This window comes from Phyllostomus discolor, chromosome 7 (genome assembly GCF_004126475.2).
Source record: "Phyllostomus discolor isolate MPI-MPIP mPhyDis1 chromosome 7, mPhyDis1.pri.v3, whole genome shotgun sequence".
Taxonomy (NCBI): Eukaryota; Metazoa; Chordata; class Mammalia; order Chiroptera; family Phyllostomidae; genus Phyllostomus; species Phyllostomus discolor.
In genome coordinates this window covers 23,964,410-24,036,498 of record NC_040909.2, presented here as the reverse complement: position 1 = coordinate 24,036,498, position 72,089 = coordinate 23,964,410, and the positions used below count along the sequence as shown (strand labels likewise).

Here is a 72,089-nt window from a genome sequence, read left to right as displayed (position 1 = left end):
AGAGGAGACTGACTTCTCTTTTCTAAATATATGAGCTCTCGCCCTGACTGGTGTGCCTTAGTTGGTTGGGCATCATCCCTCAGAGCATAACGTCTCCCGTTTGATTCCCAGTCAGAGCACATGCCTGGATTGCAGGTGGTCCCCAGTCGGGGCACCTTTGAGAAGCAACTGATTGATGTTTCCCTTACATCAATGTTTCTCACCCTCTCTTTCTCCTTCCCTTCTCCTCTCTCTAAACAGAAATAAATAAATATTTTAAAAATGTCCTGGCTGGCGTAGCTCAGTGGATTGAGCGTGGGCCGTGAACCAAAGTGTCGCAGGTTCGATTCCTAGTCAGGATACATGCCTGGGTTGCAGGCCATGACCCCCAGCAACCACACATTGATGTTTCTCTCTTTCTCTTTCTCCCTCCCTTCCCTCTCTAAAAATAAATAAATAAAATCTTTAAAAAAATGTGATCTCTCATGATACTTAAACGCTAGCAACTAATAAGTTTTTGGAAACACCTGGGGGTGGAAAAGAGCCAGTTTAAGGTTTATATCTGTCCACATGCTAGCGGCCTGTATTACAGAAGGAGGAAAATGGGAACCTACAAATATTTACATTCAAAGAGCTGACTCAGTTGCATGGAAGATGACACAAGGCATGGAGACGGCTGGACAGCTGGAGTCTGAGAGATGATGAAGGCTTGACATCAGGCATTTGTGGGGCAGGTGGGAAGGAGAAGAAGGATGGAGATGAGAGCCTTGAGCTGCTTGGTAACCACTGGCTGCGGGAATAAGGCTGTGATACCATCAGAAATGACTCCTGGGAGGTCGTGAGGCTGTTAACTGAATTGAGGAGAGAGTAAAAGGAGCTACTGTCACATATGTACTAGGTAATGATTCTATTTTGCTTTTTACCAATTTTACATTTGCTTTTTATCGTATGTTTTATATCTGTACTCCACTACCTACTCTATATTTCTGGAAGAAATTATTTGCAGTAAAGGGAATAGATTTTTTTCTTAAACTGAATAAATGGCCCCTTTCCCTTCTTCCCAGTCATACTCCAAAATGAACCATGAGCATTAGCTGCTCATGCTTCAGAGTCTTTCCCTGTATAGCATTAAACACATCAATGTGGTTGGAGCAATGAGCTGAAAGTATTTTAATCCTTGATGGATAGCAGAAGAAGAGGAATTTACGAGTCCAATTCTTTTCAAGTTTGAAGATAATGATTTTTGCCTTTCCTGCCTCCGCTTTTTTCTTTTGCATTTTACATTTTGTGGCAGTGAGTCAGACACACCATTATTCTGTTCAACAGCCTTGACATCAGCAGCAAATTTGCATGAACTAGCAAAGAAATGCTTCCATATTATTTTCTTCCACTCTTAGTGGTGTCTTATTGCAGTAGAAATTTAGGTGGTCTCTCCATTTAAACTTCCAATTTGATAGGAGCTTTCTACATCGCCCATTGATTTGCTTTTAGGACTGTTGGAATAGAAGGGATCCTGTTTTTTTGAATGGGGTGTGTGACCCAGAGGGGTGAATGGATCAACTTCACACTGTTCAGTGCACTTATGAAAAAGCAGAATGTACAGCAGAATCCCACCTAACCTGCTGAATTTACTAGAGAAGGGCTTCCTAAATGTCTCCTATGCAGATTGCCTTTTTTCATCACTGAACCGAAGTTAGGACTCCTGCTGTGCCTCACCTGTCTGAGGTCCTGCCTGCTTTTCCTCTCCCATTGCTTCACACTCAGACTTATTCCTGCCCCAAGTAAACTGGGTAATCTCTAAGAAGAATTAGGCAAAATCTCTTTATATTATGACATTGTGGACTCAACAGGTTTTTTTAAGGTATTTTTTTTAATAGTAGAAGCAAGTGAAAATTTCAGTCATCTCCACAGATCCCTAGAAGGTCACCCATAGTGAAAGATCTTGTTCCATTTCAGTTCCTCTGAAGCGATCTACCAGGGACTCAGGGGACATGAAGGAATCTCTAGTAATCTGTCTCAGCATTCTCCTCCTTATGCCTCACCGGGCAACAAGCAGTCAGACGGGAACTGTGTGCTTAGAATTTAATAGAGCCTGTGCACACCTGGCAAGGCTGTCAGCTAGTGGCTGGCAGGTTGGCAAAGAGCTGGTAGCAGAGTCCATTCCTCCCCTTTAATGAGACCGCATGTTCCCTTAACATGCTGTCATTTAAAAATATGTCAACATTAAGTTATTGGACCAGGGAATATATGCTAGTGGTAAAAATTCAAATTAGTATATTCTTTAGTATTTCTTAAATGATGGCAAGAGCCCCAGAAAGGAAAAAATAAAAGGGATTTTACTTCCAGTTCTGTCACTGACTTATTTGGTGGAACTGGGCCCATTATGATACCTTTGTGTGTCTCAGTTTCTTCACCTAAAACCTGGAAATGGGAATCTTTGCCTAATAACTCTTTAGAATTGTTGTCAGACCATAATAAATCTGGTGTCTGAAAATGCTTTAAGTGCATAGAGACTAAAAGATTTTTGTTATAGTTTTCCATTGTCTCAGCTGAGTACCCAGCCAATATCTACTGTGTCTTCAGTATAGGCTGCGAGAAAATAAAGAGCTTTAAGTTATTGATGCAGTCCTCAAAATAGTCCTGTCAGGTAAGTACTGTTATTATCTCAATTTTGCAGTGAGAAAATGGAGGCACAGGGAAACTAAATAACTTCCCAAAGTTCATGAAGCTGCTAATTAGTAGCAAAGTTGAGATTTAAACCTAGTCTCTTTGTCTTATTTCCTGCCTTTCTCTCTCCTTTTCTCCTCGTTTCTGTTCTTTTCTTCTCTTTTCTATTCTTTTCTCTATATAATATATGAAGTCTGGCCAGAAAGTATCCATCCATGTGATATGAAAAATGGAGACATTTATTGAAGAAGATGCAAGATACTGGACATGTTGTACACAGGATAGTGATGCCTCAGTCACCTTCAAAGTAGGCACCTTGGGACCTGACAGAGTTCTCCCAAATGCCACCAGCTTCTGTGTCACAGCTTCCTGAATCTCACTGGTGGTCTGAAATCTCTTCCTTTTCAAAGGTAATTTTGGTTTTCATCCACTATAGTCTTCCGCTCTACCAACTGAGCTATTGAAGGCCTTGCTTGATTTTGGTCTTCAGAAGAGCCAGAAGTCACAGGGCACCAAATCTGGGCTGCAAGAGGGGCTGAGTCACCTGGGTGATTTGACATTTTGCCAAAAAACTCTACCTGAGACATGATGCATCAATGGGTGTGTTGTCATGACAGCATGCTAATCACCAGTTGCACATGGCTGTGGCCTTCTGAATCATCCAAATAGTTTCCATGGAGGAATGTTTAAGCTTAACACAAAATTTGGTGTAGATTTGTTGTTCTACTCACTCAGTCATTTTGAATGTGATGGCCACAGAGTACACATGCTCACTCAATGGTGTCTACCACTCCCACTAACTAGTACAGTGAAGTCATCATTGTTCATGCATATGCATTCGAGTCCACTCTCCTTGGCTGCCAGGTTACACTGATATTGTGCAAACCATTCTTGTTATATTTAGAATGGTTGGACTTCTTCCAGACAGACTATATATATGTGTGTGTATGTATATGTATATGTATATATATGTATATAATACATGTATAAATATATGTATAACTACTCTATATATCATGATTATAGCCACCTGCTCTTTTACTTAATGTATTATGCTAAACATTGTGTATTTGTCATTAACCTTTCCCTTAAAACCTGTTTATAATGATCATGAAATACATCATATGTATACAGAGGAGTTACCAACTCCTATCAGACATTTACTTTCACTTTTTTTTTGTCATTATGCATGAAGCAACTTTCTTGGTTCACAAATCTCTGTGGGCATCTGTGATTATTTTCTCAGAAAAAAAATCCCACAGATGGAATCGCTATGTCAAAGAGTATGGGTATTTTTAAGACTCTTGATATATATTGCCAGCTTGCCCTCAGGAAAGGTTGTGCCAATTTATTCTCCCTCCAGAACTCTGTATTCCATTTTCATGAAGATGACAGAGCAATTACAGGAGGCTAGATTAGAACAGGACCTTCAAGATCAGCACTTGCTTGCATGCACCAATGATAAGAAAACTTTTCTGAGGACACAAGGCAAAATATTGGTTGAGCCCTAGTAATACTGGTTAATGATAAGCCATGAATGAATTAGAAAATGCCTATGTGAGAGTGGAAATGTTATTTTTCAGTCATTTTACAGTCTAATTACCAAATGTCACTCTTTCATTTTCCTGGTTGCTTTATACTGATGACCTCAGAAGCTAAGCTAGCCCACATTGTTAGCACTGAATCAATTTTGTGCCAGGTTGCAATTTCTAACGGCAGTGGGGAACCTGAGAGGAGGGGGTGGGGAAAGTTCAGCCACATCTAGAAAGCTCCCTGCAACTGTTTTGGGGCTGCCTATCTACAGGGTGGGCACCAATAGTTTACAAATGTCAGTGTGTTGCACAAACAACCTAATAGCAACATGAATAAAAATAAATTAAAAAATTAAATTAAAAACTATAATTTTACAAGTATAGTTATTTTATTTTTTCATATTTTTTCATGTGAAATATACTTTTTGTGTAGTGTTAATTATGTCATAAATACAAGTTTGTAGTTTACTTTTTCACCTCTCAAATCATATTTAATTTTTTTGCTAACTATGCCTGCAAAATTGTATTTTTAATCGCTTTCTGATCAAGCATCTTGCCATATTTAATTAAGCATTCCCCTGTGTTGGACATTTAGGTTATTTACCAATTTTTAGAATCATTAAATAATCCAGCCAAGCTACCTAGATTACAGATATCTACTTTCTGTATTAGTTATGTCATTTGTAACTCCTCAGAAGGAGATTAACTACCTTAAAAAATGTGAACTTTTTTTTATTTTAATATGTGCTTCCAAGTGCTTTCCAAAATGGTTGGAAAACTAGGTTATGTCGACATATATTACAATGCATTTTCAGATGAATATAACAGTCAATCATTTGTTTTAAAACAATTTAAGTTATTTAATCTAACTCTAGCTTCTGCCTATGGAGCTATGGCTTCTGGCCTCATAGAGGATTTGCTCATGACATTTTTGGTCAGGTGACTTTGTCATTTTTACCCAGTTTGGAAGGAATGCTACAAGATGAATGGCTGTTTAACCAATTCTAGTCCCAATTCTGGCTGGCTCTTTGTTGACCTCTGTAGGTTTCGACCTATGTTTGTATTGCCTAGAGTTTCCTGATTCACAGAGGTTGAACCAGGAAACTGATTTATATAGTTGATTGTCTTCCATCTTCCTGGGCATAGTTTGAAGTCCCCTGTTTATTCGAGCTGGAATTAGTTCAATGCTTCCTATGACTGCACTGAGGTCAATAAACAGACAACGGTGACCTCACTGTCTGAAGCACCACTCAGATCATTTTCTTTACTAAGTAGTTTTGATAAGAACTTTTGTTTATGACAAAAGAACACATTAGTTTCCCAAGCATGTTTTACCAAACTACCTGATTGGGTACATATGACACTATTAACAGAAATTGGGGTGTAGGGAAATTGAGGAGAGAAAATGAACTCAATTTTATTATTTCAACTTGAAGGCTAAGAGGACAAATAATGGAGGCATGTAAAAAGCAGGCTTGATCCCCTGGAAAGCTGTTGGTAGAAGTAAATGAAATCTGGATTTTGTAAAAGGCAGTAGGTAAAGTAGTTGTAATCTTTAAAAAGGAGAAACAATAGGTATTATATGACAGAGGTTAAGAACTGAGCTTATAGGTATGGTGGACTTGAATTAAAATATTGTTTCTACTTCCCATTTGTCCTTCAATGTGTCATTTAACGTTCAAGACTGAGTTACCATATTGAAATATTGTAATAACACTTACTTCATAGAATGGATGCAAGGATTAAAGGAGGTAATGCAGTCAATGGAAACCAGCAAACATTAGCTATTGTTACTGTTATAAAGATGATGGCAGAATATATTTAAGTTGTCATAGGATGAATCACCAGAAGACAAAGAATAAATGGTCATAGAGAGAAAAAGGAAACAAATCCAGAAATCCATGAAGGGAAGGAATCCAGGGGAAGAAGAAAAGATTAACAGTCAATGAATGTCAAGGTCAGAAAAGGTTTTTCAATCTGGAGATCTCTAGGCCTCTTGTGATTTCCAGGAGGATGATTTCAGTAGAAAAACTGGGCCAGAAATATATTGTAGGACATTAGACAGCAGTGAGGAATGTTTCCTAGGACCTACTAAGTTTAAAACAGAACTTTGGTATATTAAGTATAAGGTAAGGTATAAGTGTATACCTTATTAAGTATAATAAGGTATATTGCCAAAGATAGGTGAAACTATCAGCTATGTGAATGTCTTTGGATTACTTGTGTGCTCTCTTATCCTGTATACATGAAAAGATGGTGAGTTCCTTGATCATATGAAGTCGAGATGTACTGTGTTTGTAGCCTTCCTTGTAGCCTGGCTTATATGTCAATTTATGATTTAACAGTTTTTTTCTGCTTTGTTTTTTCCATTTTTTTCCTGCCTTTGACCACATTTCAGATGCTTATAAGAAAAATAGCATGAAATAAATAGTTAGAAGTTGGGCTCAACACATTTACAAAAACCTGATGGCATTTTCCACGCTCTTCTTCAAGCCAATTCACCTGGAACTAAAGATGGAATGTTAAGCTAAACCCACCCAATCCCTCAATCTATGGACATGTTTAAAAAGTTATTCATTGGAAGTAGCTTTTGATCTTGTTTTGCCTTTGGTTTTGTTATTTTACTGACGTGTTGCTGAAAATTCTGGGAGGGCGAATCCATTTAACTCTAAATGAAAGTGAGAATTAAAAGAAAATTGCAGGTTTTCCAACATGATACAGGGCCATGGCAGATATACCATATTTTATAATTTCAGAGAATTTGACCTAACCACAAACAAATGTGAAATTAATCAGAACCATTCAGTTTTGGAAAAACAATTGAAGTCTCTCTTTTTTTTTTGTATATCTGTGTTCTTACAATTAGAACCTCATTCTGGGTTCAAACTATTTCAGATTTTGAGCACTTGTTTGTACTAACATTCATTATTGCCTCTAACCTAAGGTTGTGCCTGGTGCTGGTTCATCATTTTGCTGCTGATAACCAGGACATTGCAGATGCTTCTGTTCAGAGGCTAAGTCACCTATACAAGCACAGTGAAGTGTTTTGATACTGACAGAACATGTAATTAGTATCTATTCTTGGGAAAGGATGTCATCTACATTTTCTGCATAAGATGACTGTCATTTAGGATGCAAGTTCCTTTAAAATGTAAGAAAGGGTCTCTAGGTGTCCTGAGGACAGCCATCTATCTTCCTGTTGCTGACAAAAGGCACGCACTTGCAGGCTGAGTTCTTGTGTTCATTGTGCTTAAAATCCACCTTGCAATTTTCTAATCACACATAGAAGTCCAATCTCAAAGCTCCTATTGTGAAATGGTTTACTGATGAGCCCTCAATTCTCTTACCTGAAGGAGATTCAATTAGTTATGGGAATCACTGACGAATGACTTGGAGATTGATTGGAAAGTAATCATAATAGCTTAAAGAAGGAACTAAATAAATGTTTATAGAATGTACTGTATAGAATACAAGTACTGCTTAGTATTTTGTGGAGGGATCTCCCTTGATCCTCAGTAGAATTAGGAATGTAGGCACTGTTTAAAATTGGTAGAAGGAACCCCTTCAATAGTCATGGTTTCTGAAGGTTCACTGAGAGAAAGAGGAAGTCATACAAATAGCATCTGAGAAATTTATTCCCCTCACAAAGCACATAGGCATTCCCTGACACCCAATTCAGGGAAGGAGTCATTTACAATAATTGATATCAGAGGTTGGAATGGGTGGTGCTAGGCTCGCTGACATGAATATTTGGTCCTCACCTTACTAAAAAAAATAATTATAGATGGATGCCAATATTTAAAATTTTGGAGATTTCACACATAAATTTTGATTTGTGCCTCATGAAAAACAAACAAACAAACTGGATGATCTAACAATACGAGAGGCTTACCTGTGTCACTAATAAGCAGAGTTGAGTAACTGTTGTCCCCATTAACTGGCCTTCCATGCACCATTAGTGTTGGAACCCCCTTTTTATGTAGAAAAAAACTGTGGGGATATTGATATATCTCCTACTAATTCAACGTTTCCCAACCATTACGTTATCCCACATCTCAAAATCAACAATTGGAACCATTGGTAAAAGAGAAAAAAACGGAAATAATGTAGTTATTCATTTTAGAATTTTACTTGGAATGTTATGGTTAGGTTCTTGAGATATCAGCATATTTGCCCTAGCCAACAGCACATTAAATTATTGCTCTTTGGACCAAGGTGCTCCTGTTATTATGGCTCCAGGAATAAAACCCAGAGCAGTAATGTCTTCTCCAACTTTAGCATCAACACATCAAAGAAAAGGCTAATGCTAAAATCACATTGATCCTCCAGAGCAACTGTTTGGACCACAACCATATCCTCAGCATAAAAGTCGTGAAATAGAAAGGGATGTAGGATGTCACACAGAGTACAGACTAAATTTATGAGGCAGGTTTAAGATTATAAGCCCCCTTAATCATATAGTTATCATAGTTGCCATTTCACAGATTAGGAACTTTAGGAAGTATATGTAATCAGACCTGGAAACTGTTAGCTGGGATTTGAACCCTGACAACTCATATCTATGTCCATATTGATGTCCATGTCTATGTCCTTGACTATGTCTGCATCTATGTCTATCTATATTCTGCATATTCATCTATTCTATATATAATATGATCTATGTACACACACAGAATTTTATTTGCCTATTTAAATTACACTCATAGTCAGAGTTAGACTTAAAAGTCTTATTACCACTAGCAACTTTTTCACTTAAGTATCTGCAGTCTTCCCAGCGGGCATCGTGAGAGAAGGCAACACGATGCCTGGTTCTCAAAGAAGAGAAGCTGGACATATTGTCAGAATTGAGCCTGCAAATGGGGCTCTTCTTCCACCCCACTGATGTGGAAAAGTTATTTCAAACTGTATCACTGGGTCATCTGATAGGGCCTTGACCTGCAATGGGCCATTGGTGCTTTTATTTTTTATTAAGGTACAATTGACATATAGCATTCTGTAGTTTCAGGTGTACATTATAACGAAAATGATATTTGTTTACACGATCCCTATAATAAGTCTATCACTATGACACAGTTACTACTTCTTTCTGGTGATAAGAACTTTTAAGACTTATTCTCTTAGTGACTTTCAAATATGTGATACAGTATTATTAACTACAGTCAGTGTTGTACATTATATCTCCATGACTTATATGACAGTATTTTAAATGCCCACTTGAGTCAGGATTTCTGTTCAGGTTTTCCTCTGTCTGCAGCCTAATGGGCAAGATAAAGAATTCCAGCTCTGTTTACTATACCCTGAAGTAAACAAAAATCTAAGATAGAAGGAAGACAGGGTCCTTGTGTGCAATAAGAACACCATCCAAGGTAATTAAGGGAAGGGAGGCAGGCTGGTTGTAGACCTCTAACTTTCAAGCTGGATGTCCAATAAATCTCACTTCAATTTGTTAGAATATGTTTTTAAAATAAGCTTTCCCAACACCTAGAACACCAGACCCTGTCCATAGAGAGGACTGTTTTTGTCAAAGTATAATGTGTGAGTATTAATACTGCCCTTATTAGCAGTATAACTTAGGGCCATTGACTTAACCTCTTTTTTACTGAGTTTTCTTATCTATAAAATGAGGGTGATAATAGCCCTGTAAGGCATATAATTATAAGTAACTCCTTGAGAGGGTTATTGTCCAATTTAAATAAGGCAAAGCTTATAAAGCAATTAGTATTGTTATTTTCACAGCTAAGAATTCATTAACTTTGTTGCTATCATTTGTATTTAACCTAAGAATAGGGGAAAAAGACTGAGTGCTAAATGTGCACACAAGGCTGTCCCTGATGACTTTGAGTATTTCCTATCTCAACAATGGCCTGAAATGCACCTCTAGTGTCTCCTCATGATAGAAGTCATGAGGTAGGGCACCTGCATGACCAGTCTGTGGGCCAGGCACATCTCTTACCACTGCACCTGCCACCATCCACATCCTTCACTTTGGAGAATGCTGGGGCCATAGCCTCTTTTGTGTCCAGGGATAGACCCTGTGCTACTTTTTGTTCCATGTGCCTCATTTTCCTTCTGCTTTAGAAGCCTGGGTGTGAGTAGACTTGTCCTTGTGGGAGAATAAGTGAGGAGAGTGAATGATTTGGATCCATTGCTGCAGTGGATAGTTCTTCCTATGAGCCTCGTTCCCTGTTCAAGTGCTAGAGCCTAGCTGAAACTTGTTTAAAAACAGGTGATCATAGTAACTCTTGGGATTACACAGTGCATAAGTGTTCTCAAGCTAGAATATTGGGTTTTCTGGAAGAGAAATGTCTTGAATGTCCCGTGTGTATTATGTGCAGTTTCTCAGGAAGTGGCCTCTGTCATCCAGTCCTTGACTAGCCAGGGACAACTCTCATCTCTTTAGATGAAACACTTGCTATTGCATAAATGATAGAAGTTAACCTAATGAAATGTATGCTGATAATATCAATGAGGTGGAAGGGAGAGGAGATGGGAAAGTGGCTCAAAGCATAGATTTCTGTTGAAGTTTATCAATAAGCCATAGAATATTAAGCCTTAAATATTATGTAGGCTGACCCCTTCAGTTTAATGATGAGGGTACAAACGCATGAAGAGATTTGTGAATGGCTTAAGGTTATCTTACACATTCATCTTTAATATAGATTTTCTATCATATTTTTCTAAAAATGGATTCTCCACAATTTAACAGCCTTCCATTGCTAGATACCCAGTCCATCACACAACAGTTAGGTGGACTAAAATCATAGTGAATATGAAAATATTTTGTATATCACCTGGCTCATAGTAGGTGATAACAAAAATCTCACTCCCTCTCTCCTTCCCTCCTTCCTTTTATCTAGTACATATCAAAGTCAGGAAGGCAGGCACTCTATATTAAGTATTAATTCAACCAGGCTTCTTTCCTTGCAAATTAGAGTTTCTCATCTCTGCCACTTTGATTGGTCTTAGCAATATTTAGTAAAGTACTTAAAAAAACAGGCTTTGAAAAACTTTCTCGTCCATGCTTTTTTGCTGTTATTTCCTCACTTTACTGAAGCTAGAAACTTTATGCATTGATCTCCTAGCACTTCCTGAATGTGAAAGAGAAGGACTAGTATGTTGGGATGTGTACAGTGCCAGATGTTATCCAGGTGACTGAGAGTGTTCTGTCTTGAATGGTGAGAAATAAAAATACTTTCTCGTGGACCTGCTGGGACTCTCTTAAAAAATGTTTATGCAGATATAAGAATTCTTAGCCTTTGAAAGAAAAATAGACCTGGCTTTGCCTCTTGCTTCTAAATGGTTTCTAGAGGGGCTGGGTGTAAATTTATCAAGAGAAATCACTGGTTTACTTCATCATGATCATTGATGGGCCTGTTTCCCAGCAGGGTTTAGAGACATTTCCTTCCTCCTTACCCCTTTCCTTTTTATTTATATTGAAGCTTTGATCTATTTAGGGAATATGGGAGTAGAAAAAAGACATCTGGTAGTGTCATTTTCCAGAAAAGAATGAGAATTTTATCCAAGAAATCTTCCTAGCCTAGTTGTGAACTGCTTATATCTTCTCACCATGAATAGACGTTATCATGGGGGATGAAGCCAGATGTGAACACTTTGGTCCATATTTTGTTCCTTCATGGGTCTCTTTCATCTTTAATCCTGGCACAGTTTAAGAATTTCTTGCATTCAGAGGGAACAAATGAATTGAGAAAACAAGTCTACAAATCCTCATTGTGCCCGGCTCTTATACAGTTATAACTTTTATGCTTAAAAACTGACACTAAGGCACTATATTATTTATTGGGAAACTCTCATTTTTGGCTCAAACTTAATTTATTAGGGATTGGATGAAGGGGCACATTTTTTATGAAGATAAACTTCTTTGTGGAGCTGAAAAGGAGGTAGTTGGAAGGGAAATAGATGAACACAGAGGAAGACTATGACACTAGAAAGCACGTTCGACAGTTCCCTTTTGGGGCTTGAAATGTGCTTTAGGTTTGGCCATATCAGCTTTCAAGCTCAGTTACTGTAGGGGAGATGTAGGAAAGATAACAAAAGTGGGTTCATTGGTTGGATTTACAAAGAAGAGAGAACATGTGTCCTTATCAGACAGTACTTGGAAAATACATTATGGATGTCAAAAGGTTGGGGCCTGAAAGATATTAGGCAGAGTCAAAACATAACTCATTTTAAACAGAAAAATCAGTGGATGTAGAAAATATATATGCTGGATATGAACATTTCCTTCTCTTAGAATACAGAACTTTTGTCAAAAGTCACATCAGAGCTATCGTGGTGGAATGTGCGACAAGCTGGAGAACCATTTGATGAATTACCCATAATCATGGTTGTAACTTTGTGCCACATTCTCAGCCTCACTATTACTCAAGGCACTGCCATGGTGACCATGTCCAACTATTGCAAGAGATGTTGACAGGTCTCATGTAGGGGTAACCTGATAGTGTTTTGCTTTATACCCATGCTACACACTCTTGCTTCCTTCCCTGTAGATCTTTTGATACTAATGAAGAAAAAGGTGTTCAACATTCACATATGTGTAACATGGAATGTGGCCTAGTTAGTGCTCATAGATCACCCATGAACGATGGAGAACATATGCATGACTAAAGGTTTTCCTCCTTCATACCCCTGGTGGACAGTTTGGAATATTTATCTCATAAATGCACTCAGAAGATTCCAGAGAATTGAGCACCAATAGCCTGTGTAACACATCCTTAAATTTGCTCTCTCTGGATTCTAAAGGTGTTAGTGTACAGAAGCCAGGGTAGGATATAATAGAGGAAGGGAAGACAGAGTAGTCATTTCTTTCATTATAGATCAAAAACGGCTTCAAAGATGAGACAACACCAGAATTACAAATGTTACCAGTGGGCCGGAAAGAAGTGTCTGTGGAAAATGAGGTTATTCCTGACAAGGTTTGTAGTGTGGAGCATTGTTGCAGTGCAAAGTTCTGGGTTCATTACAAATGTGTCTGTGTTCATGGATCAGAGGTAGAATAATGTGCTGAAAGACAGAGCTGGAGGGATGGGCAGAAGCCCATCCTTTATTTATAAAAATATTTATTTCTAATGCCAAATTGTATGTTTTCTGAATATAGTAATTGTATTTTACACCCATTTGAACTTTATAGTACCTAATGTAGTCTTGGGCAGGAGATAGCTCATCCAAATCAATCAAAGTCAGGTTGCTTTTCAGTTGACATTATGAAGGAACGTACCTTTTTTTGGACCATAAGACACACATAGGTTTTACAGGAGGAAAATAGGAAAAAAAATTTTGAAGCAAAAACTGTGGTAAAATATTTAATAACATAAATAACATAATATTTCACCAATGTAAATGTAAACAGAACTCAACAGCAGCATTAACAACCATTATTCCTCCCAAATTTAGGGGGGAAAATGTACATCTTATAGTCCACAAAATATGGTACTTACTTGGACATGAAGAAAAGGACCAGGAATGTTTATATGAGGGATTTGGTTCAATTTTAAAAATACAGAAGAAAGAGAATAACATAACAATTATTGTCCAGGTAATTATTTCTAATGAACACTTGAAGATGTTCTCTTTAAATTCAGCATGTAGTAAAACAGTAAAAGAATTAGCTGAAAACTGAATCCATTCTAAGAAACTGAATGTTATTTTTTTAAAGCAGCAAACAAAGAATATGTAGATGTAGACTAATTCAATCATCAGTCAATCTACTTTCATTCCAAAGGTCCATGACTGTATGGAGAAGCTCTTTCTTGGAGCAGAATAGCCAAAGTAGAGGGCTCTCACTAGCCATAGATGAAAAAGCGTCAGGTGGCTGATGAAATATCTCCGTGGACCTGGACCCCCTTTTCATCCTGATCATTTAACATCACTTGCTTATACAGGGGTGGGAAAAGTGGGCTTATAGTTATAATACAAATAAATAACATAATAATTAGTAACTAATACTAGAATAAATTGTTTCATGTACTCACAATGTAAACCTACTTTTGCTGACATCTGCATATTTCATATTGATACCTAATTGTCTTCATTGAATGAAAGTTTTTTTTTTTGGTATCAAAATTAGAGTGCATCCTAGTCTATTTTTATGCAACCAGACAAAGTTTGTAATTAAATTTCACTGGTGTGTTTTACTTTACTACACAGAGCTAACTAAATGGCTGTATTTGGTGTTACCTATTTTTATTCCCTGTTTTAGGGTACAAAGTTGTCTAATGCAGAATTGAGACTCTTGGATAATTTGCAAACATGGTGACCATCTTTTACAACATACTTCTGCAGTCATAACAGGGGCGGGTTTATAGACTCCTGAAGGCTTTTCTCTCCCCGGGTCCCTAGATTTAGGCAGAGGAAATGTACTTCCTGGGATGAATGTGACCTGGAACACATTTCTTCATTGCTTAACTTTTCTTTCTCTTCAGTTCCTTGCCTCCACATTTTTTGATTTTTCTTCAACTGCTAGAGTATAAAAAATTCCCACTTCCTGAGAGTTTGCTCTGTTACTGTTGCAAACCCATTTCATGTTGGAGATTATACTTTGTCCAAGTCTGAACTTACTTTACTTTTAATTGTTGGGTGATTGAGTGAATAGACATGTAGCAATGACATTTTATAGTCACTGACATGAACCCAATGAAATAAAATAAAGCACGAGAAAGTCATTTGGGAAAAAAAGCACCTTGTAAAATTCAAGTAATAAATTAATGACCATAATGGTCACTGATTTAAAGTAGAATTAAGTATATTTTTATAATCACTTATTCTTTCATTTCAGTGGGCCCACTATCCAGGCAGTATTTTTTGATACTTACATTCTGAAGTTTCAAATGTTTTAGTGTTAATAGTAAGAGTAAAATAGTGGTGACTGTTGTCATCATGATGTTTAGTGAACCTGCAGGGTGCACAATAGAGATTTTTATAATTACAAAGGTAGTAATTTGAGGCCAGGAATGTTCGTGTCGACGGCTCTGTCTCCTAACACACAGAACTTGAAATACAGTTGTTTATTTGTCCTCTTTTGAACTGGCAGGTCTAGAAATGATGATATATAAATATCTTTGCCCTTGTTCTACTTTGAAGACCTGAATAGAATATAAAAACAGCTGACATGAGGAAATAGGATATCAAAAGGAAACAGGAGACAGTAGAAATGAAAGCTCCCATTTCTTTACATACAGACGACTTCCTAGTGATTCTGACCAGGGATTCTAGGTCAAACAGAACCCCCCTATGCCACGTAAGAGAAGTCGAGACTTATCTTTGCATTTCTATGTAACTCATAGAGTTGGCAGGTTATAGCAGAAAGAGTATAGATTTTGAAGTCAGGTGCCCCGAGTTCAGGTTCTGGTTCTACCAGTGACTGCTGGTTGACATTTTACATCCCTTATTTTTTGAGTTCCTCTTCCTTTGCAAGTGTATTATTACTTTCAGAGTTTTCTTTCATTTACCCTGTTCTCAGGACCTCAAGATAGGTCCCTTCGGCCACTCTCATCAGCACTCTTAGCATCCATACCTACCTGACACTCTTCTGTATTCACCCTGCACATGTAGGCCCATCCAAATATCCACCTTCTCATTCCTGTGGTCCTCAGTGCGGCTGGCACCAAGACCCCCAGTACATCACACTGTCATGGAGCTTGCTGTCCCTCTTCTCTGCTTGCTGACTTCAGCAGGGCCCCCCAAAAGGTGAACATTCACCTTCTTGTTTCAGTGATTCCTTGTTCCTGTTCCCACAGTGGGTCGCCAACCTAAATATTCACCACTCTTCTGAATTTCCCGTTACTGCTGCTTCCCTTTCAGTAGAGCGGCTTGCCTCTGCACAGATAGTCTGGTGCTCTCAGGCGGAGACTCTTTAGTCTTATTCATGGGCACCTGAAAAATGATGTCTGACCTGCCTCCTCTGCTTCCACCTACCTCAGAGGGAGAGGTGGGCTACAGCCTGTCTGTGCTCTTGGTAGGATCTCCATTTTTCTTTTTTCTTCAGGAACCATGTTCCTTATTCCTCTTTCTCACATGTCCACCCTCTCCTTTTCTGTTGGCATTTTCTCCACAGCCTAAAACATATTCAAGCAAAGAATCCCTTCATCAACTCTGTATTCCACTTCATTTGCTGTCCTATTACTCTTCATTCAGTCCTCGCTCAGTTTCTGTACCACAGAGGTGGTTCCAAGGGTCACAGTCTCCAATGTCTACTGGGGCAAGAGGTAGTAATAACAATACTACTACAGCCCGAAGAGGGCTGAGTTGAAGGTAATCGTGAGCTCACGGTTGTCTGAAACTGACATTCAATCTTGCTCTCCAATCTCATATGGGAATGGGGGTCCAATTTGGCCAAAATTGTCTTATTTTTTTTTCTAAAAGAAGCAGGAAATCTGGACTTCTTTTTGAAATTTCTCAGTGTTTAAAACACTGTGCAATCCTAATGAAGTACATATGTTGGCTGAATATATATTGTAGACCTCAGTTTTGAACTTGGCCTGTGCTATCTTGATATCTCATTTCATGCAATCAACCTCCTGCAACCAGTTTTCTTTCTCCAACACTCCTCAGAAACTGCTTTAGACTAGCATGTCTCAAAGGTTTATGTGCCCATGAATCTTCTGTTTTTTTTTTTGTTTGTTTGTTTTTTGTTTTTTTAATGGAAGAATGAACTGTGATTCAGTGGACCTGGGGTGAGGCCCAAGTTCTGCATTTCTAGCAAGTTCTCATGGGATGCTGCTGGACCAGGGCCGACACTTTGAATAACAAGGCTTCTGAGGACCCACTCGTCTTTAGCTATTTACATCAAGAAAAGCCATTTAAACATCTGTCCTCCCCACCCACCAGCAGAATTGACCCTTTCTTTTTTCTGTGCACCTACTGTGTCCTAGTCCAACCTTTATAAATGTATCTGCCATTCTTTTATTTACATGTTCATGTGCCTCCTCTTGGTCTATAAGCTCCTCTGTAGCAAGGACCATGTCTTACTTTTTCTTTTATTTTTTTTGGATCCCCGTAGCACTACAGCAGTGGTAGGAACATAGTAAGTACTTAACGATTTTGTCCATCTGCTCTCGTTTTGCATCACGCCGTCTCTAAGAGTGTGTATGCACGTGTTTCTTCTCACAGGAACTAGGTTACAATGTAGAGAGTTCATTATGTTGAAGGATAGAGTCTCTTTCCACAAAAACTTCTGGCTTGTAATGGGTTCCCAAAGAAGGATTTGGTGCCATATTTTGATAGATATTTTTTGTTCCATGTTGAAATTGGTCTCATAATGTCATCTTTTCAATTTGTGTTGCCAATTAGGAAAAAAAAAACCTAAATTCCTTTAGTTTTTATGTTTTTGAGTGTTTTCAACACTTTCATTTGCCAATACGGAGGACATCTGGAAGTTGTGTGTTATCTCTTATTATGGCTTGGTAAATATCATCGCGGGTTTTTCTGCATTAGAGGCAGCCTGCCAGATGTTTCAAGAGATCTGGTCTCATTCAGAAATGGGAAAGCACAGATAGTGGAGGATAGCAGTGCATGGTAAGGGGTGTGAATTTTACTGTGGTAACAGACTTACATATTCCTTTTCTCTTTCAAGTGGTTTAATGCAATGCAGTGAGGTTCAAAGGACTGGATTCTTTAACACTGCCTCACTCTGGCTCACTACAGCTGTCAATCAATCAATCATTGAGTGTTCATGAACATCCTACCATGTGATAAACACTGAAAAATACCAAAAATGGTTAGATATGTCTTCACATAACTTTCTGTCTACTAAGCATACATAATAGTGTCGTAAAGAAACAAGCACTGATCTAAGGAAAGAAGTTTAATAGCTGTTGAGGATTTAATATATGCTATTCAAGGACCTACATAGACTTTATATTTCATCCCCACTCTAAAACATTGGTTCATAGGTATCTTTAGCCCCATTACATGGCTGAAGAAACTGAAACTCAAAGAAGTTAAATAATTTGTTCAAGATGCCAAATTAGTAAGTAGTACAGTCAGAATTTCAACACAGTTCTGTCTCTCACATGTGGAAACTTTCAGTCACAGTCCCTGGCAGGGATCCTAATAAAATTCAACAAGGGAAGTTCAATAAAATCTTCCCTACTTTTCATCTCCAATCTGTGTTTGCTTTTGAGAGGAATCTGGGCTTAGAGGGGAACTAGTCTTCTGCTATTGGGAGAACCTTCAGTAGCATAGTCTGCTGGTAGAGATTGAAGCAGAAAAAATTGTTAAAAACATAATGAAGCTGAGATGCTTTCATTTTTCAAGATTGCATAGTATTCTGGCCTAGTGTTTCACTAGGGCTTTTTTCACTAGGGCCCTGTTTCACAGGGCTTTTTCTACAGAATCACCTAGAGGGCTTACTAAAATAGTTTTGGGGGCGGGGCCAATAGTTTTGGCCCCGCCCCAAAAGTGTGGGGCCTAGGGCCCCAGATTACATATTTCTAACAACCTCCCAGGTGATGCTGGTGCTGCCAATCTGTGGACCTTATTTTGAGTAGCCCTAGTTTGTAAAATGAATATTCACTTAACCAGTCAATAAATGATTTTTGATATATAGTGTTTTACTATATGCTAGATTTTGTGCTGGATAGTGGGCTATAGTGCCTGCTTGGGATAATCTGTTACTGTTAGTTCCTAGTGTAACGTCTAATATTCCAGGAATCTAATGATGATATAATTATACTTTCAGAGATTGCACATCAACGATTTTTACCTATGCATGAAATTTTTTCACCCTTGTTTGGGTAAACTCATAGATGTACAATTGCTTTATCATAGAGTAAAAACATTTTTAAGGATTTTGGTATGAAGTTACCAAATTATTTTTCAGAAGGATTTTGCTACTTTACTATTCCACAACAATGGATAAGAATGCCGGTTTTAATAAATCTGCATTAGCACCAGGTAATATAGCTTTTATGTAGGCTTTGTCACTTCCTTATTGATTTATAAGAGTTCTGTATCAATAATATGGAGCTTTTTATAAAGTTTAATGTTTGAAAATGTACCTAAGTTTGTACTAAGTAACCTTGAAAAATTGCTTTATGACTTTCTGGATCACAAGGAAAAAGAGCTACGGCAGGAATAATTTGCCTTCTTTGATAAACAAGTTACTAAATGATTTTTAAAACATGAACCCTTTGAGAATGTAACTAACAAATACCAAATAGACTTCAATGGTAATTCTGATATTTAGGTTGCTTCTTTGTATCTTCAGTGCTTTGAATGGAAGATATAAAAAGCATTTACACAGGGCAGAAATACCAATAGGATCTCGCTGACCAATCTGAACCTGAGAGAGAAAGCCTCTTTTTTGCTTGTGTTCAGAAATGCAAGCAAACTGAAAGAGACAGTAAGCAATGGCACTAATACATCATTGAGCTGCTTTGTATTCATAACTTTTCAATGATAGCACCTTTCTTTAATGCAGTATTGATTCAGCCAAGAAATGTTACTCTATTACTCTCTTGAGCTATGGAATCAGGTTAAGGGACACTGTTACAGTTTTTAAGTGGAGATTGAGAATTTTTATTAACTAGTATCCTTTAAAATTTTCCAAAGGTCACTGGCCAGAAAGTTGATTATCGGTAAGTTTATGACAAATGGGGGAGATGGTTGGGTTAACTATAAGGTACGATGCTATTTTAGGCAAGCAACATAATTGGTGGAAAAATGCTTGGGAGGCCAAGAGCCTATCGGTAACCCTGGCATTAAAGAAGAAGGCATAAACCAGTTCTACCCATTTATACATTTGGCTAATTTTCTAATAGCCATGACATGTGCCAGAACAGGCAGATGACAGAGCTCAATACCCAACACTTCTTTATAGTCCTAGAAAGGGAATTTTGACTTGTTATTTTTTTCACTACATGTTACTTTTTATGGATGACATTCCCAGAGGTGTCCTGAGATGACAGAATAGTCTCCACTAATATGATAATGGATGCTGAGATGAAAATTATGTTTTTGGGGTAAATGCAAATACATAAAATGATGGCAAATATTTATAGAGATTCCTTTAAGCAAGATGATCTTTCATTTAATTGCATTTGAATATCTATATCTATATCTGTATCTATTTATATCTATACACACACACCATATATATATGACCATATATATGTAGTCAGTGTCCACAAATGTAATTTCTTATGGATAACCACATTTTTTAATATTTCCCTTTTTTGACCACCAAAATAATGTATCTGTTTGTAGACTGAACCCCATCCTTTCTAGAGAGGATTCCTCCTAAACTGAAAAGATTGTTTGCATTTATTTACTCTTAAAAACAAAGAATTACTTTTTATTTTCTTAAAATGTGGAAACAATTTCCAATGATTACAGAAAGCTTGCCATGTAATGATTCATTGCTGCTTTTTGTTGCTACAATAATAACTTGTGTTGATTGCAAGTTATTTTCACAGCTTGACCCTCCAGCATTCCCTGTGGGCTGCACCTCTATTCTCTTCCCTCTCACTTTCTCTAGGGTTACCTTGTCTTCCATATTGATAGGACAACGGAGTGTAAATATATCTCTGGAGTAATTTTCCCCAGATGGGAATGGTTATGAATACGAGGCTCCCCATGTATCTATTTTATCAGATTCTTTAGGAAGACTTTTTTTTTTTACCAAAATATGTCCTGTTGATATTTTCCTTGAGACTATCACTCCTCTGTGTTATATCTCAAAATCAGATACCTCAGATAATAGTTATGCATCACTTTTTTTAGGTTTGGTACTATTAATTTTTTTTCCATTTTCTATTTGTAAGTCTCTTTACTTAAATATATTTTATTGATTATGCCATTACAGTTGTCCCAATTTTCCTCCTTTTGACCCCCTCCACCTGGTAACCCCATTCCTTCCAGCAATTCCCACCCCTCTTAATTCATGTCCATGGGTTGTGCATATAAGTTTTTTGGCTACTTCCTTTTCCTATAATGTTCTTAACATCTCCTGTCTATTTTGTACCTACCAATTTGTACTTCTTAACCCCTGTACATTTCCCCTCATTCTTCTCCTTCCCCCTCCCAACTGATAACCCTCCAAACAATCTCCATATCTATGATTCTGCTCTTCTTTTGCTTGTTTGCTTAGTTTGTTTTTTGAGAGTAAATTGTTGATAGTTGTGAATTTATTGCCCTTTTTTGCCAGAAGAGTCCACTGGAGGAGCCCTGGAGTCCTACAGTGTACAGACCCCCACCACCTGGGAGTCAGCACCATGTCAGCACCTTGATGGGTGCAATTTGCTAGTGGGAAGAAGGGGAAGTGACTAAAATGTGACCAGAGCCAAGAAAGCAGCATTGTTCCTTCTCTGACTCCTCCCCCACATTCAGCACCACCAGTAGGTTGCCCTGCCCTGGTGAATATCTAAGGCTATGCTCCTTACAACATAACAGGTATGCTGAGGCAAAAGAAATATGGCCCAAATGAAAGAGCAGATCAAAACTCCAGAAAAAGAACAAAGTGACAAGGAGATAGTCAACCTATCTGATGCAGAGTTCAAAACACTGGTAATGAGGATGCTCACAGAAGTGATTAAATATGGCCACAAAATAAAGGAAGAAATGAAGGCTATACAAAGTGAACTAAGAAAAATATAGAGGGAAGCAACAGTGAAAGAAAGGAAACCGGGACAACAGTTTGGAACAAGGAAGAAATAAACATTCAACTAGAACAGAATGAAGAAATAAGAATTCAGAAAAATGAAGAAAGGCTTAGGAACCTCTGGGACAACTTGAAATATTCCAACATCTGAATCATAAGGATGCCAGAAGGAGAAGAGGAGAGCAAGAAATTGAAAACCTATTTGAAAAAATAATGAAAGAAAATTCCCCAAGCTAGTGAAGGAAATAGACATATAAATCCAGAATCTCAGGGAATCCCAACAAGTTGGATCCACAGAGACACACCAAGGCAGCACACCATAATTAAAATGCCAAAGATTAAAATAAGGAGAGAATCTTAAAGGCACAGAGAAAAAGAACAGTTACATACAAAGTAGTTCCCATAAGACTGTCAGCTGATTTCTCAAAAGGAACTTTGCAGGCAAGAAGGGACTGGAAAGAAGTATTCAAAGTCATGAAAAGCAAGGACCTATATCCAAGATTACTCTATCCAGCAAAGCTATCATTTAGTCTTAAAGGGCAGATAAAGTGCTTTCTCAGATAAGGTCAGTTAAGGAGTTCATCATCACCAAGCCCTTATTATATGAAAATGTTAAAGGGACTTATCTAAGAAAAAGAAGATGATCAAAAATATGAATAGTAAAATGACAACAAACTCACAACTATCAACACCTGAACCTAAAAAAAACAAAAGCAAAAACAAAAACAAGCTAAGCAACAACTAGAACAGGAACAGAAGCACAGAAATGGAGATCACATGGAGGGTTATCAGTGGGGAGGGAGGGGGAGAAGGGGAAATGATATAGGAAATAAAAAGCATAATTAGTAGGTACAAAAAAAGATAGAGGGAGGTTAAGAATAGTAGAGGAAATGGAGAAGTCAAAGAATTTATATGTATGACCCATGGACATAAACTAAGGGCGATGGAATGCTGGAGGAAATGAGGGTACTGGATAGAAGGGGATAAAGGGGAGAAAAAAATGGGACAACTGTAATAGCATAATAAAAAAAATATACTTAAAAAACTGGGTTAAAAAATCTAACCTAATTATATCTTCCCTTTAATAGATCTATTAATAACTTTATTTTAGTTGATATTTTGGATTTTTTTTTGCTTTATACTTAATTTCCTTTATTGGTCCCGATTTTTCATTTCTTTTCTGTCTTTGTTTGAATTAAACATATTTTCTGTATTTTCTTTTTTTTTTTTGTTCTCTGCTGGTTTGGAAAATTTATAGTGTATTTTATTTTTACTCTATTAGTAATTACTCTTAAATTTATAACATACATACTTAATTATATAGTTAAACTATAATTTAAACTATGTGTATATTTATATGTATGTATGCATATATATATAATTTATTTATTTTTATAAAATATATAGCTTATTCCTGAATATAAAAGGACTTTATATACCATTTTGTTCATTTATTTGCTCTCCTTTTTAAATTTTTTGGTATGTATCTTATCTTAACCAAAGTATAAACTCACAAATGTTAGTTATTTTTTTATACTTAATAATTTGATTTACTCTAACATACTTGATCAGTTTTTGTGTTTGCCATTTGATGTTGACTTACCATTTGACCAGCTCTGGGGCTCTCAATCCAGTAACCTTTCATAGTGTTGGCATCTCAAATTTTCCACCCAGTGGTCATGTTGGAGTTTTCACAGATTCAGTTACCAAGACCTTAACTTGTGTTTGAACTTGTTCATGGCTTTTTAAATTTTCTTTCTAAGCTATTGTGTCTATTATTGCTACATGCTTGGAGTAAAATGTTTGTATCAGTATTTGAATGCTCTGTGTCTTTGTGAGCAGTATACACTGCTGTTTAATGAACAGCAGTTTACTGGATTGTGCTAACTCTGCTTGGAGAGCAGTAAAAAAGATGCAGTAACAAACCTATGGCACACTAAAAGGGGGCAAATTTATTTCTTAAATTTCCTCCATTCTTTATCAACTCAGAGGGTTGGGGGTCATCCCACTGAAAGAAAAATGTGAATGGCCTGATTTGTTAGCACTTAAATAAGGATCATTTAACTACCAGGGAAAGTTTTTCTTTTCTTTTTATTAATTTGGACTTTGTTTCTCCCTACTGTTGCTTTCAGTATTTTAAGGCTAGATCTGATAATTTTGAATAATCAGAACTGCCATATTAAAGGGATTTTCCACTTGGGTTACAATAGAAAGCAATCAAGATAAGCTTCAAAGACCTCACATAATTAATCACTCTTTTCTTTATTGTTATCTCTTCTTAAAGGTGTTTTATAATATAATCACCTATATTAATGGAACATCTTTCAAAAGCGAGCAATGAAAGAAATACCACTTTATATTCTAATACTAAATATCATGAACATTTTACTATCTTATTTGCTGGAACCATCTCAAACTATTAAAATTCATCTTTCAATTCACGCTTTTTTTGATATTGTATCTATTGCCACACATAATAACAGAAATGTACTCATCCTAACAGGCTACTGACTTTCAATTCAGCATCAGCAATTGATAGCAATACAAGTGAAGGATTGCAATAAGAACATGGTTTGATCTTGCTTTATAAATTACATGTGCTTTCTATAATAAGGTATAAAATGAATATTTGTATATTTAATCAAATGTTACTTTTTATTATAACTTAAGAGATGTGTGCTAAAAATTTGTCTCCAGCACTAATGAAACTCCATACATAAGAATCTGAATAATTAAGTCAAGGAGCAGATAAATTTGTCAAAGTAGTATTGCCTAACCTCTTAGGCAATACTCTTTTTCTTTCTCTTTTCAACACCTGAAAGATGGATAATTAGTATGTAAATCTTTGCACATTTACTTATTTAAAAAGACCACTCAGTCAATGTCCTATTCTACTGGGAGTCCTTAGTGGCTAATGGGATTTAGAAGTTTAAGCATTACTCTGGTAAATTCCTTGCTTTCAGGCAAATGTCTGTGAAGGACTTTTAGACCACTGAAGCAAAGAGAAAGATGACCAAAACCAAGAAGCTGCTAAGTCTCAAATTGCAATAATCATATTACTTAAGAGTTATAACATCAAAACTGAAAATCACATCTGATTAACAAATTCAACTTCTCTCCATAGTTGATTTCAAAAATTTCCCAGAGAACTGTTGGGCTTGGCAACTAAGGCTGGAAGGACATGTTTACTGATGAACTTGGACTTCTCTAGAAATAGTTCTATGCTTCCTTTAGGGTTATGTGTTTGAGATCTGGTCAGAAACCATGGGAAGGAGGGAAGACAGCAAAGAGATTTTTTCTTTCATTATGTTTTTAAAAAGTTAAGATACTAGATTTAGTGAAATACATGAGGGACCAGGCAGGCATCACCATCTTCAAGTCAACTTAACGTTCTGTATTTGCTTTTTCTTCCTTTTTCTTTTTTATTGTTCAGGTACAGTTGTCTCTATTTTTCTGCCACCACTTTCTACCCCCCACTTCCCACCCTCAATCCTCCTGCCTTTGTCTTTGTCCATAGGTCTTTTCGTTTTTTCTGTATTTGTATATGTGTTTGAAGAGGCAGAAGTGGGTGAAAGGAGGACATTAGACTTATCTATCTGATTTAACTACCTCAAATCCTGGGTTGAGATTGTATTTCACTGAACTATCTTCCATTAAATTAATTGTTATAATGAGAATACATTGTGATTAGCCTTGGGTGATAACAGTTGTGCAAGACAAAGTCCCTGGTTTCAGGTAAACTCAATCTCTTGAGCTGGATGTAAACGAGGAAGATTGGGGGATGGGTAGCGAGGAGATGGACCTACCATGCTCTTACAAGCCATGGAAAAAAAATTCTTTCCTGGTCCCCTGTATTTAAGATCAATTATATACGTATACTGGTGGCTAGGTTTCTTCAACTGTTGAGCCTGCCCTGTAAGACATTATGGGAATAAGAACTGAAACATGAACATTGCTGGTGAAATTACCCTAGTAAGAAAAATGCCATTTGGGTGCATTTGTCAGTCACACTGGTGACTTCCTTTTTTTTTTTTTTTTATCTCCAGATTTGACTATTTCCTTAGTTCTCTGTTCTTTTTCCTATGTTAGCTCTCTGTTTCTTGTACTCATCTCTCATCTTACCTGAATCTTGGGTTCAGGTTATCATTTGCACAACCTGTTCCTGACAGTATTCTTCCCACTCCTGCCTTTATTCTTCTTTGTCCTTATATTCCATCTCCATCTCTGACTCTTGAACCAATGCTAGCAACACATCATGATTCATGATAGCAGAAGAAAGATGTGATATCTTCATGAAGTTCAAACAACTGGCTTCATCACTCTCCCAAAAGTTCTTTAGCAGTGAACCTCTTATTTTTTAGAATCAAAATTTTGGTGCCCAGAGTGACCAACACCAAGTAAGTGATCTCCTTTCAGAATCATCAAAACAAGGCACACACCATATTTGCTGCTGTAATGTCATGAATGAATTTCTCATTTCTGGAAATAATTTGAGTGGAAATTGGCCTTGCATCAGGGAAGTTACAGGGAAGGGTAGGATGTTTGGGTTAGGAGACATGTGATTGAATCACTGCTAGACCATGTTTCCCTCATCTTCAGCTTAGACTTCCAGCTTTGAGGCTACAGAGAGCACTGATCCAGATCATGTGTAGATGATAGAGCACAACTTGCAGGGTCCTCTTATTCTTTGCTCCAATTCCAAACCCTTCTACCCTTGAAGTTCTCTCTTGGGCCACTTATCTCTCACCTGGATGACTGCTCTACCTCAAACTGTGCGCCTTCTTCACGCCTTGTGTCCAATCCCTGCACTGAAGGGGAATGATCTTCAAAACGTGCTCTCCACCCTGTCTTCATGTGAAACCTTTAATACCTTCCTATTATATCAACACTTGGATTAAAGTAGAAACTCCTTACCATGGTCTAGAATAGGATGCAGCAAAACCCTTCCTGTAAAGGACTGGAAGATAGTAAATATTTTAGGCTTTGAGAGTCAAGAAGATTATGTATATGTGTGTATATGTGTATATGAGATATATACATACACACACATATACATATATACATACACATACAGGGTGAGGCAAAAGTAGGTTTACAGTTTGTGAGGATATGAATTCTTATATTTATTTATTAATATTGGATTAATATTTAATCTTATAATATACTTATTCTTATTTACTATTGGATATTTTTCATATGAACAACTATTAACCTACTTTTCCCCACCATATATTTACTTATATTAAATATACATACGTTTTATACTTATATAACTATTTAAAATGTAATCCTTTAAAAATGTAAAACCTATTCTTAGCTGCTGCATCTATAAGAACAGGGAGTAGTCCAGATCTGGCAGGTGGACAATCGTTTGCCAGCCCTCGGTTAGAAGATCCCTACCTCATGGACATACCTTCTAACATTTTACTCTTGCTCACTGTCCTCTAGATGTACTGGCCTTTCATCTGCCTCTGAACACTCCAACCTCACTCTTACCTCAGGACTTTTGTACCAGTCAATTTGGATGCCAAAGATGCCCTTCCTTGATTTTCCGTGTTTGCCTCTTTGTCATGGACTTTGTTGCCTATGAGATGTCACCCACAGGGACTCCCCAGACAAGCTTTTCTGATGTTGCTCCCTCCTCCACCTCAATTAGTTATCACTCTTAAAAATGATCTTGCTACTAATATATTTCCTGGGTAGTTGTCTTCTCTCCAACTAGAATGGGACCAATAGGAAAACAGAGACCTAATCTGTCTTGTTTTCTATTCTACTTTTGTTATTAGCTATGATTACTTATATTACATTGTTTTCTTGGAAAACTGGAGTAGTCCATGATGTAAAATTGTGGACGTGCAGTTTTTGGTTTAAGAGTATTAATCTAAAATATTTAAGTCATGATAGCTTTTGCAGGTACATTTCCTCATCCAGCATACATCATTCCTCATACATCAAATGTATTCGAATTTAAAGAGTCATAATACATTACCCTTGTAGAAGGCCACTATAATGCCATAGCCATGCTTACAAAAGCCTAGTTAGCATCTTCAGGGCTGACTTTGTATCACATGCTGTGTGATACATTTCATAGTTACTAATTATATTTTGAGTTGTCACCTATCTGCCTTCATTTTTAAAGATGTTTCCTTGATTTTCCTGAATAGTGTGTGTGTGTGTGTGTGTGTGTGTGTGTGTTTTCCAAGAATTTAACCATGTGTAGAGTCATCAAACAACAACTTGGAAATCAGCAAAGGGGACTGTAGGGATGTTGCTCTCTCCAATATTTGTGAGATGAAAATTTCATGTTTAATTTGAAAGTGAAGGTATATTCAATAAGGGCATTTATTGAAGCATTGATTGTGATAACAAAATTGGTGAAGAATCTCAAATATCTATCACTAAGGGATTTATTTTATAATTATGGTACAAATATATGATATAATACATTGAAGTTATGTAGATCTATATTGTTAATATAAAAACCTGCTACATATTCTTAAAGGAATAAGTAAGTTGCACGTAAGATAGGTAAGCACAAAGGCATATATACATATAAATGGAAAATATCTGGGGGATATACTCCTACTTTGGCATGTTAATAGTGATAATACTAGGGTTAGTGGTATTACTGATGTTTTTTATTTTAATATTATTTTTGTAACAACCATTTATTGCTTTTATTAACAGAAATAATAAAGCTATAAAAATCTGATACTTATAAATCTATTAATATATTTATATGACTATAATAATAAAACACTCTGTCAAAATTTCTGTTACTGCTAGACACTCAATTTTATTCTATTTCATTTAGGAGCTGTAAGAGTACCCTGTGGTTTGAGAAGGGATAAAGAGGGGAGTATATTTAATGAATTTTACTAAACCCAATACTTCACTTATATAAGGTGGGAGATTCAAGTATTTTAAAAAATTATGCTTGGCCCAGGAAAATACTCTAGTGGCTAAATTAAATTTTATTATTTCTCCTATAATGTGGTCTCTGTGTACTTAAGAATTATTTAGGCCGTGTAGCTTTATGTAGTTATTAGTATCATGTTGATTCACACCCACACAGGTAGATTACTGGATGAAGGTTCTCTTTTTGACACCATAATTCACTCTTTCTTGAGCCTAGCTGTAATATCTTTTCAATACAGTATATTGAATCATGTCTCAGGAGAAGAATCTCTCTCAGATTTATACACACATCCATTTTTGTTGTCACTCAAATACTAAAATATTTATGGCTCTCTTTTAGGCTTTATTAATCTTTTTTTAAAAAAACTCTATTTTTGTGGGAGTCTCTGCTATAAGCACATATAAATGGCATTGGATGCTTTTTACTCCTATGAAGCATCTTCAACAAGGTTAGAAACCCTCAATGGGACAAAGGAGAGGAGCAGCCAAATGGGAAGAAGGAAGAAAGACAAAAACCAAAGTGACATGTTATACTTTTCCCTGACATTATTATATTATATTATATTATATTATATTATATTATATTATATTATATACATTTTATTTTCATGAACTTCTAAGAGTTTTAGTCACCTTTCTTCACTATATATTTCTACATAAATCTAGTATTTTGGGACGTCAGTTTCTTTTATGTTTTAGCTGAAAGTTTCATTTTCGGTTTAGTCATTGTAAAAATTTTGTATGTCTGTATCCCTTCAGATTTTAGAACACCGTTTTCTTTCACTAAAAGTATAAATTTGAGTTAATTGATTTCCTTCTTTGTTCTTAAAGATCATTAGTGAGAATTGCTTGTGTTTTAGAAGAAGAATAAAGAAATTTATATGTTGCTAGAATATCTTGAGCAACTGAAAATAGGCACTTAAAAAATAAAAGATTGGTTTATTGAGGAAAAAAGGGAGAAAGGGGAGAAGGGACGGGGAGAGAATATGAAAATCCTTGAAGCATGGGAAAGGGGGAGGAAAAAGGCAAAGGCACAGCATAGGTTAAAGTGTGTTTTCTAGTAGAGACCAAGGTTGTTGTTAACTTCTTAAGGAGGAGAATTAATCTTTTCTGAGCCATCATTGGGTGGCTGTTAATTAAATGATACCACATCTTCTTATCTTCAGACTTTCATAGCTCTACAACTAAGTGCTGAACTTGCTTTTTCAATAGATAAGATTTTCCTTTGGCAGCTACCTGTAACTTTCAGTGAAAGCTTAAAGCTCCCACTGCTTTGAAGTTCTCCTTTTATTCACTTGCCAAGAAAATAAAGTTGCTTAATTTTGCTGACTAAAATTAGTGTAGCAGTAGTAGGAAAGATTAGGAGCTATCTTACTCCGTACTTTCCCTAGATATGCAGGAGTAAGATATGAAAGTGTGTATGCTGTTCTACAGGAGTTTCCAAGCCAGAGCCCCTTGACACTTATCCTGTTTTGATGATTCTGCTTTTTCGGTTCGTTTCTGTTTCTGTATGATTGGCTTTTTATTTCATTTTTTCTTCTTCCCTGTTTCCTCTCCTGTACTGTAGACAAGCATCATGGGATTTGGAAAATGTACTTCACAGTGTTTGTATGTAATTCACTAATAGACAGTCCTATCACTCAGGAAATCTTATCTTCTCCAAGGCTGAGCTGGTGATGCTCCAGATAAACCCCTCTGGTTTCCTGTGGGTGTCTGGAATCCTGAACAGGACCCCAGCACAGGGAGGGAGGGCTTTACATCAAGAGGAGGAGGGGATGAGGAGGCAACATGGCTCTTTGCTTCTTCTCTGTTTAGTTGACATTCACACTTTCTCTCTGTCTAGTTGGAATTCACACTAAGAAAAGAGAAGGTGTGTAATTCTTAAGAACGATGGCCTTGAAGGATCTACAATGTGTTCTTCTACTAGTCATTGCATTGTCTTGGCTGAGGAACAGATGAGATCCTAGGAGAGGTCTGAAGCAGCCTGGATTCTCTTGCTGTATCCATACCCTGCTCGATGGGCTTTTATTATTATTCTTTTTTTTTATTTTTTCCACCTTCTCCAAAATCATCTTTGTAGTTTTTCACCTGAAGTTTTGCCCATTTCCTATGTATTATGTTGTCTCTTGCTTCAGTAAATTCCTCACCCAGGATGCTTTTATTCTATGATACTTCATTTCCAGGGGTCAGAGTAAGGCTAGCAACTTTATTGAATGCTACATACTTATGTGATCCATGCTTGCTGGTTCTAGTCCTCTGTGAAATCAAAACAAACTTTGGTAGATGTAACGCACACACAGACACACATACTTCACTGTCATAGAGACACATTGTAATAAATGATGCTCTAGATATAGTGTTGGGGCAGGAGAAACTAATTTGGACTGGGGAGAAGAAGATAAATTCATCCACTACTATTCTTTACATTTTCACTCTAGGTAAGGCATTGGTGTTAAACCTGAAAAAATACAGACAAGCTTTCTCCTTTCAGGGAGATTGTCTTAGAGGGCATGGATGCAGAAACCATCACACGTGATGACAGGAAATAACCAAGTCAGAATCTCTGGTGGAGGCGGGAAGCTTTGGAAGACTTGGGTAAGGGAGGATGTAAGTCAGGGAAGCCTTCATGCAGATTGGGGCTTTTGAGGATGGATTCAAGTAAGGAAGGGTGAGAGGAGGATGATTTGAGCAAAGGTGAAAGGTGAATGCATAATTCTAGATTGGTGAGTAAATCAGTGAGGATAGAATATATTTACTCTGACTTAAAATTCCCTCAACTGAATGTGGGAGGGGCCTAGAAAAGCTTGTTTATGTTTACAAGATAAAAGCACATGGGAGCTTGTCCTTTATGTCCCTTTCTAGGTTCCTTACTTGGGACTCTTTCTAATAAGTGAGTGGAGACAGCTTAAATTCTGCACAAGATACCAGTTTACCTAACTCTGGTCTGCAGTGTGAGAAGCTCTTTTGCTGATGGGCAAAAGGTGTTTTCCTGCATGGATTTGTTTTTCAGATGATAGCTTTTGCCATGTGACTACTCATTCTCGTGGGTTAAGTAAGCATCCCAAACGGTCTGCAATGAGGGCATTCCATTTAACTGCCTGGGTCACAGTGAGCAGGGCTGGAAGGAGAGAACAGAGTGTAACCATTTGTAATAGCCTTGTGTGGTTTACTGAGAGAGAATGTGTAGGAGAAATGGAGCAGCTCAGGCTAGGAGCAAAAGACCAAATGCATAATCCAATGTGGAAATTATGCATTTGGCCTTAATATATAAAACACAGAAGGGAAATGTAGTCAGCAGATATCTGGCAAACTGATGCCAAGTGAGAGAAATAGATGGATACTTATCCTTTGGGGAATAATATCTGTCATTGGAAATGACTTAGCTAAGTTCATAATCATTGTCATTGGACACAAATTAACTTTTCTCTGAGATGCCAACCATCCTGTGTAATGGAGCACTATTACGTTGTTAAAAATATATTTGTTGGGTCCATAGAGGCATAATAAATTGTAAGCAAGTGGAAATGTATTAAAACATGAAGAGAAAATGATTTGCAATAAAGTCCAAATATTCAGCCTGGGAAAGAGATTTTAAATGAAGTTAAGAGCAAACCCATCAGTGGGAGCGGCAGCTGTAGCAGTGTGCTAAATGGTCAAACTTTCATGTAACTTTTTTTTTTTTACCAGATCTAGTCTTCAACTGTAACCCATGGTGTTGGTAAAGGTGTGAGGTTTACTCTGGTCATAAGAGATTGAATGTTGCCTACTTCTATCTAAAGGAAAACCCTGAGAAAAATTTAGGTAAAAGGTAACCAAGTTAACAAAGGTAACAACCAGCGGTCTGGAAGTGTTGAGTTCCCCTTTCATAAATTAAATAAATGCTGATGGAGCACTCCCTCTCTGTCAGGAGCTGTGGGTGTAGGGTTCAGAATCCTGACATAGGTGGGAGGACGAGGCGAACATCGGAGGATCCACAGTGCAGAGACAGAGATGAGGAAGTTGCAAGCATTCGTTAGGAAGGAGCTGCCATGGGGTTACATGGTGACAGGGCGATCCCTCTGGGACAGGCTTTAACAGGGAAGTCTGAGAGCATGTTTTATATAGACATAAGCAAACAAGAGTGTAGAAGGTGGGGATGGGGTGGCAGAAAATACCCAAGTGAGCTTTGCTTGGAGAGAGGGTTTGCTCTTCCGATTAGGTACAGATGTGCCATGGGGTAAATGTCAGTCTGGCCTGAGGCAGATTCACACGGTGAAGAGATTTGCATACCAGGCTGAAGAGCTGGGGCATTTTCCTCTGGATCTGTGGGACACTGACAAAGTTTCTGAAGTGGCAATGTGTTTCCAGCAGGTTTTTCTTATGTAAAGTTCAATGTTAATAAGTTAGAGTGGCACCCGTTAGAAGGTTCCTGCAGGAATGGACACACGAGATGGTAGGGAATGTTGAGAAAAAAGAACAGCTGCAAAGTAATAGAGAAGGATGACTTCATAACACTTTGTGAGTGAAGTTCAAAGCAAGGGAAATGAAGTCCAAGGAGATGCTGTGGGCTAGGTGAAATTAAGTCAGACACAAAGGACAGGTATTGTATGTTCCACTTCTATGAGGTTCCTAGAAGTCAAATTCATGGAGGTGAAAAACAGAATAGGGGTTACTAGAAGCTGGGGAGGAGGAAACAGGGAATTAGTATTTAATGGGTACAGGATGATGAAACATTTTGCAGATGGATAAAGGTGATGGTTGCACAATAATGTACATGTATTCAATGCCACTGAAATGTACACATAAAATAAATAAAATGGTAAACTTTGTGTTATATAGATTTTATCACAATAAAAATCCAAAAAGGAGCCCTGGCTGGTGTAGCTCAGTGGATTGAGCACTGGCCTGCAAACCAAAGGGTTACTGGTTCAATTCCCAGTCAGGGCACATGCCTGGGTTGCAGTCCAGGTTCCCAGTTGGGGGCACTTAAGAGGCAACCACACATTAATGTTTCTCTCCCTCTCTCTCTCCCTTCCTCTCTCTCTAAAAAAATTAAATAAAATCTTTAAAAAAATTCAAAAAAGATGCTGTGGTTTGACTTAGTGATTAGAAGATTAATGGACTGTAGGGAGAAATCACTAGGAATGATTTCTCATTTGGTACCTGAACACGGCTCATTTCAGTCATACGAAGTTTGAGGAAAAAGTGTATTCAAGTAGAGTTTTTTTAAGGGTTTTGTAAAGTTATCAGTCATCATAGTGGGCTTAGAGAAATAGTTCTATGATGGAAACTTGTTATGCCAACTGTCTCTAATACAGAGAGCCTCTCTTCTGAATACTTGTTCTAAAGTGAAGTTTGTCTCTTTGAACTATGTCAAAGAAAGAGAGGAGAAATAGTTTGAAGGGAAATTTGATAGGAGTTTAAACCCTTCAATTTGCTCAAATATGAGAGAATGAAATCAAAGAGGCTAAATCAGAACAAGGAACAGGTATATGTGGGAATTTGTGGCCTTAGAATATAGATATTTAGTTTTGTCCATATGTTATATATATGCTAATTCTTTGTGCATGTATTTTAAGGCCCCCTTGGTATGTCACTTCTCTATTGTATGTGATGGTTGGCTTGTCTCTTGAATGAGGTAGGATTATGCCTCCATGTGTAGCTAAAAATTTCCTACTTAGCTCCAACCTTATTGAAAAAGGAAACAGAGATTTAATAGAGAATCTTGGAGTTAACTTCTGAATTGATTCAGGAGATTCAAAACCTTATGTCTTCTAATAACTGGATTCTGAATGTCAGGCAAGTTCTTGGCAGTCATAGAGATATCCAGCAAAATAGATGATTGACAATTCATGAATTTTAAAAATTTTGTTGAATGTTTTGAAAGGTATTGCCTATTTACAGAATGCCCTATTAAACATTGTGGCAATGAATCACCTTGTTGTTTTGTGTAAGCTCTTAGAGCATATTGTTTATAAATATATACAATTTGCATCCTATCCCTATTTGATGTTGAACAATAAATACTTTTTGGTCATGTGGAACCCAAAGAACATACTATTCTATCACCATAAGGCAGATTCATTTTCAATTGAACTCTAAGTATATTTGACGAGTTTCTTCATCTTGTTTAATATCTTTGTACTTTCAGATTTTCAAAATCATTGTTTTTATTCGCACTGATATTTAAAACACTAAGATTCACTGCTGGCAAACTACAGACTACAGCCCATGGGTCAAATCCAACCAACCACCTGTTCTGTAATAACGTTTCATTGGAACACAGCCATACTCATTCATTCTGTGTTGTGTTTGGCTGTTTTCAACCTTCAATGGCGCAGTTGAGTTGTTGCAACAAACATTGTCTGGTCAACAAAACCTCTAATACTTACTGTCTGGTCTTTTACAAAAAATGTTTGCCTATTCCTGATCTAGAGTATTATGTTGGGAACATTGCTGAGCTCTCAACTAATATCAGAAGGAAAAAAAACATTAAGATTCAAAAAGAATTATATTAAAAAATTAGACCTTCTGTTAGTTGCCACTGTAGACGATACTTTGACAATATTGATAATGCATGAATAGCCTAATACTCTTAGTGTATCTAACTTCCCCAAGGTTAGATAATGGCAAATTCAAACACTGGCCCCTCTGTTTTGTCTGGTGTGTTTCTTCTCTTCTGACACAATTAGCGATAGGTAAACTTGTAGAGTCACTTTTGTCTTCGCTGATACTAAGGAACAGTGGTACATAGATGAGTCATGAGTGATCCATGATCATTAAATATGTTTTTTGAGCCACACTGAGAATAAAAACTTCTTTTTTAAAATTAATTGAAAATGTTTACACACATATAGCCCTGGCTGGTGTGGTTCAGTGGTTTGAGCACTGGCCTCCAAACTGAAAGGTCATTGGTTCAGTTCCCAGCCAGAGCACATGCCTGGATTATGGGCTAGGTCCCCAGTAAGAGGCACTTAAGAGGCAACCATACATTGTTGTTTCTCCCCCTCTCTCCCTTCCTCTCTGTCCAAAAATAAATAAAATCTTTTTAAAAAATCTACACACATACATAACAATCTAGATTATGAAAATCTCTGAAAGTCAAAATAGCTAACAATACTTGCACACACTCTTGTATGGCAATATTTGGTTAGAACTAACTAGTGGCCCTGTCTCTGGTTTACTGTATTCTCAAGTACTTTTCCACCCAACCTGCCTCACTTAGTTTTGTCCTGTTTGGCCATCAAGGTATATTAATTTATGATCCTTGACATTGATAGAATAGAAACAAAAAAATTAAGGACTACTAACTAAAGTGTGGCCTCAGGGTTTAGAAAAGAGGTTAAGAAGTTCTTTACCAAAATTCAACTTTTCTATTCTCAATGGTAAATTAGATTGATGATATTTTCATGGCTTTGATAACTAGAATCATTTTTCATTGAGAAAAGAATGGGACTAAAGAATTCACAAAGCTTTTATTATGTTTTGCTGTGTCTTTAGAGTCGAAGTGGAAAAATTGCAGGTGGGTTTGGGATGTGCTAACAGTCCAGAAAATTAAGGCCAAAAGCTCCTTGTTGGGTTCCAAGCAGTTTCCTATAGGGCCCTTCCACTAAAAGGTATGTATTTAAGTGAGGTCAGTGGGCTGCTATCTATAGTGTTTGTGCTCCCTGAGTGAGTTAATTCTATCACAGTGGGCATTTCCAGATAAAAATAGCAGAGATGCTTGAAAAGCATTTCAGGATGTATCCTCTGAAGCCCATTAAACAGAAAAGGCATGGTATCAACATTTTTTCATGGGTTACTGACTTCTTCTGATAAATTGTTTTCTCACCTATTATGCAGCTTGGTTCCCTTCTTGAAATCTGGAAATACTTTTTTTTGCAGAAGGAAGGAAAAGGCAGAAGTATGGAGGCTGGTAACATACACGATCATTTGATTTGTTCAGACACTTCTCCCGAAAGGGCAGTAAACATGCTTAACTTATTTTATGGCTGGAGCCTTTTTATGTTTGTGCAACTCCATTCTCTGGATCTCCCTTCACACGTAATTCCACTCCATCCGGCAGAAGCCAGGTGGTGCTGCTGGGAGTGATGTTGTTGCTTCCAACAAGAGGATTTGGCTCCTGCATTTGTGGTGCTGTCAGATGTTTTACCTTCCAGAGGAAGGGATTATACGGATCAGGCACTATGCCAACATTTAATCCGCATTGTTTACATTTGGAAATACATCTCAAACTTTGGATCTCCATTTGAATGTAAGATAGACACCTAAATGAACACTTTTCTTTTATAGTGTTCTTCTTTGTTCTGATTATCCTTCTTGTGCCCCCCAAATTCCCCAAGAAAATATAACATAGAGATGAAAAAAATATATGCATCAGAATTATGCCTTAAAACAAAGATTGTTGGATTCTATATGTATCTTTTTCCAATGATGTTAATATGACACTTTGGCTTATAATTAAAAACACACTCAGTGTCACCTACATTGCCTCTGCATTTTAATTCGAGGGTTACCTGTCTGAACTCTCTGTTGGAATTCTGCCAAATGTCCATCCTTGAGACCACAACTCACATTTCCATCTCTTTTATTTCCTTTCTCAGGTATAGGCAATCATATGTTGGCCTAATATTTTCCCTTGGTATATAGCTTCTCCTGAGCATATGGGAAAAAAAGCTCCCCTATAAGGCAGTCTGTTGCCCTCTGTTTGTAGGCACTCTTAATCTATAAACTAAAAAGTTTAATTACTAGAATATGGTAGTAGCAAACACTGGATTTACAGCCTTCATAAGGCTGTTGATGGACTCCTACTTTCCCAGTTGTATGCATGTTAACCTAGATTAATCCTAGTTTCCAGGATGAGGGCAAGGGAATGTTATGATGTCACTCCTTCCCTTTTATTTCTGCTTAGAAGGGATCTGTTACCATTTTCTGCCCTTACATCATCATATATCCTCTTGGATTTGACTTTGTCTTGGAGGAAAATTTTTGAGGGCCTTCTAATCCATTCTATGTTTAGTTTATCAGGAATTAGCCAACTATGGCCCTTGGGCTAAATCTGACTCACAGTCTGTTTTAGTAAACAAAGTTTTATTGAAACACATCACACTCATTTGTTTATATATCAAGTATGGCTGATTTTCCTCTATCCTGGCTGAGTAGACTACTATAGCAGAATTACTATGTACTAAATGGATGAAACCTAAAATATTTACTTGCAAAGTAATTTGCCAAATGCTGAATTATGCATTCATTTAAGATATATTTGTTAAGTGTGTAAAATTTTACTATGTGCCGGATATATAGGATCTAAGTATAAAGGATATAATACTTTCTCTCCAAGAGCTAACAGTCTTGTGGGAGAGACAGACACTTCAGTAATAGCTTAACCACAGAATAAATGCTCTAAAAGTGAATTTAGTAGCCAATGAGTTTAGAATAAGGAATACATAACTGTGCTGGAGGGCCAGAAGAGGTGGTTTAGAAGAGGGCTTCATGAAGAGGCAGTCTTTGAAGAAGAGAACTTATCCAGGTAGAGGATAGGAGCCCCAGGCCATGTTTCTTGCAGAAGGAGAAACGTGAGCAAAGTTGCAGATGAAGTTGAGACTATGACTACTTTGGGAAATAGTCAGTTTGGCTGAAGCCAAAATTCTGAAGGACTGTCACCAGCTAAAAAGCTTGTACTTTGTGGAGCTATTAGAGTTTTTAAAATAGTGCAGTGAAGAACAGAGTAAGGGGAAAAGCTAGAAGCTGGTTTATCTTGCTTGTGTAGATACTTATGGAAATCCTCTTCAGATCCAACTTTCTGTTCTCTAGCTTGGATATAGTCTTATCTATTTGCTTGAAAAATTATTTTCTTTGGAAAAAGCAAGGGGGAAAAGCTTTCAGTCAGGTGAAATCATTATTATCCCACTTCAAGTTGGTATTTGGGGGAGGGGTTTTCTTTTGGGAGGCTTTTTTTTTTTTTTTACTCTTTGTTGTAAGAAGAGGGCAAGTATCACTTTCTGTTTACCCCCAGTAAGAACCTGTGCATGGTGGAGAATCCTAACAATTCTTATTTATTACAAGACACAAGAAGACTGTTCACTGGAAGCATTAGGTCAGGTGGCAGGGATGCTTACATTCAGTGCCCATTCCCTAGTGTCCATCAGAGCTTTTTGATACTTGAAATGAACTGCTTTTCACATGGCAGTAGGAATTGATCAAGATGAATGAAAAGAATGTTTTCTTTGCTATGAAAACTCCTCTGACTCTGTTAAATTAAAATATATTATTAAAACTTTTCCTATCTTTCAAATGGCATGTGAAAACCCGAGAAGCCAAATCCTAAGGAGAAGAAACCAGAAGCCAAGGAGGCTGATGCTGGTGGCAAGGTTAAGAAGGGTAACATCAAGGCCAAGACACCTAAGAAGGGGAAGCCCCATTGTGGCTAAAACCCTGTACTATTCAGAGGAATTGACAGATACTCTTGGTCAGCGATGTGATCCCAAAAGGCCATGTACAAGAGGAAGTATTCAGCAGCTGAATCCAGGATTGAAAAGAGAAAGGAGAAAGTTCTTGCCACTGCTACAAAACCAGTCAGTGGCAACAAGAATGGTGGTACCTGAGTGGTTAAACTTCGCAATGTGCCTAGATATTATCCTACTGAAGATGTGCCTCAAAAGCAGTTTAACCACCACAAGAAACCCTTCAGCCAGCATGTCAGAGAATTATAGCCAGAGTCACTCCTGGGACCATTCTGGTCATCCTCACTGGGTGCTACAGAGCCAAGAGGGTGGTTTTCCTCAAGTATCTGAGCAGTGTCTTGCTACTTGTGACTGGATCTCTGTCCCTTAATTGAGGTCTCTGCATAGAACACACAGAAATTTTTGTTTCCTCCTCCACCAAAATTTGTATCAGTGGTGTGAAAACCCCCAAACATCTTACTTCAAGAAGCTGTGCAAGCCAAGACACCAGGAGGGGGAGAATTTTGACACAGAGAAAGAGAAATACAAGATTACAGAGCAGCACAAGGCTGATCAGAAAGCAGTGGACTTGCAAATTCTGCTAAAAATAAAACTTTCCCTCAATTCTAGGGCTGCTTCCGCTCTGTTTGCTTTCACACATGGGCTTTATTCTCACAAAATTGTGTTCTAAATTTCTTACAAAGAGCCTAATTAAATAACCGATCTGTTAAAAATAAAATATATTATTAATTAGTAGATAACACTAATGGAGATTAGTCAATTTATTTTCCTTGATCAGAAATGATGTTTTTAAACTTCTCACTGTGGTATTTATCTTTGTTCAACTTCAAATCCCTCTTTGAAGTCTTAAAGAAAAATGTTGCTCTCACACATCAAAGCTCAGAAATAGTCTTCCAAATCCCTGATCAATTGGGTTATCCAAAGGGTGACAATAACTAGCATTCACAAAACCTTTCAGAATGGAAAGCGCCTTTAACGTGCTAGATGATCTCATTTTACTTTCAAAACCTTGTGAGGTGGATGCTCCCATGACCGGCTCACAAGCTGAAAATGGAAGTTTCATGACATTAACTGTAAGGGGCAGAGTTCAGACTCAAAATGCTGACTTCAACGTCTGTGCGTTTTAAATTCTTCTGAACTGATTTTTCCCCCTGCTGAAGTAATGCACAGATGTAACCAATGGTATCAGAAACAATGGCTCCTTGCCATTAGAATCAGTCAGACAGGAAGGGTAGCTTTCTCAGATGAAGCCCTATTGTCCACCTGTGCTCCTGTGCTCACTCAGGCAGAATTTTACCTCTTTCAGGCTACAGCGAACTTTGCAGGCCAAACAGTCCACATCAGAGAGCACACAGTTTCTAAACCAAGGCCAGCATTCAAATGCACATAATCTGTCCTACCCTGCCCCCTGCCTTCCTTTCTCCCCCTCTTCCCCAGTCCTCTTTTTTGTTGTTGTTGTTTTTGAACATTGGGCTCTATCTCTATTCTTGCCCCATCTTGGTAATCATGGGTATTTCGTTACTTAAATGACCCCTGTGGTCTTGCTTTATCAATTTAATGATTGCAATTAATCCAAGTAACATTTTTGAGCACCTAGGATGTGTTCAAAACTCTGCAAAGTATCCCACCTAGTGTAAAAGGGTAGGCTTATTGTAGACATTTGATATTTAGAAAATTGGCATCTTAGCTGCTATTCTTGGTCCTGGACTCCCCTGGACTCTCTTGGTCTGTTGAGGCCCATGCCCCCATGCAGTAGGGTTGGTGATCATATCCTTGGAAAGACGTGATGAAGGCTTGGTGTTGATAGTTGCCATTGAAGAAGGGCTTCTCCGGTAATGTATGGGTCAAAAGTTTGAATAAACCTTAGAAATGATCTTCTAAGTCTAATGAGCATTCTTTGGCCTTACTGAAGGAGAACATGGTTGTGTGGAAGAGATACACATGAAAATACTCTCTTTCTGTCTTTCCTCATTGGTTCTTCCCTCCTGAATGGCTAGCTCAGTGGTTTTTAGGTGCTCCATTATACATTAATGTTAATCTGTGATTACATTTTTCAAGTCTTGGCAAAATAAGAAAAAATGTTTTAAATTTTTTTTCAGGAAATTATGGTGGTGACAATGACAGTTTGAAAAGAAAGTAATTGCTTGGCAAAATAAAGTTTTGCAATCTTTTGTAGGTTCATTACACTTTTTGGATACTTTTCCTGGCTCACGAAATACCACCATCTGGGCGCTGCTCTTGCAGCTTGCCAGGGTTTAGACTCACTGAATTGGACAGTTGTTTGGACCCTTGAGTTCAGGGCCTAGACAGAGGCTATAATGACCATTTTTCTTCTTTGCAGACTTGAGTCTATTACTTTCAAAAGCATAACTTGATTATTGTGAAGGATGCCATGAATGGTACAGGGAGTGTTGTGGATTGAGATGCCAGGTGATGCCATTTACACGATAGTCGATTTTAGGCCTATGTACATGGCATCTGTGGAATTGCCCAATGCTGTGCAGTGCCCAGCTTTCCCAGCCTTATGTGGCAGTTTTGACATTGTTTGGGTCACTGTGGCCATAATGTGACTTCCATCTCCCCTGTAGTTAGCTGCGTCTTGCCTCAGGCTCTGTTCATTCCCGCCTTGTACTTACTGATGTCTTCTAGGGCCACCTTATTCCTATGACTTATTGAGAATCCAGTGTTTGTTCTTCATTAAAAGTTGACTTGAGGCTTTACAGCCAGGAAGAGGAGATACTGAACTGCAGTATTGTATGTGGTAATCACACAGCATATTTTCTAACAGTGTTTAAAGGAGGCAGGATTGAGAGTGAAAAGAACTTGGCCTGAGAATTGCTAACTGTGTGATCTTGCACTCGATACTTAACTTCTTTAGAGTTCATTTATTCATGTGGAATGGAGGTAATAAAGTGTACTTTGTAATTGTTTTTCTTTGGGTAGAAATTAATAAAGATAATGGATGTAGACTGTTTGAAGCAGGGTCTAGCACATACTAGCAGCATACACTAGCTGCCTTCAAAATGAAACTTCTCATCTCCTTCTCATCTTTTTATCTTCTTCTTCAAGCTCTGTTATTGATACATTAAGGACTGCAGTGTCTTCTTGGTAGATTGACTCTGTTGTCACTTGTAGTGACCCTCTCTGCACCTGGTAGTTTTCTTTTCTCTGAAGCTCACTTCATCTGGTATTAGTATAGCTATGCAGCTGTCTGTTAACTGGTGTTTCCATGATTATGTTATATATACATATATCATATATGTATATGTACATATATCTTTGCTATAATATTATGTCTATCTTTGCTACTATATTATATACATATATCTTTGCTAATATATTATTATATTTAAAATGAGTTTCTTATAGATAGCGTAGAGTTGGATAATTAAGAAGCCTATTCTGTTGATTTTTGTTTTAATTGATATATTTAAGCCCTTTATATTTAATGTAATTTTTGATATGTTAAGTTTTAAGTCATCTGTCACTTTGTTTTTTTTGTTCTCTTTGTTTTATGTTTCTTTCTCCCCTTTTCTACCTTACCTGGGGGTTACTTGAATATATTTTGAGTTACATTTTACTTTGTTTGCAGTTTTTTAAAAATTATATATCTTCATAGAATGTTTTTTTTGATTTATGCAACTTCATTGAAGAAAAATAAATCAATTACTAGCAGAGCTATTAGTTGATCACTCATTTATTGACAACTTGCATCATTTATTCAGTGTTATATTACACTGTCTTGGAAGATAGATAAATAGCTCCAAGCCTCCTAACAATTTAAATAAAAATTGGAAAATGTTCGAGAGCCTATTTTGAAACACAAAGCGCATTTGACTTCCAATTTTCATTCTCTGTAGAACAAGAGCAGGTCATTTCTTTACTGACATGCATAAAATGCATCACATTTTCTGTTCTGTTGATGCTATAAATTCAATACCAATTCTCTAGCCACATCAGTTATCAGCCTAAAGTGTATTATGTAACCTCAGATCTCTAACAGTGGAAGGCTTAATCAAGGATGGATGCTGCTAGAGTAATGTTGCTTCCTTTGCTGCAGCAACCGAGCATCCATCTCCCTCCCCTTCAGATGACTTCTTCAGCCTGTAAGCGCAGTGAGGAATGGTTTTAGTCCCGTAACCAAGGTAGAGCGGAGACATTGGCTTCATAATACACATGCTCCAGTTAAAAAAAATTCTAAATCTGGGGCAAGTGTTCTCTTGTAACTACTTTACAGTTTCTAAAAGCAGTTATTGCCCTTACCTGCATGGCTCAGGTGATTGAGTGCCATCCCACAAAGTGAAAGGTAGCTGACCAGGGACCGGACTGGCTACGGGAGGTAGTGGGCTGATGTTTCTCTCTCACATCAATGTTTCTCACCTGCTCTTTCTCCCTCCCTCCTCCCTCTCTAAAAGTAAATAAATAAATAAATAAAATCTTAAAAACATTTTAAAAATTAAAAACAATTATTATCCAAAGCTGGAAGAACTTAGGTCTTCTCTGATGAACATGTGGATATGTGGAGGGAGGTAAACAAAAAATAAGATGACATCTGATAGGGGACCAGCCAGATAAGAAAATTAAAAAAGGAACAGTAATTTAGAGTTCATTCCAGCTCTGATGCAGGTTGTTCGGACTCGAAGGCAGCATCACCTGGCATGCTTCCGAGTGTGTTCCCGAGATATTCTGGTGCTCTGATCTCCGGCACTGGAGGGCATCTGGGTTTGGATCGCATAGCAGTGAACAAGTGGATAAAAGAAGTTCAGAAAGCCTTAAAGCAGGAGACCACTATGATTTTAGAATAACGAGACAAATTCTGTCATTGCTGTGAATATTTAGACAATAAGTTCTTGTTGTAGATGCAACTGTGGGTGGCTTTAAGGGGCAGTGTGCAGGGAAATGAATTGTCAAAGAGAATCCGCTGCCTCAATGTGGGCCGTCGTTAGGCCCGATAAGCCGGGCTTGCCCATGAGTCATTAGGATTTTTGAAAATAGTTTTCAGGGTGCTTTCTCTAGAGATGACCTTATATTCTCCTCTAAAGACATACTAATTTATATGCCTGAAGTTCAAGTTGAGATACTCTAAATCAGCTTTACATTGCCCTGCCCTCCCACTGAGTTATGGGGAGAGAGGAGTACACATTAGTGAGACTTCTAAGTCTTCTTGAAGTAACTGTGTAAATTGAATATGTATTTTAAATTATAGAAATAAAATGTTAAAAATTGGAATTTCTTACCACTACCTGCCATTACCCTTTTTACGTGCTTTATTTTTACTATTGATCTACACATACAATTATAGAGATTCTTCTTATTATCTTAATACGTTTTTTATTTGATTAATTTATAGTGCTCGAGAGCCTGAGCATGGTGGGTTTATTGACCAAATTTTAGAAACTGTGGCAGCTCTGGAAACAGGATTTGTTTTTCCCTGAACAATCTGTTTAGAGTAAGAAGAAACTTCTCTTGAATTGTGTTGTAATTATTTCTTTGCTTTTAAAAGTATTGCCGCCCACTATGTCTTCCTAAACAAATAGTTCTGTTTTGCATGATTTTGAACTTAATATAAGTGCAAACATACATTTTTATTCTTTTGTATTTTGCTGCTTTTGCTTAATATTATGGTTGTAAAACTCATTCATGGGGTTTTGAGAAGATATAAGTAAACAGGTTAATTATCTGTAATCTAGCAGAAAAATTGGAAGAAGGCTTGAGTAGAAATTTCAAAAAGGAAAAAACTTACATGGCCAGAATTATATTAAAAAGTGCACAGCCTCATTAGCAACAAAGAACATTCAAATCAACAACCACTAGACAATCCTACCATTCATCTGTCAGATTTGAAAAAAATGAAAACTTTGACAACACTTCACATTGGTGAGAATGGAGAACAGTAAGAATTTTCAGACACTGCAGGTGGGAGCAAAATTTATAGTACAACCAGTTTTGAAAACTCTCTGGCACCATGATGGGCAAGACCCCAGTGCTCCATTCTTATCTACATGGTATAGAGACTCCATGACACAAGTGAATGAGGACTCTTGTAAAGAATACGCATAGCTTTTGTCCATGGACAAAGACTAGGGGGACGGTGGGAATGGGAGGGAGGTGGGGAGGGATGGGTGGGTGGGCTGGAATGGGAGTAAAGGACAGAAAACTGTACTTGAACAATGATTAAAATTAAAAAAAAAAAGAATATGTATAGCAAGATTATTCACAGTTACTCCAAACTAGAAGGGACTGGATAAATCAATTATAGTAGATTCATAAAATATGTTATATACAGTAACAAAAATAAGCACAGCGACATTCACTTTGTATTTCAGTGAATCAGCTTTGTCTCTTATCTATCTCATTAGTTTTTGACTATGTCTAGCGACACTTTGGGAGTTTCCTAAACTATCACAATCTATAGGAATGTCCCTTTTTGCATATTAGCATAAATATGGTGAATTGTCATTTCTTATTCAAATAAAATCTAAATGGTGTGTGGCATTTTTTTTCCAGCTCAAAGAACAAAACAAAGTTGAAATGTGTGCTGCCCTCAACAGGTCCGCCCAGTGCAGTCCTACCCCTCACACAGCACAGTCTCTATCTTTTGAAAAAAGCCCATTGGGAAATTCCAGAAAACAAAATAGCAGCTCAGATCAAGGTGGCAGAGAGAATGCAACCCAAAGGAAAAAATGCTGTTTGCTGTTTATTTGGAGAATCTGTATATACCTGGGAACAATTTGAAAATAAACTGTTGTTCACAAATTTGTGACTGGGAGTAAAAGCTGGTGGATGAATTTTGCAATCTTTTAGTCTCTTTCTTTTTTTAATCCATGAAAAATTAAGGAGGAATGGGAAAAAGGTAAGGGCTCCAAAGCTACGCCTACAAAGTTCTCGCAGAGCCCTAAGCACTCTACATGTAGTTTAGATGTAGGAGATTTCATTCAAAGCTTTTGGAAAGTAATCTGATCTTAAACCACAGCTCCCTTTAGCATCGCTTTATAACTGCTCAAACAGCAGTTTGTGTTCTCAGGGATGGTTTTATGTAACTAGGCACTGCAGGTCTGGCAAAGCTTTGACACGGTGCCTCTTTAAGTCAGTTCTAACTTATCAGCAGTGGGATAGCAATAGCAGCCATTGACTCACCTGCTTTTGATAGCATTTGCTAAGTCTTCCAGGCATAAATGCCAGGCTTAAGTGGCAGCATACCAGGATTGCATGTACATTGAAGACTTTCAATTATATTTCCAAGGGAGAAGTTGGCATTCAAACTCAAGCTTCCTTTTGCCTCCAGGTATAAAATCACTGCAGTGCAGAATAAATGTGTCAGGATGGCTGCTGGAGGGGAGGAAACCCAGACTATTAAATGAAGATTCATAGAAATGTCTACTAGGGCACACCCCAAAGGCTGTCTGCCTAGTCTTACTTCTGCTTTGGTTGATTCAAGATCCACCCCAGAGCCGGGTGGACTGAGGCGTCTGTAGGTAATCCAGCTTCATTTAGTGTTCTCCTTCTAGAATGGAGAGTTTAACCTCAATTTACCAAGTGTGATCCTGATCACTGTGGATAAGCCTCCTGCCATCTGGACCAAGGTTACATCAATTCTGAATGCTTGTCTGTATTGCATTAGCAGCCAGCGTGCCCTGGTCAGCCACTGGGTCTCTAGTTTTCCCATCTGTAAAATGAAAGAATTAGACTAAATGGCTCTTACATCTAGATTGATTAACTTTGACCTCAGCTTGTCTTTTGACATGATGCCCTTTACCTTGTGCCTTGCCAAGATTTTTACATTCAGGCTGGAAACTGTCAGCTTAGCAAAATATCCTCAAGAGCAAATATGTACTCTAATATTCAGCCTGTTCCTGGCTAAGCACTGTCGTTTTCTGAGGACCCAGCAAGGCTTGTTCTAGAGCCTGTCCTGAATATTGACAAAGACAGCTAACATGGAAAATTATATACAATGTTAGTTTACAATAATTTTAAGGTCAAGTGTCCTTAACTTCAGGCCCATGGACTCCACAAACATGTGTATATGCGTGTGCATGCATCCTCATTGTCCTTATGAAAAGGAAAGTGTCCAATGCTTTTTCTTTTTGATTGTTGTTCAATTACAGTTGTCCCCATTTTTTCCCTACCACTCTCCCCTGCTCCCCCCACCCCCTACCTCCCATATCTAACTCTCCCCAGCCTTGTCTTTGTCCATGGGTCTTTTACATGTTCCTTGCCTTCACCCTTCCCCTTCTTTTCCCCATTATCCCCCTCCCCCCTTCTCTCTGGTCACCGTCAGTTTGTTCTTTATCTCCATGTCTCTGGTTCTATTTTGCTCACTTGTTTGTTTTGTTGATTAGGTTCCACTTACAGGTGAGATCATATGGTATTTATCTTTCACTGCCTGGCTTATTTCATTTAGCCTAATACTCTCCAGTTCCATCCAAGCTGTCAAGAAGGGCGGGAGTTTCTTCTTTCTTTCTGCTGCATAGTATTCCATTGAGTAAGTGTACCATAGTTTTTTGATCCACTCATTTACTGATGGGCACGTAAGTAGTTCCCAACAATGCTTTCATCAGTTTCTTTACTCAAAGACTTGAGAACCTCTGATTTGAGGTGTGAGTTTCTTGCATATTAAGAAATGCACACATTCGGGAAAAACGTGGCCAGTGCACTTACACATTGAACATGTGGCTGTATGTGGTAAGCAAACATCTCCCTATTTTTTTCTTCGGAAACTTCAACATTTGAATTTGAATGCAGGACATCACAAGCAAACACCTCCATGACTGCCCCTATTTCCCACCAATGTTGGCTTCTATCTCCATTCCTCTCCCTCTCCCTGTCTTCCTCACATCCTTCTTCCTCTTCCTCGCCGGTTCTTTTATTTTCTTTCTCCTCTTCCTCCCCTTTCAGTTTTTTCTCTTATCTCTTTAGTGTCAAATAAGTTTAGGGCAGAAATTATACCTTCTTTACAATTGTATTCTCAGCTTCTAGGACAATTCCTGGCATATGGTAGTTACTAAAAAAAAAGTCTTTTTGCATGAACATATGAGCGAAGCATCCAGAATTGCTATTGTTCTTATTCTTTTCAATTGTAAGGCAGTCAGGTTGGATCTAGGGAAGTGTGGAAAGTATCATTCGGGAAGAGTTCTGGGTCATATGTAGATCAGAAAAGATTCACTGAAAGTAATGCATCTTCTCACATATGAACAAGACCCCAGGGTTTTGAGATGTTTCTTGTGGTAGCCAGTTTTCAAGATGACCTCCAGTTGATTTCTGTCTGGTATTCACACCCTCTTATAGTCTCCTCCACATTGTACCTGGGTAGGTCTCCTAGATCAATAGCATGTGGTAGAAATGACGGCATGCCACTCCTAAGACTAAGTTATAAAAAATACAGTTTCTCTCTGATGATCTTTCATTCTCTCCTGCTGATCACTGCTTGCTCTGGTAAAAGCCCCAGAGAGACCCCCATGAGGAACCGATGCATCATCTTAATAGCCACACGAATGAGCTAGGATGCTCCGGACCCAGTCAAGCCTTACAAGATGCAGCTGGAACCTGAGAGACCCTGAGCTGAAATCACCCAACTAAGCCTTTCCTAGATTATTGACAGTCAGAAACTGTAACATTATGAACATTTGTTGTTCTAAAGTGCTAAGTTTGGTGTAGTCTGTTATGTAACGATAGATAACTAATATAGTTGTTCTATGACACCTTTGGGTGGTGTTAGACAGAGTTAGTGAGCTGGTATTAACATAAGTTTTTACTTTTTGTTTTGCTAATTAATATACAGGTTGGGACAGACATAGCTCTGGCAGCTGGGTTATGACCTTGGGGAAATAACTTTCCTCTTTGGAATTCCTTTTTATCATACATATAGTGAAGAAATTGACATTCTAGCACTGTATAATTTCTCTGTAGAGAACTGAGCAAGTTCTATAACTCCTAATGATGCCAGAGTCAAATCGTTCCTAAGGAGAACATTTCTTTGCCTCTAATTAACTACAGATACATTAACTTACCCACTAACATAAAATCTACTTATTTATAATCTAAGGATATTAACCTCCTTAAAGGCAGGACTATCCTGTGCACTGCTATAACTGCTCTTCTAGTCCAGTAATTGATGTGGGCACTATTGAGTAGTTAAATGTTGGAAACCTGAATTGCTGGAGAAGAGTAGCGTCGACCCTCCTGGGTAGGACATCCATTGATATTGACTGTGAATCACAAGGCTGGGTGAATGTGCTTTGAGAACTACCCTTGAGAGTCCAATAAATTTTGCTGGTATTTTTGACAGGCAGAATCATCCTGGTGAACAATAGAAGAAGGGGGAAAAAAGGGAAATTACAACTGGGTTGATTACATCCTTTTGTGAATTTGAGTGGCTTGATTCTTTATCCTATTTATCTCTGTGTTTTTATCTCTATCTGTGTCTGAATTTATATCTATTTATGGACCTCTCCTCTATCTCTAGATATCTGTAGCTATCTTGATTGATATAATTATTGTGGGGGATTTCCTCTAATCTTTAGCAGGCAATCTTCATTACATGGATATCTGTTCCTGTGCTACGTTTTAGGAAACTTTTGCACAGTGAAGCATCTATCTACTACTTACATATAAACAAATCAAAATGAACATAACTAGCAACATCATTTTTTTAAACTTGGAAAGCCTTATCAATAAATGATATTGTTATCATGGAGGGTGTGTAGTGTAGATGCATTTTCTGCCAGCTATACATTAGACTCTCGCAAGGGCAAGGGAAATTGAAACTGTCTTTCTAATGGATCATAAATCTTGGAAATGATTTGAATTCATGGATTAAATGTCAACTTCGAAGGCATTTGCTGATTTATTTTGGATCTTAAAAGAAAGAACATTTCTCTGACAAATCAAATTAGTGCATTTTCATATTCTGCATTGTACTTTTCCATAATAATAATATTCTGCAAAGGAATAATAAGATAATGTAGATAATTTTTCCTATTAGAATATTTTTATTATTATTAAGCTTCACTCTGCTAATTAGAAAACTCTTGGAGATTAAGAATAGGAAGATAAGTGTTGTACTAAAATGTAGATGATGATTAAAAGTAGTGGACTGCATAGCAGAAATACCAAATGTTTTTTATGTTAGTTAATAAATGGCTAACTCAGCTGTATCAATGTGACTGGGGTAAAATCCAAATTCCTGTGTAATTTACTTCACATTCCTCCCCCCTACTTATACCATTCTTAAGAAAAAAAAAGAAGAAAGAAATGGTGAATCCTTTCCTGATTAAAAATAACTTTGGCAACTTCAACATGTCTCTCCTTGCCTAAGCCCAAGTTAAGAACATTCTATAAAAACAAGCAGCTTCCCTTTTTATCTGGGGGATTGTTCCAAGTACTGCCTCCCATCCTTTAATTAGAAATCTTGAACTCAGAAAGAGTCCCTGGTCTATGTTCTGCTGCTTCACATATTTATACCGTCTCTTCCCTGAATCTCTGCAGACTGACAGCATTTTCTGACTTGCAGCCAGCTTCCTCTTTCCCAAGGGTGTTCTTCGGATTTCACCTTCCTTGACTCCTGTTTGGCATCCCAAGGAAAAGTGATGGGCTCTCTATGCTTGACACCAAGGCACCTCTGTCCAAGCCAGAGCCCAGAGCTTCTCTCTCCAGCTTAGATTAGAGAAAAGGTCAAGCTGTTGTGGTTTGTTCCATGGCCTGATGGCCACGATGTCATTTTAAGGGAGACTTAGGGCATGACACACATTTCCAGAGTAGCTGACATTTCAGTGGCAGTCCAAGTCTTTGTGATTACATATTGTCAAGGTTGTTAGTTTTTATAACATGATCTTAGGCTCATGAAGTTCGGTGCTCTGTAGGGTTTTAAAGAGGTGGATTGTGTCTAAAATTGGTTGTAAAATACCACATTGAACTATATGATACTTGGCCCTTTGGCCACACTCTCATGGGTAATAGAGGTATAATAAGCTGTCTACCCTTCAGTAGAATTCTCTAGCACTGATGCACCCAGAGGGAGTGGTTTCTGTAGCTCTTCCCGTCCTCATTTTCCAGTGCATTTCAACTCTCATGTATATGATCCCTTGGTTTTATTCTTCTACCTGCCTTTTTGTAGAGGGCACATGATACTCCATCTTCATCAATCCAGAATAACACAGCCAAGTCAGGCTTATAATTATTGGCTTGCAATTGGGTTATATATTTTATTATCCTTGATACCTATGTTCATTCCCAGATCTTTAGGAAACTGTGTGCATTATCTGCTTGGTTTGCCAAATTTCCTGTGCGCCTGTGCTGTCATACCATCTCTCTGTTGTTTGACATTTTGTCGACAAGACTCTATTACCTAGCATTTATCCTCCACTGTGGTGCAAGCTGACTGCTTTTCAAACTATTTCTTGCATCTAGATTCTTCTTCCTCAGTGTGTCTTTGCCTCTACCACTGGTGCCTTCATTCATTTAAAACTTGTGTTTGAGCACCTACTACATCCCAGGCACCATTCTAGGTTCTGGGAACAGAGCAGTGAACAAGACAGATGAAACCGCATTTCGCTGTTTCATGGAACTTGCATTTCGCTGGCAGCTGTGACTCTTTCCACCCATTCGATAGAACTCCAGCTCCTGTGCCTTTTCCCCGCTGTGTGTGTCCCAAGTGTTTTGAGCCCATGAGACTCTTTCTCTTCCACAAAAGACATTAAGTTCAGGTTCCTCTGTCTGCCACCAGATGCAGGGAACGTGTTTCTGGTGTCCCACTTTATTGATTTGAAGGACACTTTCTTGGTAGATACATTAGAATAAGAGGAGAAATGATAGTGAGGGTCTTTAGTATGGTTAGTCCTTTTCTTCAGCTACGTTATGGGTTGAAGAACACTTGTGTGGGCTGCCCTCGGCCCTCAACACTATTTATTACAAATGTAACCTTTGATCTCCAAAAGAAAATGGACAAGCAGAGTGTTGAAACCCAAGGTTGTTCATAAGACGTTTTTTTGTGCAATGATTCAAGATTGTAATGATTACCTTGAAGCTCTTTAAGATTCAGAAATGGTCTCTGAATTATCAAAGAATGATTACCTGTTCCTTAATCTATTTTTTAGATTTATTTTTCCATATTCTATTTCTTTGAAGAGTGATAATCTATACTATACAGGGCAGATATAATAACCCAATTGATTTCTTCACTCCCCAGTAAAACCTGTATCATTTGACCAGATGAGATAACAGAGAGTTTACTATGCTCAGGAGCCTCCTTGGTGAAATAGAAACCTATGATTCTAGGTTACCTTTGAAGCCTGGAAAAAGTAACAGAGATGAATTGTTTCATCTCTTTGACCAAGCAGCCTCTCGAGAAAAAAAAAACACTTTTTGAAAAACGAGATAAAATGGTGTCTAGTGAGTCATAATTTCGGGTTAGTGCAAGCTCAAAGCACACAGGAGGGCCTGCTTTGTGTGTTTCAATTAGCAGCAAGCCTTCATGGGGCTCCTCCAGTTGTCTGAGAGCGGCCCAATTATCTGCTACCGAATCTGTTTCATGGCTTTGTAGGACCACACAGAGAGGAAAAGAGGCACTGAAAGTTACAAAGGAGGTACGGCCAGCTTAAGAGGAGTACCCTGGGCATTATGGAAAGCCACCACCTCCTGAGTTCAAAGCCACTCGTGTCTTCCCTCTGCCTTTTCATTTCTCTCTCTGTTTTGACTATGGAAATGTGTGCAGAGAATGTTCTTTAGGGGACCACGGACTCGATGAATGAATACAGGCTGAACTTCAGGAACTTCTTTGTTTTGCTCAGCTTTCCTAGGCAAAGGCTTTGAAGAGAACCAAAAGAAGAAGTGGGTGGCAGGGGCTGCAATCTGTTTTACTTAGACTACTGCAACGCTCTCTGTGTTTCTCTTATAGTCTGGTGTGTAATCTGAAACAGAGTTTCAAATCTTGTATTTGGGCATTAGATTTGGATAAAAGGAGCTGTGGTTCTTCTACAGAAGCATTAGATCTAGACTCAAGCTCTGATTAATTTCACTTCTAAAAATTTATTCTACAGCAATAAGGCTGATGAGGATTAAGACTTATGTGTAAATACTGCCAGAGGTTGAAATAGAGTGCAAAGGTTAAGTGTTTGCTCAGGCTGGAACCAGAATGTCCAAGTTTAAATCCTAGATCTGTAATTTATTAAATACGTGACCTTGAGCAAATTATTTAACTTCTTTTTTGTCAGTTTCCTCAGTTTTTAAAGGAAGAATAACCCCTGTGTCTATTTCATAGAACTGTTGTAAATATTAAATTAATTTAGGGTTATCAATTGCCTAGCACAATGTGTGCTATATATAAGCACTATAATAAATATTAGCTAGTATACGATAATAATAATTATAATTATTAATATTTTGTGATTTACCATCACATTGTTTAGAATGGAAAATTGAAATGACATAAATATTCATTGGTAAGAAACTAATTAAAGAAGCCATTATGGTTTCATATAATATGAGCTATTAACAATGATATTTTCTCAGAGGACTTGTTAATGACACGGCAAATATTTCTCAATGGTGAAACAGGTTACAAAGATTATGCATAGGACCATTTTCCCTGTTAAAAATATTGTGTGGATACATGCAGAAAAAGGACAGAAAACACACACACAGTGTTAGCCACTGGGTCACAGCTGCTTTCTCTTTTCCTTTGGAGCTACATTTTCTATTATGAACAAGCATCCCATTGGCAGAGAAAAGCATATGTACTTTATTAAAGCAAGAATCAGTTGGTTTCAGTAACCTAATCATTCTGTTTATAAAATGGGAGTAAAAGTGAGGGGCATATCAGAGGATGATTTTCACTAAGTTTTTCGAACATTGCCTCTCACTCTGGCTTGCCCGGACCACCCGACGGGATTACCCCAACAACTGCATCCAGTGCATTCTCCTGCCTCATTTGCTTCACGTCATTTCTTCCGCTCTGAAATTAACTTATTTATTTGCATGTTTTCTTCTCTTTATTTTTTTCTCTCCGGAATGAAAACTCCATATCTGGGAGACCTTATTGGTTTTGTTCACAGCTGACGTCCTTAGAATATCGCCTGACAGCTCAGGTATTTAGTGACTAATTGTTGAGTGAGTAATGAATATCAATAAGTTTTGGAATGTGATCCAGAAAATGGTAACTATTGCTATTAGAGGGAGAAATATATTTCACTCCAAATGCCTAAAAAAATAAACTAAATCAAAGGCTTGTCTCTAGTTAATGAGCATGTAAATGTCCCATCAAGAGCTAACACTTATATAGGTTTAGTAGATACCCGGCCTCAGTTTGCAAGCTTAATTAAAATCGCTGTGTAGTTGTATCAGTTATCTTATTTAATTGTCACACTAATACTATGAGGTCTTCTATTGCCATGTTTTACAAATTATTCTGACAATTTTGCAGATCGTATACATGAGGCCCAGAGAGGTTAAATAACTTGTTCCAGTTCACACAACTAAGAGCACAGACCTGGGTTTGACACCAGGGCAGTCCGACTCTCTGCTGCCACAACATAATACTAATGCTAAGGAACTCTAAAAACTATCTGTAAATGGAATTATGTCGCATTCGTGTATGCCAATCAAATACCTGGTGTTAGGTTGACTTGTTTGGTAATTTCAAAAGAGAAACAGGAGTTTTATACATTGAAAATTTGAAAAACTGAAAAAAATCAATAAAACAAATAATTCTATAGTATTTCATGCTTAAAAGCAGCTTTCATATACTTTATTTCATTTTATTGACCCCCCAAATATCTTGAAGCTCATCTTGGAAAGAAATAATATACCCAAAGTTTAATGGGCTAACTATGTAAAGGAAATTTAAAAATCAATAGAAACATTACTGCGAGTCTAAAGAGAAAAAAATTGGGAATAGAAATTCAAACAAAAAATAAGAATGCAAATAACTTTTAAAATACATTAAGAAATGTTTATGTTTACTATTAGTCAAACAAAGCAAATTAATACAGTACTGCAATAACATTGTCAAAAAATTGCTAAACATTATAAAAGACTTTATGGCAACTAGTTGGTCTTATTATTTTAGGAATCTTAAAATATCCATCCTTTCCTTCATTAGTTCTTCTTCCAGGTAATAATCAGAGGTGTGGAAGGTATTTCTGTTCATCTGAGAGTAATTTATAACTATTAAAAAAGAAAGAGAACTCTTTTTTTTAAAATATTTTATTTATTTATTTTTAGAGAGGGAATGGAGGGAGAAAGAGAGAGAGAGAGAAACATCAATGTGCGGTTGCTGGGGGCCGTGGCCTGCAACCCAGGCATGTACCCTGACTGGGAATTGAACCTGCGATACTTTGGTTCGCAGCCTGTGCTCAATCCACTGAGCTACGCCAGCCAGGGCTTGAAAGAGAGCTCTTGACCTACAAAATAACAGGGGCATAATTCAATAAATAATTGTACATGTTTTTAAAGATATTTTTAATCTTCTATAATAGTGCCCATGATTAAATGCCTTATAAAGAAAAATACAGGGGCCTAAATACTAAAATCATATTAAAATGCATATGAATGCCTAGAAAAAAACATTGGTATGACTTTGCATCAAAATGACCACCTTAGTTTCTTCTAAATATGAGATTTGAGTTCTTTTATTTTTCTTTATGTTTTTTCCCTGTTTTCTATAGCTCTGGACTACAATAAAAAAAAAATTAAGCATTCTTAGAAATAAACACACAGCCCTAAAAGACTGTGTAAGGACTTAGTGATTTGCCTCAGCACAAAGCCCATTTTAACAATAACAGTGTGTCAAGCAGTGGAACTTTTGCAAATACAAATTTGGAGATGTCAGACCTTGAGTTGCTCTTTCATTAAAATTTAGTAATTCAGGCCCCAAAAATGACAGTCAAATTCCAGCATTCCAAAAGCACTCAAATTTTATGTAAATGTTACATGGAAAATAAATGACCATGAACAAAGAAATGAAGTTTTGCTGGAATCTGCAGAGTGTTATCATGCAGTCTTGTTAGATACCAGCTAGCCACTATAAAGGGGGGGGGGGAACCCTTTCAGTCTATTATTAGGCCTTCTTTCTGCCTCATTGCCTTTTTGAAGGTTTGTTGCTTTTATGCTTATAGTTTTAACTACTATTGTCACCTCTTCTCTGCCAAAAATGAACGCCCCATTTCTACATGATTTCATCCTGTGGCTTCCGTTTTTCTTAACTGTGCAGCTCACATGTCGAGCACGTGAGCGGTGTCCCGCTCATCTCCACAAGGGCGGCTTGCTTTCTTCCTGTTCTCTAAGGTACTGGCTTTTCCTTTTCTGTTTTTTTTTTTTTTTCCTTCTTAAATCATTTGTGTTTATCCCTTCTTTCAATAGTTATTACTATGTTAAAAGTGATTTGGTGGTCAAGGTAGGGAAAAGAAGGTCCTGATTTTGTCCATTTTTCTATCAGGATAATTAGGTTACACTCTGGTAACACAGAACACCCAAATCTCAGTAGCTTGAAAACAACAAGGGTTTGTTCTTGCTTAATTAGATCTCATCTCTATTGCTGATAAACAAGTGCTTCTGCTTATATCATCTTTAAGATGTATACTGAGATTCAGGGGATGGAACAGCCACCATTTGGGATATTGCTACTTCCTCCTGCATAAGGAAAATAAAGTCATGGGTCATTTCACACCAGCAATTTCATGCTTTGACGTTGAAGTGACACTCTGCACTTCTCTTCGTACCTCATTGGGTAGAACTAGTCCCATGATTCTGTCCAGATACTGGGGAGGATGTCAGGAATAGCCCAGCAATAGACAGCTGGGAATAATTAGGAAAGAAAATCAATAGCAACTATACTTCTACCCCTGAAATAAATATTGTTGAGACTTTGCTTTTGGTGGTTCTTGCACGTTGGTTGCCTCTAATTAATTAAGCCTATGCATGTCAGAGTTCAGCTGAATCAAGCAACTTTTTTGATCATATCGGGTGCAAGGGACACACAACTGAGTATAATGAAGTTCTAAGTTTCAGGGAAGATCCAGTCTAGTGGGGAAGGGAGACACAAAGCTGCATGGCTGTAAAGCTGTGTATGTTAAGTGCTGTGAAACAGGTAAGAGCTGAATTGTGTGGAGTTACACAGTGCTGTGGAATCCATACGAACCCATTCATGAGCATAATATAGTGACTGCTGTTTTATACCACTAAGTTTGGGTTGGTTTTTGAGGCAGCAAATTTCATTGTAATTTTTCTGAATGATATATACTTCTTTATTCTTTCTTTAAGGCATGTATGTATAAAATACTCAGACTAGCAAACAAATTATAATATGAAATTGCCGAGTGCTCTAATTACACAATCCAAACCATCTTTGAATCTGGTTCCCCTATCCACTTATAAAATATATGCATATTTTTATATAAAGGGCATATAAATTGTGTTAAAACGAGCATTTCTCTGAATATTTACATTAGGCATTTAGAAGAGCATATGACAATCTTACAGGGCACTATGTACATCAATAGTTTTCCAAACTTCTTTGAACTTGTAACACCAATTACATACATGTACACCTATACTAATACATTGAGTAAATTATAAAATTTGTAAAACAGAAAATAGATAAATGAGATAAAACTAGTCATTCTGACTGAAAATTTTGCTCGACACCACAACAAAACACCTTGCCAACCTGTTGACATGCCCACACCTCACTTAGAGGATTGCTGAAGTGGACCACGGATGGAGGAGGATGTCCAAGTCCATTTGCATGTACTTGTGAAATGGTACAAAAATGTCACTTATCTGCTTGGGCTCATTGTTGGTTCCATCCTCACATTTATACTTATATTGACTTTTGTGATAATCACATCCATTATTTTACAAACTTAGCCTTCAAGACAGAATAATGAATGGATCATTGACTGAACTGTGGTCAATAAGCTATTATAATTTCCCCTAATACAGCAATATCGAAGAGTCCCAGTTTGATGGAAGCTTATAGTTGCTGAATAATGATAAAAAATGGATATGCATAATAATGAAGACACTGAGACAACCTAAAAAAAAGTTTAGTAATTGGAAGGTAAAGGTATAAAAAAGTCATAAAAGGAGAAAATTATTTTCAAGGTTGTTATTTTAGAATTTGGCTAACGGTGCTATATATTTTTGATATGTGAACTAGATTTTTAATTCAGCCAACATTTATTTCATGTTTACTGTATGCCAGATATGGAGGATGTTTTCTCTGATATTATTTAACTTCCCAGATTTGGGTATCTCTAGTCTCTCTTATCAGAACTCACATATCGGTAAGATATTTTTACGCAAATGAAATGAGAAGGATATGTTACATCTTAAGAAAAATCATGATGTTGTGACCGGGGTCAGAAAATGATGGCCTACCTACTTGTCTGTTTTTCTAAATAAAGTTGTATTGTAACACAGTTTATTTGTTGACATATTATTTTGCTTTGTGGTACAATACTTGAGCTGAGTAGTTGCAATGGAGAAAGTATGGCCTGCACAGTCTACAATATTTACTATCTGGTCCTTTACAAAAAACACCCTTGACCCCTAGTTTAAGAAATACACTAAACCTACTTCTTTATCTCACTTAAATTTGCAAGTAGTCAGAGCAGAATCTTAAAAAATGTTATTTTAAAAGAGGTGGCTCTAGTCATTTGCAAAGGAAATTAGTGCCTTTCACCTAGAAACTGATACTTAAAATTTGTCAGTGATTGGGTATTATTAACACAGTCAAGCAAATTAGTACCTCATACCTGGAATATATCAGGTTGGAAAGAAAAGAAACTGAGAATATGAAATAGTTAATTTGTAGTTAAAAATTATTTGACTATTGGCTTCTTTCCCTTTTACTTAGAATTTTAGGCCTTTGAGCACTTTTGAAATTATTTAGAGGAGAGGACCATCCTTCTTCCTTTCTGGGAGAATAGCTGCAATTTTCTCATCTCGAGTTCTTCTTGGCTGGTGTTCCCCACCAGGCAATGCCTGCTGGGGGTGGAGTGACTCATCATGAGTGGGCCAGATTGCCAGGAGATAGAATGGGTTGGGTTGGGATGAGGTGGTTTAAACAAGCATGATCTGGGCTGTGTGTGAAGAATTTAGCCAAGTTAAGTATCAGAGCTGCAGCAATGAACCCCCAAAACTTAAGACATATTTTTACATAATAGAGGCAATGTTAGGATTCAGAATCAGAGAAAATAAGGACAACCTTAAGAAATGGAGTGAGCACATAGGTAGTTGAAATGAGACACTTCTGGATGACATAATGTAGTGGCCCTGGTGGCTTCTTTTGGGGGGTGGTTTGGCTACAAAGTGGTGGCAGAATGGCTTTGCCATTCTGTTGCTATTCTTCCAAAACATCAGCCAGCTCCCTTAGTTGTTGGTAATGAAGCTTTGCTAGAGCAGATTGCACTTAAATGCCCGTGCAGTCTGACCACCCAGAGGAAGAAGCCCTTTCAGATGATGCCTGGAACAGAGAAGCTACTCAAAATATGTTCACTAGATAAACACAGATGATGTAACATTAAATAATCCACATGAACATAGTTTAATAAAGTTTTTTTCAGTTATCCTCTAAAGAATAGCATTGTATAAATGTAAATTATACAAATGTAAACCATACAAATACATATACGCAAAAATCAGTCTATATTTCTAACAAGTAGATTATTCTAGCCCAGCTTAATTCCTGGCTATTTTTATGCCTACTATATTCAGGGGGCAATCAAGTCATATATTTTTTTCTGAAATGCAAATTTATTACAGCACTAATCCAGCAAGGGATGAAGGCTGATACACCTTAAAACCAGTTATTGCTTTACTTTTTTAGCTAATTCATGTTAGTCCACTCCCATCATAGAGTCACACCTATTATGAAGAAAATAAAGATTTCTGGATGATACTTTCTTCCCCCACTGCATGGAGTATTATTCTGTTCTAAGTGGCATGTGTATTGTCCTGTGCAGAGCAGGCAGTAGAGAACTTCAGCGGCACAAACACTGCCTTGTGGTCCCTGAAGTATGGCTGTAGTCCACTCTTCTAGCCCACCTTATCAAATTCTGGCCTCCTTATCTCTGAGTTGAACTTTTAGCCTGAGCCAGTACCTCCCAAGAAACCAAAGATCTCCCTTTCCCAGGATGACAGGGCCTTAGCCTCAGACCATAGAATTTACAGTGTCAGGAAAACCTAATTCTGAATTATCTCCTTCTTCCTATCTCATTTACAAATATGACCTTCAAGTAATTTATTCAAAATGTCCTTAATCTGGAAGGAAAAAAATTATTCGGCGGGGGGGGGGGCAATGTTAGTTTTGCCAATACTTATTGTATAACTCTTGAGAAAGCACTAAGTTTTAGGTGACTGTTATTGTTTTTTCTCACCAGAGGACATTTTTTCAATGCTTTTACCCTGGAGAGGTCATGGCCAACCTGAGAGATACAAACAAACTCTTTTCTTAAATATTGTTACATATATCAGGTGCATAGGTTCAAGGTCATGACTAGCTTGAACACTATGGCTTAATATTAGTCATGTACAAATGTGTATGTACCCAATATATGTAATAATATTTAAGGAAAAGTGTGTTTGTGTCTCTCAGATCAGCTGGGACCTCTGCAAAGAGAGAAGGGAGAGAGGAAGGGAGAAACATTGATTAGTTACCTCCTGTATGTGCCTGGGCCAGGGATCGTTCGCACCAGGACTGGGGATTGAACTGGCAACAGAGGCATGCGCCCTGTCCAGGAATTGAACCTGCAACCCTTCCCTTTCCCTTATGGAACGTTGCTCCAAGCAACTCAACCACACAGGCCAGCTAAGTGAATGGGTTTTAAAATCACAAAGATTATTAAGGAGAGGGTGACAGATGACCAGGAAATTTAAAATACGGTATTGTCTATTTTGCAAAACATAGCTGAAGGACTGGGTAGTCACATGACAGAAGAGTTTTAAATATTGCAAAAATAATACATTATTAACTTTCTAATAACTAAGGAACCAGGCTGCAAATACTAAAACAAAATTCTGTTAGGATTCCCTTGTGTGTCTTAAATTGTGTTATAGCACTCATGTTAGGAAAAATGGATTTATGTTATCATTTGTATTATAACACATGTATACACATTATATAATAATTCACCCTATGGAAAGGACTATTATCTTATAGGTCCAAGTTCTCCCAGGAGAGGGGATAATTTCAGGGTTAAATGAAATGTGATTTTGCCAAGCTGCAGTTGGAGGATTGTTAACCTTCCTGTTGCCAATAACTATTTGAATACCACCCACAAATCCCTCAGTTTCTCACGCTGTCAAGGTAAGATGCATAGAATATAAGCATGTGGACATGATTGTTTTTACAGTGATCTCCATCCTTTCACATATAATGGTATAACTGTTTCTTTGCTTTACTGATAATAGAACAGTACTGTAGCAACATACTATCCTAGCTTCTATGTATGATGACCTCAGTAGTGCCTAGGAAATAGATTAATAAATATATGTTTGTTCATCAGTTTGAGAAAAGTTTAACTCTTAATTGCTGTTTTTAAAAAATATATTATTTTTGTTACAACCCCAGTTCCAAATTTTGATGATGATACTTATCCTTTCTGCAAAAAATAAACACATACATGCACACATACATATACATGCCCCCACACATAAAACTCATATGCAACACAACCTGCATACAACATAAACAGTATGACCTCTGACACAAAACCCATAGATCTTTGATGGTCCATGAACTCTAGATTGAGAGCCACTGTTTTATGATAGCTTGATCTTGATATGCGTTTTCTGATTGCAGACTAGGGTTTCCTGAGTTTTATGGGTTTCATACCTTCAGTAATGTCAGCAGAAGAAAAGAAGGTAGATATCCATTCATTTTGTATTGGCATCCTTCTATTTACTGGTATATTGGAACATTTAAAAACCTTTATGGATATGATTATTTCAAGAGAACTCGTTAAGCATGACATTCTTAATGCTCAGTTTGACAACTGATACCATAATTCAGTCTGTCTGCTATGGAAATGGTTGGACACTGGCTAGCTCTTCTCAAAATCCCTTTCTTCCTCCTGGCACAAAGTTGACTACATAGTTGGGTGTGGCCATTTGGCTGAGTTCTGGCCATAATATATGAATGTGAGTGATGCACATTATTCTCAACCCATCATCTCATAACAGACCTCCTATCAGGGTCTTCTTCATTGGTGGACATGAACATGGAGACCTTGGCAGCCACATGTTGGAGAAAGGAAGGGATCTGGGTCCCTAAATCACTTTTTGGAGGAAAGCTGTCCCTGAACAACCATTTTGGACTTTTGTGTTGAGTTAGAGAAATTTTGGAGTTTCCCTAATAGCAGCTAAAAGGAGCTGGACTTATTATACAAGATTCATTGAATAATTCAGAGTAGAAAATTAGAGTGCAGTTGGCCAAGAATGTTCTCATTCTGTTTATTTTTAGTGTTTTGTGATACATGTTGATTTACTTGTGACTGGTTAGGTGGAATAATGCCTGATGTTATCTAGTTTCAACTTTTTATTTAAAACAATTTTTTAAAGATTTTATTTATTTACTTTTAGACAGAGGGAAGGAAAGGATAAAGAGAGAGACAGAGAAACATCAATGTGTGGTTGCCTCTTGCATGCCCCCTTCTGGGGACCTTGGCCCAAACCCAGACATGTGCCCTGACTGGAATTGAACAGGCAACCCTTTGTTCTGAAGCTGGTGCTCAACCACTGAGCCATAGCAGCCAGAGCTATCTAGTTTTAACCTGAAGTAATCCTTAACAATGGACAAATAACTTAAGAAGATCCTTCTGAGAAAATGTAGTATGAAGTGTGTTCTAATAATGCACACAGACCTGGAAACCCTAAAAAGGCACAGTTGCTTCTTCTCTATGAGTTGAATGAAGTCTTTAGCTGTCACCTGGGTAGTAAAAGCAATAATCTGACAAGACATTGTAAAAAATTCAACCAATCAGGAAGGCTATTTGAAGTATAGCTATACACTCATCACTAATATCAATAAACTGTCTTCTATTTTAGCTTAGGATATTAGGTGGCAACAGAAGTACACATATAAAATATGGGGAAAGGCGTGTTAATTAAAAGAATTGATAAAGGCATAATCAAAGACATTTGAAGAACACTGGTTTAGAAATGCAGGATCCTGAATTCTGCCCACTCATGCAGAAGAGGCTATATTTAGCATGATCACTTGGACACCCTCTGCACACAGCTTTGGGATTAGCCTATCCCACTGGTTGATTCTTCAAAATTAAATAGTTATTAACTTTGTTAAAACAATAAAAAGAAACATTTTTTTATCTTTACAAACACTGGGTTGGCTTCATACTGACCTATTAATTTGTATATAGTGAACTTTTGGGTCAGCTGGATTTTCAGGCTGCAGTTACCTGCAATTTCAACTTCAAAATTAAAGAAATAAGACTTTTCTATTGATTGATTAAGCTTAATGCAGAACAATCTTGAATAAATTGATGACCTTTATAAACTAGAAGTGATAGAAGGCAGAATGTATCTTAAGTTTTGGATTCTCCAATTTTTAATGACATCAGCATAGGTATTCTAGACAATTTACCTGATGTCTAGATACTTCCTTTCTGTAGGTCCACAACAAATGTGTTTAGGAAACCATCCATCCTATGCCATGAGGAGAAAAGTAACTTGATCTTTAAAAATGTTAATTTTTAAAATCAGAAAATAGTATATTTCCATTAAACTAAAATTTTTAGACTGGAGAAAAATATACTACATTAGGTCCATAATTTACATACAGATCTGTGTCCCACTCTTTCCAATTCATATCATATTATAAAAATTATTTATTGTAAACTACACTGTTTCATGTTTAAAAGTTAGATGTGGTTATTATTATTAACAGTGATTAGTATGGAATACCATAATTTAAAAAATATTTTCTTATTGTTGTATGTTTAGATCAATTCTATTTTTTCCTGTTATAAATAATACTATGATGAACATTTTCCCACATTAATCTTTGAATGAATTTCTATAGTTCTTCAAGGTAAATTCCTAGAATAGATAGAGTCAAATTGTATGAACACTTAAGAGTTCTACTAATATAACGCAGGGACACCGGTATTGAATATTATAATTTTAAAATGTTACAGTATTTTTGGTTGTATTTTTCTACCAACTGATTAAGTTGAAATGCCTTCATATGTTTACTAGCCTTGTATTTCCCTTTTAGCATGTCACTTATACTTTGTTTTTTTTTTACTTATTTTTTAGTGATTGCCCTAAAGTTTGCAATATAAATTTACAAATAATCCAGATTCACTTTCAAATAACACTATACCAATTTAGCAAATATATTCTTTCTATTACAAGGTAAAAAAAGCCCAAACACACAAACAAAAAAAAATCCCTACTGTACCACTGGATAGGTAGTATAAATACCTTATAATAACAAAATACAGTGACCCAAATTTCTTGCTGTTGTCCCTTGTACCCTTGTATGTTGGCAGACACAGCATGCGTAAATGTACATCAGATGTATACATAAACACACATGATCAAATACATCACTGCTGCTATTTTGAATAAACTGTTATGTGTTAGATCAATTAAACATAAGAAAAATAAAAGTTTTTATTTTTCTTTCACTCATTCCTTTTTCAGTGCTCTTCCTTTCTTTAGGTAGAGCTCAATTTCTGACATATTTTCTTCTCTCTGAATAACTTCTTTAACCATTTTTTTTTTTGCAAGGCAGGTCTCATGGCAAAAAATTCCCTCAAGTTTTGTTTGAGAAACTCTTCATTTCTCCTTCATTTTAGAAGGATAATTTCCAGGTATAGAACCTGTTGTTTTTCTCTCCAAGACTTTAAATATTCTACTCCACTCTCTTCTTGTGTGCATGGTTTCTGAGAAGTTGGATATAATTTTACCTTTGTCCCTCAGTAGGTAGTGTTACCATCCTCCCACCTCCTCCTCTTCCCTGCCCAGCAGTTTCTTTGGAATTTTTTCCTTTATCTTGACTGTCCTGTATTTGAAGAAAATATACCTAGGTGTAATTTTGTTTAGTTTCAGTTTTCTTGTTTCTTGTGGCATTTTATCCTAGTTAGCGTTCTCTGAACTTCCTGGATATGTGGTTTGATGTTTCATATTGACTTGGAGAATTCTCAGTCACTGTTTCAAATATTTCTTGTTCTTCTTCTCTTCTCTTTGTGGCATTCCTATTTACCCACATGTTACACAACGGTTTGCAGTTGTCTCAAGGGCCTTGGATTTTCTGTTATGTTTTTTAATTTTTTTTTGTTTTAACCTGTAGCCTTTATTTTGGTTTCTCTTTTAGAATTCCCACCTTTTCCTGACACTGCCCTTTATTCTTGTATGCTACCTGCTATATCCATTAGAGCCCTTAGCATTTTTATCTCGGTTGTTTTAAATTCCTGGCCTGATAATTCCAACATCCCTTCCAGGTCTGATTCTGATACTTGCTGTCTCTTTAAATTGGTTTTTTGCCTTTTGACTTTTTCTTGGTAGATAAACACGATGTTGTGGGTAAAAGAACATCTATAAATAGGTCTTTAGTAATGTGATGTGAGGTAGAGCAGGAGGGGACGTGTTCTTTAGTTCTGTGACTAGGCCTCAGCCCTTTAGGGAACCTGTGCCTCTGGACTGTGAACTTCACAGGTGTTTCTCAGTGTTGTTCTCTTTCTTAGGTGGGACAGGACGGCTAGAGTGGGCTGGAATTCGGAGTTTCTCCTCCCCCAGGTGAGTGAGGCCCTGATCATTCCTCTATGGGTTGGGCTTTGGTTGACTAGTATCTGCTGAGGACGGACCTTGTTAAGAAAAACAGAGTGCTCTAGAGTATTTGAAAATGGCTTGTTTCCCCCTACTCCTACCTGAAGATAAGGAAGCTCTGAAATTTACTGGGGGTAGAGCTCTTGGAGATAAATCTCACCATATTGTGAGGGCCACTCTTATGAGTGAGTCCACCCTTGAGTTTTTAAAGCTCAATTGTCCACACTGAGCTTCCAGCAATTCATCAGTTTGAGTTCAGGTTTTCCTGCCCAGACACTGGTTCCCATGGTGTTTTTTGCTCTTGCATCTCTTCTCTGGTGAGTTGTGATATTTTTTATTCTCCTGTCCTTTTAATCTTGCAGGTAGTGGTTTGCCCTGTGTCCTACTCTCTTGAGTGGACTCAAAGAAATTAATTTTTCAGTTTGTTCAATTGTTGGGCTGGGCTTGTGACTTCCAAGCTCCTTGCACGTGGAACCAGAAGCCATGTTTCCCCTTTGAAATTTTTTTTTCTTTTCACTAGAAATAATTTTAAAGTTAAGCAGAAGTTGCTAAGATAGAACAAGAAAAACCTGTGTACTTTCACTCAGATTCCCCAAATATTGACATTTAATTTGTTATCAGTGTATGATGACATACCTTTTAGAAATGTTTGATAAAAAGGAATGACAGAATTTTGGTGAAATATAATTGGTTTCCAGAGGAAAAGATCAAATTCAAATTTATCTGCATCATTTTGCCTTTATTCCTAGTCCCTTCTGCATATTGACTTTTGCTGTTGGCTGGTGCATCCCAGTGACCTCCAACCTTGTCTTTCGTGTTATACTGTTCTCATTCTCCATTTTGATTGTGGTATTAATTGGGCCATAGGTACTGCACCTCCAACAGGAGTTGACTGTGACAGGGATTAGATAACTCTGGGCTGCAGTATTGGGGACAAGGGGTGGTAAAACCAAATCTTTGCATGGGAAGATGTGAGCAGTTTGATTTGAAATTTGAAACATTTTCTAGGCATCTCTGATTTTTTCTTCCCACTGTAACATTTAAGAAAGACTCAGTTAAATGGTCACATTCCTCATAGATGCTATATAACATTTAAGTGACATTGCCTTGGGGAGAACATACATGGTCTGAGTGAATATCACTAATACAAGAAGTCTGGAGGTGCAGACCCAGGAGGTAGCCCTTCTAAACCTGATGGGCTGGGAACTTGGAGGTCTACAGGGTCACCCACGGGCGAGGAAATTCCTATGACTTGGGAGGAAAATCACATTTCAGGCTTGTTTACTCTATTTTCTTACATCGGCAGTTGCTGTTTATTAAAGGACAAGAGTTGCTATGGTGATGGGAGAATGGCATAACAGGAGGGGGTTCAGGGAAATGGTGAACCTTGGAGGGCTTTTTATTTTATAAAGTCAGATGTAAGTTGACCCTTTTGAGTTATTCTTGAGACATCTTGCTGCCCTTTCCCCTTGTCCACCCAGCCATACCTCATTATATTGCATTTTCCTCAATCGTGCCTCCCAGATATTGCATTTTTTACAAACTGAAGGCATGACCCTCTTACCAGCAAAAAAATCACAACTTGCTTTGTTGTGGGACTCACTTTATTTCAATGGTCTGGACTCAAACCCACAATCTCTGAGGTGTGCCTGTGTACATCACAAAGGAATTAAAAATACTTCAGCCTCCATCTCTGTTTCTCTCATCTTCTTGAGATGACTCCTGGGAGGATTAGCTACTGGGAGAAACATGTGGGCTGGGGAGGAGGGGTTAGGGCCTCCTCCAGATTCCTGTTGTGAATTTCAGTTTTCCTGGTTGTCTTTCATGTTAAATTTTTTAAACAATTAGCTTTTAAATTTATTCTATTCTATGTTTTCAGATCAATTCATTTTTATTTTTCTATATTTTTGTTTGTTTAATTACAGCAGCAATTACCCATCTCCAGACTTAGAATATGAATAAAAAAACCTGTTTAAGTCCCTGTTTGTCAAATATTTTGTTATTCACAGCCAAATGCTATCATTAATTGTTACACCTGGAGTATAATGGGGGGTCTCATTTTTTATTTTATTTTTTCTCTAGTTAATACCAATTTCATCTCCACTGCCTTTGGAGTGGAAATACCTCCCAGATTTTGGATATTGATTGACAATAAATCATAGTTTTAATTTTTAGACTTGATAACGTTCCTTTCATTGCTATTTTACTATGAATGTATAAAATGTATATTAGGAAGTATTATCTAGATAGGGCTTAAAATCCCAGGATATCTTAAGTGAATCATTTTTGTCTTATCTACATTTACTTCTAAGCTTAGCTTTTTAAATATAAATCTATTTTAATTTGATGTCACTACACCAGGCTTCCAAACTGCCTTATCTTTAAGAGATCATATGAACTTTTTTTCACATTTGTATTTTTAATAACTGAATAACAGAGGTAGATTTCAACCAAGCAAAAAGAAGGTACAGATTAAACTTGATAATCTTTGTACCTCTACAGATTCAATGTTAAGCTCATTACATGCTTAAAGCATGTCATTCAGTAAGTGATTTGGAAAGCAGCAAGAATGGAAGTAGGTCCCTGTTTATGGAGAAATTATTGCCAACCTTAGCACACACAGTCCTTTCCAATTTTCTCTCTATTGATGATCCTGGGTAGTTGGGACTTGGCTAGAAGGACTATGGTTGGTGCATATCTTCACTCAGGTTTTCCATTTGTACTCAATGATGATTTCAAAGTTTTCAACCAGAAGACTAGAAAATGTTTTGGCTGGCTCTACTCCCCTTTTTCTAGACCCTTCTACTACTACTAATGAACAACTAAGGGGGCAGATTTGGGGCAGAAATATCCTGGGTGATTGGCTAATACATTGGTTCTCAAAGTGTCGTCCTGGACCAGTAGCATGAGCATCACCTGGGAGCTGGTTAGAAAAACAAACACTCAGACCCTACCTGGGACCTGCTGAATAAGAAACTGTGTATGGGCCTAGACAACTGTGTTATAAGGAGCCTTGATGATTGTGATGCAAGCTCAAGATCAGGAACAATGGATTTTAATCTCTAGGATCAGAAGAAAAGTAAGTTCTGATTGGTGCAAAAGTGTGAAACAAGTGTAGCTGGCAATCTGAGGGAAGGAAAAAAAGAGCGAAAGGCATTTTTTTTCTTCAGTCAGCAAGGACAGCTGCTGCCTGCAAAGAAACTCATTGATAAAATAGCGTTGGCTGTACAACATGAGTAAAGATGTATGATGCCATTATTCCTTCGTTTCTTCATTCCCTTTTCTCTTCTTTTACTTACTAGTTCATTAGTGGTAATTGACAGCAACTGAGATATATGCATATATATATATCTCCTTGCCTGAGGATAAGATGTCTATTTTTTATTTATTTATTTTATTTTATTTATTTAATTTTGGAGAGAGGGGATGGGAAGGAGAAAGAAAGGGAGACAAACATCAATGTGTGGTTGCCTCTTGCACGCCCCCCTACCAGGGACCTGGTCTGCAACCCAGGCATGTGCCCTGACTGGGAATTGAACCTGTGAGTCTTTGGTTCACAGGCTGGCGCTCAATCCACTGAGCCATATCAGCCAGGTGTTTATTGGGGACCTGCAACCTAGGTGTGCCCTGACTGGGAATCAAACCCACAACCTTTCAGTGCACAGGATGATGCTCCAACCAACTGAGCCACATTGGCCAGGGCCTGAGCTATATTTTGAGAAAGATGCAAGGGTATATAAAATATTGAAAGAATTTATATTCTATGGGGTAGAAAGAAATGAAGTAGGAAGGAGAAACAGCGCAAGTACTTTGAAGAGGCACTAATAATGGACTTTAGAAAAACAGGAGAGACTGATTAAAAGTGAAAAGACAAAACCTCAGTTGAAATGAAGGTACAGAGTTGGGCACTGTAAAACCTTAATGACACTTCCCGTTTGTATACTGTTTTGTGGGTGAAATGTGAAAAGAACACAGGTCCGGATGTGTGCCAATGGTGGTGGTATTGTGGAGTGTTGTGGTAATAATTTATACTCCAGGGAAGCTGCAGAGAAAAAACAAACACAAAAATAATCAAAATACTCAGTGACAGTCTTTTCATCTCCTGAGGTGAGTACACTTCAGCAGGAAAAACAATCAACTTATACAAGCAATGTAGTGATGTGACCCTGCATCACAATTGAAGGGCACAGCAAGAACAACATCTTGGGAAACACGACGAAATCTAGTCAGTATGGATTCTGACCCACCACGTCAGCCTGCTCAAATGCAGCTCACTGCATCCTAATTGTTAAAGGGGAGAATTGACTGAGGAGAAAAATGAACTCCCACTATTGTTCCAGAGACATTTCCCCAGCTAGGACAGAATTCAATCTCTGGAGATCTGGCAGGGGCTTACTGTGAGGGAACTGCTTACAAAGCTCTCTCTCTCTGTGATTTAAAAGCATGAAATTACCTCATTTCAAAGTTGAAGTTTAAAAAAAAAAAAACCCCACACACACTCTTATCTGCCCTCACAGCCTGAATTTTGAATCAGGCTCGGGATACAGAAGAGTCTGTGTGTGTGCCCAAATATCTGTTATCGAAAGCCCAACAATTCTTTTCAGAATTTGGGGCAGATACTATTTTATTCCAAATAATCCAAAATAGATCTTGAAGGGTATTCAAGTTTTAGAAAAATTTCTGTAGGGAAACAAAAAATTCATAAGAAATCTATCTGCATTTTATCCATGGAGTCCTGGAATAATCAAATCAGATTCTTTGTGGAGGAATGTTAAGAATGTTTATGGATATTGCCAGGTCATAGGATGGGATCCTAAGAAGACAGTTCCATCTTCATTCCCGTTTGTTCTTGTTCCTCTCTGCTCTGCAACAAACTCATTTATGTTGATTTTACTTATGAGTGGGCAGTGAGGGAATTTTTGGGTTTTCGTTTAGTCTCAATAATGTTTGGCTTTTTGGATAACTTATATGCTTTCTTTCCAGAAAAGGAAGTTCATAAAATTCAGAATAAACCTCTTTATATATGTAACTGTGCTGTGACTCCAAGTTACCTTCTGTAAAGTAAATAAAGTCATATTGATTTCTCCTGGGCCATGCAATCTATTTTGTGGAATTTTCTCTCATCCAGCTCAATTCCCGGCATGGATTTTCAGGGTTGTTGTTTTTCATCATGGCTAGAATAGGGCTGGCTGGTTGGAAATGCAGGTAGCTACCATGCAGATATACCACAACATTGTATGTATTATTTCTATTGTTTAGGCATAGGGTCAAAGAAAAGATGCCATCCACAGGACCTGTCAGTATTGCTGTTAAGACAAAAGCTTCCAGGCTCTAGAATGTAGAAGAAGGTAGTGGTAGAACTTTCTGGATTATTGCTGTATATTATAGGTGATGAGTTTCCTAATGGGAGCCTCTGGTGAACATCAGGTGAGGCTCTCCTACCCTGCTCCCATTCAGTGTTGCATGGTGTGTAGCCTTTGATTCCAAGAGCCATGCTACCAAGGGAATTATCAATTATGTATTCGTTTTTCTTTTTCTTTAATTTTTAAATTATTTTTTTTTATATGCTATTACAGTCGTCTCAATGTTTCCCCTTTGCTCCCCTCCACCCAGCACTCCCCACTCCCTCAGGCAATCCCCACCCATTGTCCATGGGTCATGTGCATAAGTTCTTCAGCTTCTCCATTTCCTATACTGTGCTTTATACCCCATGGCTATTCTGTAACTACCTATTTATACTTATTAATCCCCTCAGCTCTCCACCCATTCCCTGACACCTTCCTCCCATATGGCATCCATCAAAACACTCTCTGTATCTGTGATTCTGTCTTTGTTCTTCTTGTTTGATAAGATTGTCAGCTGATTTCTCAAAAGGGACTTTGCAGGCTAGAAGGGATTGACAAGAAATATTCAATGTCATGATAAGCAGGGTCTTACAGCCAAGATTGCTCTACCCAGCAAAGATATCATTTGGAATCCAAAGGCAGATTAAGTGCTTCCCAGACAAGAAAAAACTAAAGGAGTTCATCACCACCAAACCATTATTATATGAACTGTTAAAGGGACTTATTTAAGAAAAAGAAGATCAAAGCTATGAACAAAGAAGGGCAATGAATACATATCTATCAACAACTGAATCCAAAAACCCTG

At 37.5% G+C, this 72,089-nt stretch overlaps 2 long non-coding RNA genes across 2 annotated transcripts; both read right to left on the bottom strand.

Moving 5' to 3' along the window:
* Window positions 1–13,470: 13,470 nt before the first annotated feature.
* Window positions 13,471–31,026, bottom strand: LOC118501849. Its single transcript, XR_004904512.1, has 4 exons — window positions 31,015–31,026; window positions 17,288–17,296; window positions 15,718–15,720; window positions 13,471–13,628 (listed from the first exon to the last, which is right to left on the bottom strand). It is a non-coding gene; the product is annotated as an uncharacterized LOC118501849 (long non-coding RNA).
* Window positions 31,027–53,803: 22,777 nt separating this feature from the next.
* On the bottom strand, window positions 53,804–60,686 carry LOC118501533. Its single transcript, XR_004904154.1, has 3 exons — window positions 60,575–60,686; window positions 58,475–58,476; window positions 53,804–53,815 (listed from the first exon to the last, which is right to left on the bottom strand). It is a non-coding gene; the product is annotated as an uncharacterized LOC118501533 (long non-coding RNA).
* Window positions 60,687–72,089: the final 11,403 nt, after the last annotated feature.